At 32.5% G+C, this 60,948-nt stretch overlaps 5 protein-coding genes across 8 annotated transcripts; 2 read left to right on the top strand and 3 right to left on the bottom strand.

The window, feature by feature from the left end:
* The first annotated feature begins 680 nt into the window (after positions 1 to 680).
* Positions 681 to 1,209, top strand: LOC108322179 (histone H4). The gene has a single exon (XM_017554187.2). It carries the CDS (start codon positions 735 to 737, stop codon positions 1,044 to 1,046), a length of 312 nt encoding a protein of 103 aa, XP_017409676.1. The 5' UTR covers positions 681 to 734; the 3' UTR covers positions 1,047 to 1,209.
* Positions 1,210 to 7,051: 5,842 nt separating this feature from the next.
* Positions 7,052 to 7,810, top strand: LOC108322153 (uncharacterized). The gene has a single exon (XM_017554147.2). It carries the CDS (start codon positions 7,052 to 7,054, stop codon positions 7,808 to 7,810), a length of 759 nt encoding a protein of 252 aa, XP_017409636.1.
* A 19,860-nt stretch (positions 7,811 to 27,670) lies between these two features.
* On the bottom strand, positions 27,671 to 30,034 carry LOC108322170 (uncharacterized). Its single transcript, XM_052868424.1, has 2 exons — positions 29,808 to 30,034; positions 27,671 to 29,701 (listed from the first exon to the last, which is right to left on the bottom strand). Exons 1-2 carry the CDS (start codon positions 30,009 to 30,011, stop codon positions 27,815 to 27,817), a joined length of 2,091 nt encoding a protein of 696 aa, XP_052724384.1. The 5' UTR covers positions 30,012 to 30,034; the 3' UTR covers positions 27,671 to 27,814.
* Positions 30,035 to 30,646: 612 nt separating this feature from the next.
* LOC108322171 (uncharacterized) lies at positions 30,647 to 34,169 on the bottom strand. Of its 2 annotated transcripts, none has more exons than XM_017554176.2 (6): positions 33,760 to 34,169; positions 33,037 to 33,151; positions 32,188 to 32,862; positions 31,987 to 32,104; positions 31,516 to 31,575; positions 30,647 to 30,926 (listed from the first exon to the last, which is right to left on the bottom strand). In XM_017554176.2, the coding sequence occupies exons 1-5, from the start codon at positions 33,786 to 33,788 to the stop codon at positions 31,550 to 31,552; spliced, it is 963 nt and encodes a 320-aa protein (XP_017409665.1). In that variant the 5' UTR covers positions 33,789 to 34,169; the 3' UTR covers positions 30,647 to 30,926; positions 31,516 to 31,549. The 2 variants fall into 2 exon arrangements, with proteins under 2 accessions (XP_017409665.1, XP_017409664.1); XM_017554175.2 differs by having other exon boundaries at positions 33,785 to 34,168.
* Positions 34,170 to 37,507: 3,338 nt separating this feature from the next.
* On the bottom strand, positions 37,508 to 53,662 carry LOC108322195 (uncharacterized). 3 transcript variants are annotated; one of them, XM_017554212.2, is made up of 12 exons: positions 53,487 to 53,662; positions 52,898 to 52,977; positions 52,567 to 52,695; positions 52,002 to 52,305; positions 51,782 to 51,900; positions 46,099 to 46,231; positions 42,348 to 42,424; positions 39,993 to 40,190; positions 39,370 to 39,559; positions 38,912 to 39,237; positions 38,163 to 38,263; positions 37,508 to 38,085 (listed from the first exon to the last, which is right to left on the bottom strand). In XM_017554212.2, exons 2-12 carry the CDS (start codon positions 52,967 to 52,969, stop codon positions 37,935 to 37,937), a joined length of 1,800 nt encoding a protein of 599 aa, XP_017409701.1. In that variant the 5' UTR covers positions 52,970 to 52,977; positions 53,487 to 53,662; the 3' UTR covers positions 37,508 to 37,934. The 3 variants fall into 3 exon arrangements, with proteins under 3 accessions (XP_017409701.1, XP_017409702.1, XP_017409704.1); XM_017554213.2 differs by having other exon boundaries at positions 52,898 to 52,986; XM_017554215.2 differs by having other exon boundaries at positions 39,059 to 39,237; positions 53,487 to 53,661.
* Positions 53,663 to 60,948: the final 7,286 nt, after the last annotated feature.

The raw sequence follows: 60,948 nt of genomic DNA on the forward strand, positions 1-60,948 counted from the left end.
TGAAATATAAATAAGTAGAAATGAAGTTTGAGGCTTATAAATTTTACGTTTGGGTTAAATATTTTTTTAAATATGTTTTTAGTTTTAAACTTGGAATATAAAATTAAAATTTATTTATTTTGAATTTTTATTTCAAAACTTTAAAAATGTTTTTTCATAATCTAATTGTTTTAAATTTGTTTATGTATAGAATGTTTTAGATGAATTGTTTACACTAGTTTCATACATGTAAGAAATGTCAACTTAAAACATAATTTAATAAGTCAAAAAAATAATAATATTATTATATTAAAAATATTATATTTATACGTTTTTTAAATTTAAAAAACAAAAAATATCAAATTTTAGAATATAAACTAATTATAATTTATCATCATTAGTATTAAAAATATATTTAACTTTATTTTTTTCAATTACATATTTTATAAACTAATACTGTATAATTTAAAAGTAACATAGATACAACTCATTTTTGTATGATTGTTTCTTATTTTTAAGTAGTTGTATAGTATAATTTATTTTCTAGTAGTTATTAATTATCTTTAAATAGTTATTCACACGGATCGCTAATGAATCCAACGGCCAAATAGTTATTCACACGGATCGCTAATGAATCCAACAGCCAAAGATCTTTTCCCGTATCTATATAAATATCTGGATTCTCGCACTAACCCGCCAAGTTGTTTGCTTGCATATTCAGTTCTGTATCATAGAAAAAGGAAAAATCGTCAGCCATGTCTGGAAGAGGAAAGGGTGGCAAGGGGCTCGGAAAGGGAGGTGCCAAGCGACACCGTAAGGTTTTGAGGGATAACATTCAGGGAATCACTAAGCCCGCGATTCGTCGTCTCCCTAGACGTGGTGGCGTTAAACGTATCAGCGGTCTTATCTACGAAGAAACTCGTGGTGTTCTCAAGATCTTTCTCGAGAACGTTATCCGCGACGCTGTCACGTACACTGAGCACGCTCGCCGCAAGACCGTCACCGCCATGGACGTTGTCTACGCTCTCAAGAGGCAGGGCAGAACCCTCTATGGTTTCGGTGGTTAGAGAATTGTGGATTTTTACAATGCCTCGGAAATTAGGGTTTCTTACAATTTCAATTTCATTGTCGATATTGCTTAGTTTTTCAAGAATTGATCTTGTTTAGCTTTGAGTTGTAGCTGAAAATTATTAATTTTAGTAATAATGAATTGGACGTTTTGAAGGGAAATTCGTTGTGTATTTGTGTTTTCTTGTTACCTAACCAGCGCTAAATTAAAAGTATTGATATAGCCCTTCCTGGTTTTTAACTTTTCTTGAACCCTACAGCTACAATTGGAAGTGTTTCTGGCTGTGTTATTATTGAATCAAGTCTGTTTGCCAGTGTAGTTAAAGCATGGATGACATAATTAGGTTGTGGAAGAATTCTGTTATGTTTGATTTTTGTTGAGATTAAATTAAAATTGATCGTGGAAGCGTTTTCATGTTTTGCGTTGAAAAAATTCTCTTGCAGGCTGGTAATATAGTATAAAAATTTATTGCTCTTAATCAAAGTACCTCTGGATAATTGATATGATAATCTTCAAGTTCAATTCAATTTCTTTGAGGATATATACACAAGTTTGCAGTTTGAAATTTGAGTAAAATAAGCATATAGGTGAAAAGATTTTGGAAGGCTTTATACTTTTTTGTTTTTAGTTTAAACATAATTTGAAATATAAATAAGTAAAAAACTTGATTTTATTGTCATGAAATTGAGAATCATTAATTTGAAGTTTTGGTTAGACATATTTTTTCCGCTTACATATTTGATAAACTAATAGTCTATAATTTTAAATTTATATTACTCTTTTTTGAGCAGTTGTTTTCAAGTCTTAATTAATTATCTTTCAGTGGTTGTATCATATACTTTATTTTCAATTACTTATCATTCATTTTTAAATGATTGTACTATATTATATCTTATAACTAATTTGTTAGAATTAACATTGATTTTGTAAATAATCTCTTAATATATTGGTCGAATTAGAGATGTTTTAAGTACTAAATAAAGTTAAAGATCTTAAATTTATGGAATAATAAGTGTTTAAGACGTGAAATCAAATTAAAGATGTTCTTAATGTGAATCCAAGCTAGAAATGTTTTAGGCATAGAATAAAATTATAAATGTTTTGGGCTAAAAGGACTTTAGGTATAGAATGGAAATAGAGATATTTAAGATTTAAAATCAAGCTAAACATACTTAACAATCTAATGATAAGAATTAGATATATAATTATATTAAAAGAGGAACCAAGCTAATATTCGAACCAAAAAAGGGGGAGCGGGACGAGAGGTTTGAATTGGTTTTAGGCAAAATTTAAAATTTTCGATGTTTCAAACACATTTTATGAAGTCTTTTGTGAATCATTTGAAAAGTTTGGAGTGAGATGCATTACTAATAACTTAACCAATCACAAAGAGAGAAATTAAAAGTAAGAAAAACACAATACACTTAAATATTTATATTAATTCGACTTTAACAATTAAATATTTAGTTTTTTCAACCACCTGAGCTGGAAATTTCACTAAAAATTTAATAGTTAAATTATAAGATCTGCTACATTACCTAAACTGTAAATTCAACCAAACACTTGAAGAACTCATTCAAGAAATATAAAGAACAGGCGATGCTTCATAAAATCACTATAAAAGTGAATTTCAATACAAACAATGAAATTACAAAACAAAGAAACAAGACAAATATAATTTGAATACTGATTTCATAATAAAAAACCTATAACAAAAGAGAAAACCCTTAATCTTTGCTTTTGTTGCTCAAAATTGATTTTAGTAGTATTAAGACGTTCAAAACTCTCTCACTCTTGTTGTCTAGATCTTAAATTATGAAAATGTTATTTTTAAGAGAGAGAAAATACAATATTTAAAGCAAATAGTGTAACTGCAAAGATTAATAGATTAATATAAAGTTTTAATAGATTAAAATGTTCTTTACAAATTCCACAAACTAAAAAAACATATATTAATTGATTATGTTAAGTATTTAATCGATTAAATGCATAAATTATATTTTTAATCGGTTTGTTAGATTAATTCATTATGTAAAGACTAAATCAATTAGAGCTAATTAGTTATTGTTATATCAATTAAATTAAATGCTTATGTTTTACAATTTTCTCTAATTATTTGATTAAGAGCTAATTATTTGATTAAGGTTGATTTAAGGGGTCATTCTTAGCTTTACATATGCTAAGAAACACCCTAACCTAACCTATCTAGAACACACACCTCTATTAAGACTTGAACATCTAGTGAATGATTCCCAATAATAATTTTTAATATATTATAGTTAATAATTTTAAATATAAAAACATATTTTTGTATTTAGAAATAAAATCTCCTTTATGATAAATTAAAAAATAAATTATTTTAACTTCGTTGAAATTATAATATCAAAATGAATATATGAAAACTAAATTATATTCTTAAAATAAATTATAATTATTTAAATAAAATTGCTATTTTATGTGTGAATGATTTAATTAAAAATAACATTAAAATATTTATTATTTCTTAAATAATAAATATAATATTTAATTAAATTACGCTTCTATATAAAAGTAAACGATTTAAAATTAAAGATATTCTTTATTATCTTAATTAATATTGATTAGATAAGAATTAACTAGTTAATCATAAAGACTTAAAAATTAAACGTAGAAATATATATAAAATGTTATATTTTAAGATGTTTCATCTTTTTAACTTCATAATGAAAATAAATTATTACATTATAGTAAATGAAAGGTTTTACATAATTTGGATTGTAAAATTACATTGATGAGAATGTGTTAAAAAATAATTTTTTTTTTATAAAAAATCACTAAAACAATATTCTATATGATAAACAATAACAAATAAAAATATGAAAAAAAAGTATAAATAATCAAATATGTTATCTTAAAACAATTTGATATCCTATAAACAATAATTGAATAAAGAAATAAAATGTACAATTAATAGGATGTGATAAAATGAAAAGTATCTTTGAGATGTGAGTAAATTTTTTAGATATTAAACTTATTGAATTGTTGAGAGATAATGAAAATTGTTGAGCCTATATCCGTCGCATCACCGCTGCCCATCCCTCCATCTCCTTCCTCCGCCTACCCTAAATCCCAATCTCCGCCTCAACCTCCGTAAGCCTCGCAGAGTCTTCAGCTTCATCAAAGCCACCAGAACAAATGCTACTCCATCAACCTTCCAGAACTTGACGGTGCAAGGTGCCTTGCCTCGTATGAAGGATGGTTGGTTCTCTTTGGGCAGGGTTCATTGTTCTTTTTCTGCCCCTTCTCAAGAGCAAAAATAGAGCTTCCAAATTGTCCTTAAACCGACGCATTTGACCATGTTGCAGCATTCTCAGCACCTTCCATCTGAAGATTGCATTGTTGTGGTGCTTGACCGCAGTGAAACTGAATTACAACTCTCCATGCTTTGTAAGGGGAAGATCAATGGGCTAAGTCCTCCTTTTTGGAGCTCAAATTCAGAAAAATAGAAACAACTTTGTTTTATGAAAAGAAGGAATTTCATTTCTTGGATGGAGAGAATGGTCTGTTACCTTCAACGCTTCTGACAAGACCAGACAATGGAACCAGTATCATTTGGTTGTGACGAAAGATGAATCTCCCTCCTCATCAGTATTCCACTACAACACACGTAAAAATATTTTTCAGTTGAAGAACGAGCATAGACAAAAGGGTTTATTAGAGGCCAATGATTCGATTTCTACATGGAGACTATAGTTCCACATTCTAGTGGTATGTGCGACATGATAATTCCTGAAAGCCGTCATCTTAAAGGAGTATGGATCCAACCCAGATATTTTCATGTTCCTTCCCCAGACATGATAACTTGTTATGTTTCCTTTTCTTTCTTAGGTTTCTCACTTTTCCCACTCTTCCATGGCCTTGTTATTTGTTTTAAACTTAGGTTTGGTTCGTTTCTCATCTGTTGATCCTTACCATTTTAGTGTCAAAGATTTCGATCCAGACCATATTAATTATTGTTCAGTTATTTTTTTAATATAAGAATTTATTAATAAAAAGTAATAAAAAGAAGAACAAAAAAAGATGGAATGAAATGCGGAAGAGAGAGAAAAAAAGTACGGTTAACTTCGTTGATGTCAATTTAAAGGAAAGGATCTAATTGATACAATTTACACTACTTTTGAATAAAATAGAAGATTTTTAAAACCGGATACTAAACAGAAATTCATCTCTTAATTTGGAAATAAAGTAAGCATTTTAAGCCTATGTTTTATTTTATTTTAATTTATTCTTATATTGTTTAAGTGTATGTGTACGTGTTATGATCTTAATAAGATACTCTATTGTAAGTGATAATGGAACTGAGCAAACTTCTAATTGATATATGATATTTATATCATCATATGTAATGTATGTTGTACATTTCATTTTGAAAACTTTTGAATTTAAGAATATATATATATATATATATATATATATATATATATATATATATATATATATTTATATACCGTGGTGATAGTATAGTTTATATCTACCTATTTATATAGATAGTTGTAGTTATATACTAGTATGATAATATTATGTGGAATGTACAAAATGAATTAATTTGATTAAGATTTTGGAGTGACTTTAGATTTTGTTTAATAAAAGTAGCTTAAAGATGAAAAAGTAATTAAAAACTTCAAGTCAGTAACTCTAAATTATAATTGGGATTAAGTTATATTTTTTTGACAAAATTATCTTATAAACTTAAAAAGACATAGTTAAGTATGATTATACAATAATTTTATTATATAAACATTGATTTTTATTGGTAAAGTATATCTATTTTTTATTTAAATATTTAATTAATTTTAAACTCGTTATATATTGTACCTTTGGATAAATTATTTTATTATATTTATTTTCCTTCAGTTATTATATGTTTTTGATCTTGCATATTTGTTATTAATCTTACATCTTACACATATTTGTATTTAAATTTAAAATAAAATAAAAATAACATACTTTTAAATAGACACAATGAAATATTTAAAATGAAGTGGAAATAGAGTTAAAATAGAAAACTTAAAACAAAAAAATATTAAAAGTAATTACGATAAAGCATATTTATCTTGTAAAATATTGGAGTATAAAAGTCAAAGTGGTAATCTGAAAATTTGATGTGCGATAATTGTTTGTTGTTGTGTAGGTTATAAGAGATTGTAATTGGGATGTAGTAGGAGCTTGTGTGTATCTGTATTTAAGTGAGGACAAAACGTGCAGCGAATCATACGCTGCCTAAATAAAAATTCATCACTAATCCCAACTAAAATCACTACTGGAAACAGGAAACAGGAAACAAGATGCACTGTTTTGACGTTAATACTTAATGCTCATTATGTTCTAATTAACAACCTTAACTGCCCGCAAAGAATTGGTTGGTTTGAAATTTGAAATGAGGATTTTATGTTGATGTTGGTAATTAATAAGAGCAATGACAAATCATGAATAGTTGTTATTGTATTTGCAAAGGAGCTTGGTTCATGTGGGCCTAAATCACGAAAGCAGCCAGTAATAAGGCCTAATAGCAACCACTGAGAAAAAAACCTTAAAATTAATTTGGAATATTTTATATGGACAGAGTGGCCTGTTCTTTAGCAGAAATGGACACTGCACTATTCTTCGTATAAAATTTCTAGAAGCCATCGCCAAAATAATCACAAAGCAGAGCACCTAGAAGATAAATTTCGTTATATACACTCCAACCCAAAAATTAAAGTGTGATAGATACTAATAATTCCCCTCACCCTTCTTTGTTTTTTCCCCGCTCCTTTTCTTTTTCCCTTTCCAATAATCACGGTTTTTCATTTTTAGCTTCTCACTCAAACTCGCAACTACTTTATTAACTTCGCTCCCAAATCTCCTTACAAAATAAGTAAAACCCCATTTTACCGCATCCTTCAAAACCGCACACGTCTATATATATACATATATATATATATATATATATATATAACCATTGTTCCCATAATTTTTTCAACAATGGAAGAAAAGCAAACGAACATAATGAAAGACGCCGAATACATGGAATCTCGAGAAGAAGACGAAGAAGAAGAGCAAGAGGAGGCACTCTCGCTCTGCGACCTTCCACTTAACCCCAATTCCAGAACTCCAAGCTTCGACGAAACGTCGCTTAAGAAAATACTCCGACCCTCCTCGTTACACGATAACGCCGCCGAGATTTTCAACGGCTTCAGCAGCAGCAGCAGCTCCGACATGTGCCCCGCCGATGACATCATTTTCTGCGGCAAACTCCTTCCGCTCAAAAGCCTCATCGTCGAAGAGGATAAATCTCCCGCGCGCCGTCGGCGATCGGAGTCTCTCTCCTCCGTGACGCGATCGAACAGTGTCACGTGCATCGGCTCTCGCCGCCTCATGATGAGGAACAGCAAGAGTTTGGATTACAATAGGCTACGAGAGTCCTCCAATCCGGAGGTTGACCGGAATTCCTCCGCCAGGAGCGGCGCGCTGCAGGAGGCTGCGTCGAAGAAGGCGACGAAGCCGCGCTGGTACTCTCTGATGTTCGGGACGATGAAGGTGCCGACTGAGATGGAGCTGAGCGACATGAAGAATCGGCAGGTTCGGCGGAACGCATCGAGCACGATGTTTGTTGCGGCGGAGAAGGTGGGCGGGAATCGTAGCCCGGGGAAGGTGTCGTGGAGAATACTGAAGGCACTGAGTTGCAAAGATCACAGCAGCGTGGCGGTAACGACGTCGTTTCCATTGCCTCAAGCGTCGTAGGGTGGAAGTCACGTGAGGGAGAGTTTTTATTGTTGAATTGACGTGATTGGCCTTGTGAGTTGGGTGAAAGTTAGAGATGGGTTGGGGTATTATGGTGATTGAATTGTTGCTTGAGCGAAAGGAAAATATAATATTGACTTCACGTAGAAGGGGTATATGTACAGTTGGGGACTGATGCATAAAGGGCCATGCTTCCTCCGAGTGGATTATAGGATTTCTTTATTTATTTTGGTGAATTCTAAGTTCATTTTTGTTCTTTAGGTTGGTGGCTACTCATTATGGGACTCTGACAATCACGAGAAACCCGACAACACACACACACAGAGAATGCCTGCTCTGCTTGTAATTGTTTTCTATCCTTTTTTTTTTTTCAAATATAATGCAACTTATTTTTTCCCTTTAAACTGCTGAATCATCATCACATCTTTTAATTAACAATGTCAATTTAATTACAGATCTTCTTATAAGGATGTTTCGATTTCATATTTCTAAATATTGATGCAAATTTATCTATAACTTAAAATTACTTATCTGTAGATATTTTATATATTCATTTTATAATTTTTTAGTTTTAATTTACACCGATATATATTATATGGAAATTTATTTTTATTTTAAAAAACTAATTTGTCTAAACATGTGTTAGATTTTTTTTATATAAAAAATAATATTTTAAAATGATATGGAGATAATAGTGGAAGAAATTTAATGAATTTAATGTCTTACCTCCTTTGGCTGCTCCAGAATATGCTGTCCTGTCACTGATGTGATTACAAGTATATTTTTGTTTAACTAAGTGGATGATTCTTAATTAATAGAATTAAAAGAGGACAATGAGGCAAGTACAAAAACCCCTTGCAATTATTTGTCTTTCCACAATCTAATGGCGTCAGTTTTAAAGATCAAGGTTATTAAGGAGATAAACATCTAAATAAAATATTAAAATACAACAATTTAAATATAGTACCTTCCTTATTTATTTTGTTTTTATTTTCTCTTTGTTTTCCGTCCTCACATCTCATGTGATGATATTAATAAGAAAAACAGATTTTTAACCATCACACAATAAGACAAATATATACATTCGAGGACGCCGACATAGTTTGTCATTTGTGAACGAGAGAAGACGAGGACATCAAAGTAGAAAAAGAAAAGGATGAGATTTTAAAAATTTATTAATTATTAAATATAATTTTTGACCTTTGAGTTATTTTAATTTGTAGCAATTTTCTTTTATGATGGGATGGGCCAGAGAAGTTGATGAAAGAAGCTTTAAACGGAGTATGAATATTGCGTGTGCTAACAAAACATGGTAATGGCCCTACCATTAACTCAAGTGCCACATTCTCGCTCATCAAGAATAACCCACGTTTGCATTACTCTATTTTTCAACTATTAATTCCATTATTAAGTAATTACACTTTAAAAAAAACTTCAAATTTAATTCAATTTTTAAAATTAATTTATAAAGTAATATTTACACCTACTTATATATTTTAAATTTATTTTATTTTAATCTATGTAAGATTTTTTATCCATTTCTTCACGTCTAGATATATATGTCTCAGAGTGTAAGACTGAATATTAATAAATAGTCTTGATAATGAATAAAATAATAAATCCAACAAATAATAAATTTTGTTAGGATAAACTCTAATCCGACTCTAATATTATATTAAAAAGTTGATTTTAAATTTAACTCAATCCTACAAAACCAATTTTGTGAGATCGAGTTAAACTTAAAATTCACTTTTAACGATTTTCAATTACCACAATTTTCCTGTATTTTTAATTATGAAAAGATTATTAATTAAATTTTTGTCATTTTTTTACTTTCAATTTTGTCTCCTAGAAAATGGACTAAGAGTATTTTGTAGATTTTTTTATAGAAAAATAACACTACAATATTTTAATAATAAAAATGTTAAGTTATAAATAGATTTTTAATAATTAGAGTTTACTTTATATAAAACCATAATCTCTTTATAAGTCAATTTGATAATCAAATGTGTTACCTTATAAACAATTTGATACAAAATAATTGAATAAAAGAAGAAAATATACTATTAATAGGATATAATAAAACGAAAAATATATTGGAGATGTGACTAAACATTTTCGATGTCAAACTAATTGAATCGTTGAGAAATATTGAAAATTGTTTGGGGAAAAAAATTTCTACAAATTTTTAAAAAATAGTAATTAAATAGAATAAAAATAAGTTTTTTTTAAATTACCTAATAAATGAAGGATTTATGCGATTAAATACATGAAATTAATAAAGTCAAATATTTCATTATTAAAAAATCTATAAATAAAAGTACTACAAGGAGTAGAAATAATCAAATATGAGACCTAGATGATATTTAATTCAATGAATAAAACAAAATTATTTCACTAGGATAGGTTTTAACTAGACTCTGATATCATGTTAAGAAGTTTATTTTAAGTCTAATTCAATCTTAGAAAGCCAATTTTGTAGAATTGAATTAGACTTAAAGTCTATTTTTTAACAATTTTCAATTACCACAAGTTTCCTATATTTTTAGTTATTCAAAAATTATTAATTAATTTTTTGTCCTCCTTTTACTTTCAATTTTGCCTTCCGAAAAATGAATCAAGAGCATCTTATAGTTTTTTTTTTATATAAAAAGTGAACACTAAAATATTTTAATAATAAAAAGTTTAAGTTATAAATAGATTTTTAATAACTAGAGTTTATTTTAGGGTTAAATATGTTTTTAGTCCCTTAACTATCAAGCGATTTTGTTTTTCGTCCCTATTTCAAACTTTGTACGATTTAATCCCTCACCTTAAGGAAATCATAATTTTTGGTCCTCCAAAATAAACGGCGTTAAAAATCAGGTGAGGTGGATAACGGTACTGTGCCACGTGATATTTTCATGCTTCTCTTCTCTCGACCTCTTTGATATTCAGCCGCTCAACACTCAAAATGCTTAAACACTCATCCAGAGCGTCCCTCTGAACTGCTTCTCTCCCTTCTCACCGACACTGTCTCTTTCCTTACATCTTCGTCACCATCCACCGAAGATCTGAACATCAAGCTTCCTTATAGACCCTTTGAAGACCAGGAAAAATATCTCTCCTCCCTCCAAGAAAAAGAAAAACATATACCACGAATGTATATTACTTGCGGATGGTGATACTAAGGTCAAGGATGCCGCCTTTTCCTTGTTGAATAAATTTCCAATATAATAAATGTGTTTGGCATTCCTGTAATTATATTTGTCATTATGAGGAAAGGGCGAAAAAGGGATTTGGGGTTACCTTGCCTTTGTGGCAGGGAAAGAGGAAGAATCTATAGAAACATAAACAAATTGAAAGAAAAGCTGGAAAGGTAAGGGGGAGAAAATTCATCAAGTAATTATTGTCTTCTATTATCTTGTTAGTGATTCTGATATGTAATTGGGTTCTATCCGGATGTCTCTATAAATGGTTTCCTTGCCGTCTCCACCAACCGATATGGTGTTGAAGAATAGTGCAGTGGTGGCATGGGAAGATAGGGACGAGAGGAGGGTTGAGAGGTTGGATTTGTAGGTGTTGTTTGGAGCGAAGGTTTTGTTGCTTGAACAACTGTGAATTCAGGTAGTAAATTTCAATGGCGTTGTAATATTCGTGAATGAGTTTCTTCTCTAGAGCGCGATTTAGGGTTGAGTTTTGTCATGGTTGGCGATGGCGGCTTGCGCGAGAGGTTGGTGGTGGCGGGCTTGCGTGAGGACGAAGTTGAAGGGGAAGGTGGTGGTGAGGAGGAGAGAAGGAGAAGAGGGTGGTGAATAGTGGCACACCGTGAACGTGGCACAAGATTACTGTGAAAGCTGGTATCATGTGTGGCAGACCGTTAGCCACGTCAGATTAAATTTAACGCCGTTTGTTTTGGAGAACCAAAAATTATGATTTCCTTAAGGTGAGGGATTAAATCGTACAAAGTTTGAAATAGGGACGAAAAACAAAATCGCTTGATAGTTGAGGGACTAAAAACATATTTAACCCTTTATTTTATATAAAATTACAATCTCTCTATAAATTACTTTTTTATAGTTCTCTGTCTCATCCTTTTGCTTTCTCACTCTCTATTAATCTCTTTGAAGATTTGAGTCCATCAAGGTGTTCCTCCTTGTGAATTCTTTAAGTTCATCTAATCAATTTCTTCAAGTAAGTCATTATTTTTTTCTTTTTTGTAGGTACAATATGGTTTCTCTCTTTGCATGCAAATACTTTTTTCACTTATGTGCTCTTTGAGTCATAATATGAGTCTCTATTGATCAATGATCATAATGATATGACCTGGTCATTTTTTGGATGTTTCTATGTGTATATAGACCATAAATGAAGTTAAAGAGCTATGGTGTTTTAGAGTTATAAAATTGTTTAATAAATGAGGGAAACTAGTTATACTTGTTTTAAGTTGAACTGCTTGATTCATTATATGTATATGTGTTGAACTGTGATTTGAGATGATATGAACTTTGCTTAATATGATATATATATATATATATATATATATATATATATATATTTGTTACTTGCATGTTCTGTAATATGTTGAAAGAATGAGTTTTTGTGGTTTTGTTTGAGTTGGAATGTTCCATGGGTTCTTTAATTAAGTAATATAGCTTAACTTGAGTTAAAATAGTGAAATTTTAAGTACTTAGAAGTTTACTAAGTGTGAATTAATTCAAAAGAGGAAGTTTTGTGCATTGATACAATGTCGGGTACCACTTATAATTTCAGGCACCACCTAAACATTAGGTTCTCTGATTTGGCTATCGCTGAGAAGGGTTCTTCTCGTTAGACGACTCCAAAGTCAAAGAGCTCACTGATGTTGGGCAATATTCTTCCAAGAATAAATATTCTAATTGCTTGAGCATTACTGAATTTTGAAGGTGCCCCCTGTTTGTATGGTGGAAAAGCAAAACCTGACTCATGTCTAATGTTATAATTAATAAGAATAAATAATTTTGTTTTCTTCTTCATCTTTCTGTTTTTAAATAATTATGACTTCACAATTTTAGTTCATATCGAATCATGCTTCGAGTTTGTACACTCTAAAAAGTGTCTTCAATTTAATAAATATTTATAAAGCACAAAAAATATTATAGAATTATCATTATTTAATAGTTAAATTAAATAAAAAATCATACTTAATTAAAAATTATTGTTACTATGGGCTTATAGCTGACCGAACGGTAAAGGTGCGAGAGAGCCTCTAAGTTATTTTGAGCTCATGGCCAACCGATGGTACCTCCTAGGCAAATGAACTGAGCGGACAAACAGTTAACCGCTCGGTAAAATGGGCTCGCAACCAACCGAACGGTAAAGGTGTAGAAGAGTCGGTCGGCCGATGATACCTCTCAGGTCAATGAACCGATCGGTAAAAAGAGTTGTTAAGGTAATCAATAGTAATAACTGTCGGAGAGTTAATGAAAATAATTGTCATTTATTGACAATTAATATTGTCATTCATTGATGGTTAATGAGTCAGACCTAACGGTAAGCTCATTATAATTTATAAATATATTTCTAGCAAAGGAGACAGGTAACTTTTAACTTAAACTGAACTTAGAGTTCTGATAACTAATCTTGATTACAAGATTACTACGCGAGGTCATTGACTTGAGCGTCAGAGTGTCTTTTGCAGGCACCCTCCCCCGCGGCTTAGACAAGGAGAGGAGAGAAGACAGCACAATTGAATATCGGAGCAGACAACGTTGAATGTTTTGGATTAGGATTCTAAATCCTGCCGAAACAATTATTATAACAAAGAAGATTATATATATATATATATATATATATATATATATATATATATATATAACTCAATATACCATTTTCACACTTTCTAAAAGAGAAAGAATTGATTTGATTATCTCTCGTACAAGTCTTGAGCTAACTTGATATACTATTGGATACGCTATGTTGCTTCAATATTCATGTTAATCCTTGGATGTAGAAGAGTACATACATTAAATTAGTTTTATTTTTAATTAAAAAATAAAAATGGGTTAGTGGGCTAGAGCAGACTAGGGAGCCTTCAGCTTGTTAATTAGGGGTGTTGCTCCCTCCACCACCACCCCTCCACCTCGCCAACCTTCTATAAAAAAATTTTAATTACAAAAATAACCTTTTTTTACTTTTAATCCTATTTATTTATTTTAAACTCAAACCCTATCTTCTTACGCATTTTTACTTTTTTCTCAGTCCCACCTCCCAACTCTCCTTCTCTCTCTTTTCACATTCTCCCCACTCCACCACATCCGTTTGTTTTAATTACAAAAATATTAATATAATAAAATTATATATTTCATATAATTAAACTAATAAATAATTTTTTATATAATTATAAAATTGTTAAAGAATACAAAAATCATATATAAAAAAAATATATTATACAAAAACATTAAAACAAAAAACTAATTATATATAATTGCAAAATACAAAAAAATATAAATATAAACTAATAACAATAAAGATCTTCAAAAATACATTATTAAAATACATCAAAAATATATTCAAAAATAATACATCAAAACATATAAATTACATTATTAAAATATCTTCAAAATTAATATAAAAAAATAAACTAATAAAAATAAACATGTAACTTTAAACGGATGTCAATTTAAGGCAAAACGGATATCGACATCCGTTTTCCCTTAAACGGATGTTGACATCCGCTAAGGGATGCTCACATCCGTTTAAAGATTATACGTTTATTTTTTTAGGATTTATTACGTACCTTCACGACAAATCCTTCAAGCACCACCACCACACCACCACCACACACCGATCTTGGCACGACTGATCAATTGCTTCCACCACCACTTGCAATCTCTCACTAAGCACACCAGCTAATGAAAGTCCACCATACTCTGAGACCACAATTCTATCATAAAGAATGAGAGGAAGAAGTGGAACGTGAAAAAGAGAAAGAAGAACACAATGAAACAATGAGGGGACGAACGATAAAGAGGAAGAAGAGTTGGCGCTGCATACATGTAGAGGATTGGAGTGGGTAGAGGTTAAAAAATATTAAGCCTAAAATTTTACTAAGGGTATAAAATAGGAATGGAAAAATAAAAAGAGGGATAAAACATGAATGGGGCGCTGCATAAAAAGAGGGAGCAACACCCGTTAATTAGACGAGTAAGACACACTTAACCAAAATAGACTTATGCAATGAAAATTGCTATCCGACCGTCCATTTTGATGGATTAACCTGCATGCTATGATCCATTTTATTATACCTATTTGTAGTATGTCCCATAAATTGAACAATTTTAAAATATCTCAAAAATTTAAACTAAATTGAGAATATTTTTCAAGTATTGATATAGACAATCAATATTTTGCTCTTAGGACCCAGAAAAAATGAATTGAACCAATAATTAAAAGATAATTAAATATCAACATCAATATTATAATCAACTTGTACTAATATAGTTATTTCATCAATGATACACTATGTAAACAAAACAAATGATCTTTCAAAACTATATTCCTAAATTTATAAATATATTTGTAAGGCAAATTAAAACTCGTATGGAATATATGAGTGAATTTTTATAGTTTGTTCATCATATAGAGTAATTCTAAACAACATATTCTAATGTTATATCTTATGTGATTTAAGATTGAACTTTTTTTATTAATTTTCTTTATAATAATAGTATTCAAATATAAATCATATAATTTTTATCGTTCTTTCAATATATATTGTAAAACTTTGCAACACTTCAAACATTTCAAGCCTTCAATTTTAGGAGTATTCATTCTTTTTCAAGGATACTTGTCCTTTCCAAGCCGGATAGAGATTGTGCTTGGAGAAGATATCGTGCTTGGAGAAGATATCCTGACGCTAAACTCAGTGAGTTAATGAATAATAAATGTGATCTTCAATAAACATAATTAACATATCTAGTAAAATATACTCTTTATAGTATTATTTATGAGTCCTTACCTACACTAGTCTAGGCTACATGACCCAATTACTTTTTAATGTTGGATTAATTCTTTTATTTTTAGCTTAATTATAGATTATCTTGACTATCAAGTTAATTAACATGATCTCGTCCTAATTGAATAGATATGAACGAAATATATGTAAGCCAACATATATTTAACTAGGAGCAGATCCAATATTATCATGTTCCACATGTCTTGATTGTATTAAATATGATTATAAACCAGTTTTGACTAAAATTAATCTTATCAAACGTAAGTTATGTTTAACATTAATTCAAATACAATAAAAGTCATTGACGATGAATTCAACTATCACAAAATTATCATTGGCGAAAAGCTTCAGTAATCAACCTACTTATTTGACTCTTTACGTTATTCTAAGCTTGACCCAAAATACCTTGTTTGCTTATTCATAATTTATGGAAGAGGGCATTACTTAATTTTAACTTTATTCCTGTAAACTGACATTTTAATGAAATAAATCAGAGAGCATTAATTAAGTAAAAAGGGGTGCGTGTTTATATGATAATATAATTTCATTTACTTTAAAATAGAGAGTATTTAATAATTTTTTAATTTTGTACAAAATTTTAATTGTTTTAAATCCAATGAAGTTTTAAATTACAAAGACACTGAAACATGTCTACTTTCATGGAATGACTTAATTTTAAGATGGAAAACGAGTATTTTGAATGTATTTTAATTGCAACTATGGCAATAAACTGTTTCAAGAAAATAAATAATTTTACGTCGTGAAAAACATTTTAAGTCAAAAAAGAATGTAATCTTGAAATTATTGAATGCAATTGGAGTATGAATTATTGTAATAGAGCGTAGTATGGCTTTTGGGAAGTTGGAGTGGGAGACAAACATGGTATTCCATGATTGCCTTCGGGTTAACTAAGAAGCATATAATTACTATTATTATTTCAATTGGTATTGCGTGTTCTCAAATTCTTATTTCTATTCACTATGATAATAAGTAACAATACATTTATAGATTTTTTTAATATAGAAAACACTAAAATACGTTGAAAATAATTATAGACCGAAGAGTCTTCCAATTTCATTTTGTTATAGTTATCTTAAATTAAAAGATTTAGGGTTTTCATTCTTGTTTTTATTTTAAGTAAAAAGCAAAAGATTAGGTTTATGTTAAGTGAGAAAAGAGAGGTAAAAATAAGAGAATTATGTTGATGATGAAGAGTGACATATTCATATAGATATTATTGATTTTGAAGTCTGAAATTTCATTCAGCATTAGTAGTTTGGTGAAGAATGAAGATGATAAAAGGTAAATTATGATAAGTTTGGGGACTGTTCAATTCTTGAGAGGTAATGAAGACACTATATATAATTAAGACGACCAATATTATAGCGTCTGTCTACAAATCAAACCAATACACATCGATTGTTTTCTTAATGGTCAAAGCAGCAAAAGAAACACACACACTTTCCTATTTTCTGATGCTATGTCTGTGACTGAGGTGGCAAAATCAACGTTATTCTGAAATCTCTCTCTTTTTTTTTTCTGCAGTGTAGATTATATGATTAGCTCGACAGTAGATTATATACATCACATGGTGGTAATTACAATATGTTATTTTACCATTTATAATTTATGTTTATTTGGTATTGTAATAGAATGGATGAAATCTCATATTTATTTTTAAATAGAAAATTCATTCTTATTTCTACATTCAAATTCAATGGATAACAGATTTTATCTTATGTTCATGCTCAATTTTTTATTATTTTAATAGTAATAAATTAATTTTTATAAAATAGAAATAAATTTACATAAAAAAACATAATATTATCATATATATTCAATATCAAAAAAAGATATTATCGTTTCTTCACTATAAAAAAGTATTTAGAAATAAATTATTTGTATATATTCTAAAACTAGAATACCAAATACAATTTTACAATAATCAAAATATTTATTAAATTTACAAACGTTATTAAAATAAAGTTCATAAAATTTAAAAATATCTTAAGAAAATTATAAAAGGAAAACATATATTCAAATTAAAAATATATTTTAAATATCTCTTCACTTTTATTCTTTAAATTGTAATGAAATATATTTTTTATACACTAATGAATATTATAATACACTACTTGAATTAAATCACACAAAGAACAAAGATTAAATTAATAATAAATAAAATTTAGTATAGATCTTTTATATTTTGAACTTCTTAGATAGTGATAGACAAGATTAATGACAATCATATTATATTATTATATTATAGTAAATAAAATTTATTTATAAATAATAAAATTACACTTTTGATAATTAATTAGAAACTAAAAATAATTATATAAAAATATCAAAAAGAGTACTGTACATAATAAAAATAAACAACAAATATAAATATTAAAACAATAAACATAATCAAATGTGTCTTAAAAACAATTTGATAATCTATTGAATGAAATTGAATAAGAAAAAATAAATGTACTATGATAAAATGAAAAATGTTTTAGAAATCTAAGAAAACTTTTCAGATATTAAATTAGTCAAACTATTGAGAGATGAAAATTGTTTCAAGAGTTCTTCAAATCAAACAACTTTTAAGAATAAAAGAAGAAAGAAGGTAAATCTTTTTATACTACCTACTAAATAAAAGTTTGGCATAATTACTTATTTTGTCCATCATGTGTTAAGTTGGTTTATCCTTTTAAAAAAAAATTTGCTTTCACAACTATTTAAAATTAAACTCAGGATATAATTTAATTCACTCAAACCTTAAAAGATATTTTAAATAAACTATAATTTTTCATCTTAAATTAATTTATATCAATTTTAAAAGCATTAAGCTTAAAAGTTTACGCATAAAGTAATTTAATTTTACAAAATATTTGTACCCGTTTTTACGTAGAATTTTTCAAAATATTTGTAGCCGAATTTTGTGTAAAATTTTACAAATTAAACTTGAAAAATATTTCAAACTATGAATTTTCCAATACATACAATCGACTTTCTATTTCTTGTATTGATAGTAAGACATTTATCAAAATTTGTTGAATGATATGTTATTTATCTCTTGAATTTCTACAATTTTTTATTCTGACAACTTTTATTGTAGTTTTCATGTTTATTAATTTTGTAATTAGTGCAAATGTTGTAATTAGAAAGAATTCGTGTTATATGTTATAGTAGGAAGACAACTCATATGGTGCATCGTTTTGATCAATATTTAATTAATTTAAAAATGGAATAGTTTTGAGAAAATATATATAAAAGGTTCATTTTACTAATTCTTACCTATACACGTCACACATGTTTCCACGATACATAAATCATAATTCTTGGATGATAAAACGACAGCAAAAATTATATTTGCAAATATTGGTGAGTAAAATTCTTTTTAGTACGAAATTTAATTGCTTTTATTAATGGATCAGTACTAATAAGAATATAAAAAAAATTGTAGCCCTGTATATATGTATGCATATAATTTTATAAAGTAATTTTTTTATGAAGATTTTTGAAATTAAAATTATTTATAAAAAAGATAATTTCAGTTAAAAGTTACTGTTGAATTTTTTTTAAAAGTAAATTTATTTGTACTAGTATTATGAAACAATTTTATTATTATAATAATAATAAGAATAATAATTATTATTAAAATAAATTACTTTAGAAATTATTTAAATTTAAATTAGTTAATTATTACTTTTACTTTATTTACAGTTTTAATTATTTACTTAAAAACATAATTATTAATAAACTGTTAACAACTACAATCAATTATGATTTATATTCATACTTTTTCATGTGTGGAAACAAATTAATTACGTTGAAAAATCTTTATATAGCATTACGTTGAAAAAAAAAACGTCGTTTGTGCGTATTTAACGGGAAGAACTTGACTAAAGCAAATTTTATCAACTGAAGATGCAATTAACACTTTTTTAAAATGATGGACCAACTTGACACACTTGAACCAAACTGAGAACAAAATAAGTAATTAAAGCTAAAAGTTTATGCTATTTAATACTTAAATAGAAAGTTAATCATTCTTATGTGAAAAAAAATAAACAATAAATTAAAATATAAAAAAAGAAATACAAATATTGAAATATGAGATATAAAAAATATTAATTAACGTATATTATTTGAACATAGTTGCACAAAGATAATAATAGAAGAAAAAATATTTTGAAGATGTGAATAAATTTTTCAAACAATTATAAGAAAAAAAAAGTGTAGGTGAAAGATAAATAAGGATTATACACATATATTAAATTACTTAATAAATTATGACTATTTTAATAATTTAAAAGAAGACGAAGATGAAAGTAAAATAGGTATTAAAATAGTTACGGAGACATGGATAAGACAAATATATACATACTAATCTTATCTTCAATTAAAAAAGTCAAGAGTATTTTCCATATTCATATATGTATCTAGTTATTAAAGATTCTCTTTCAAAATCAAAAACAAATTCAAATAATACTTACGCAAACAAAATTATCTGTCGTGATAGTACATAGCATATGTATTTGTTTATGTATATTTTTGTTCAATGATTTTTAAATAATTTATGTTAAAACATGTTTTTTATATGAATTGTAAAAAGATATATAAAACTATATATTTTTAAATACCTATACTTATGAAAAAGTCTTTCTTATATATATGGATTTTTGCTTTACTGATTTTTTATATACATTTTTATGTAAATAATATATATATATATATATATATATATATATATATATTTATTGAAGCTGTTTTTGTTTATAAATTTTTCTTTACTAACCTCTTATATACATTTATTTGTATACTTTTTTGGTTAGGATAAATAAGACCATTTTTGTTTTACTAACAATTTTGTCTTTTATACATAGTTTATGATATTGTTTACTAATAATTTGAGATCGAAAATTGAATATTTTGTTTTATGTATATCCATATAAGTAGTTTATATGAATTTTTATTTAGTCAGATCGATGTTTATTTTCTAATTTATCAATCAACGTTTTTGTAATGAAATATTATTTTTTTCATTTTCACACATTGTAATGCATATGATTTGCATAATTTGATTTGATGTATGATATTATTTATGTTAAATATTTTATTAAGTGTTTTTTAATATAGTTGACATTTTTAAGTGTACTAGTTATGTTTTTTTTTTTCTCTCTTAAAAGTAAGACACATTTAGGTGGAAAGATATAAGATTATTCGAAAAACATGATTAAATGATTAAATATGTTAGATATTTTGTTCTATAACAATTATTGTCTAGTTAATGAACTTCTCATTCTTCGCTCGGTTTGACTTATAAGTTTATCATTATTTATATATATCAGAGTTAGATACTTTTTCTCTCACACAACTTTGTACTATAAAGACTTGATCAAGGACTTTTATTTAAAGTTAGAAAATGTATGATTTTCAAGTCTCTTGTGGTGAGGTTAATATAGCAAAAATAGAAATAAAGTCTTGATATGTTGATTGTGGCTAATATCAAGTATGGATGACAAAAACTTTCATTTTTCACACATCTTCAAATATTTGGAATACAACAGTCATGTATTCAGATTTTCTATTGTATTTTTTTTGTGTTTCCTCTACTAAGTATTAAAAATATACTAATTAATGTCTATCAATATATTTTATATTTTAAAGACACAATCAAACAAATAAAAAAAATTAAAAAAAAAATCCAAATTGAACTTTTAGTTCCATAACATTCATTGGATTGTTAAAAATCCATATGAATATTAATGATTAAATGCTCCCTTATGTCTATGTTATTGTTTATGACATTATTATTACACACACCATTATTAATGTTAATAATGTCTCAACAGGTTCAATCAAAATCATTAACAACATCTTGACAATGAAGATTCTTCAAATGGTGATGACACTATTAAAGTTATTAGATTCCAACTTAAATTTCACCATGACGTTAATATGTTTGTGAAATTTTAGGGTAGAACTCAAAAAATGCAGCAAAAATTAAAGTGTTTAAATTTAAATGTTTATCGATTGACAAGATTCCTTAAATAATTGATGATTTTGAAGAAATCTTTTATCAATTAGAGTACCTCTTTGAACAAGCATAACTTCTTTTTATATTGTTTCCAATTTTTTTTAAATAAAAATAATTGTAATTTAAATTTTATTTGATTGTTGTCTTCCATATTTTTCTTTGCAGGATTGTAATATACTATCTATCTTTTTAGACATAGAGTACATTTCTTTCTCTTACATGTCTCCATAGACTATTTTCTACCTATATTAATTTACTTTTATGCTTTTAACTATTACATTTACATTAATTTAAGTTTATTATTTAAAATAATACAATTATAACATAGTGCAGTTTGGTCATTTCATAAATATATCACTTAAATTTTTTTTATTCTATCAGATCAATTAAATTACTTTTTATTTATTTTTCTTCACTTTTTAATTATTTTTTTAATATAAACAATGTTGTTTTTCCGTTTTCTCTTTGTTTATTTCTTTTAACTTTTTCATTTTCACTCCTCAATCAATCGATCCTAAAAAAACCAAAAAAGAGTATAGTGTCCACTAAGTAACTAAAAGAACAAAAGCCAAAAAAATAAAATAAATACTACATACACTTAAGAAAATATTTTAAAAGGATTAAAATAATTAAAAAATTGTGCATATTAAGTAACATAAGTAATCCCCAAAAACAACGCAGTCCAAGTTATGTTGCATCTGAGGCATTGGATGCCGTACTTTGGTACGTCTGGTTTGCCCTTGTTCACAGGAATACTTGACTTGACCCATTTCGTTTACTGATAAAACCCAAAATGAAAAATACAAGGATAATAGATTTCAAGAGAAAGAGAGCAGGAATGAATATGTTGCCACTGTAATTGTAATCACATAATTAAGGTGATTATACTCCTCAAATGGCTTCTCTCCCTTACAACAGAACAAAGTTTTTAATTTCCTCTGTTTTTGCTTGATACCATTTTCCCTGTCCTCTTTGTTTTGTTACTAGTAAGACTGTCTTTTGATTAAAATTTATTAAAAACAATAATTTCAGTATATCCTACTTCTCGTTTAGTGATCTCTCTCTTAATTTAGAAATGAGACCAATATATAATTGTAATTTTCAATAATGTCAAACATAACAAAGAGTATTAATTTCTCCCCACCTTCCTACACTCCACTCTTTCCTTCCTGTTTCAGTATTTTGGTCCCTGACATTTGCTATTGCATTATGAAATGAAATCACACCATTTGCAGCTTAACCATCATGTGTAGTTACAAACAACTGTCTTTCAAAATTTTCGCTAGTTTAAAGTTATCAATTTCTGACGTCATATTTTGATGCATTTCATTGGTGGTGTTAGCGTTTTTGTTTGTAAATTTTCATGTATTTGTGTATGCAAAATTACTCTTCAGAATACATTCACTCCATCATTGTGGAAGCTTATTGAAATGCAATAGGTGATAGATACTTCACAAGACAACTGCTGATATTTTTGTAGGTAAAAACTGCTGCTGTTGAAAGAGGATCGTTATGACACCTATTTCTTCCATATAATGGCCCACGGAGAGTATATTGATTAAACACCATTTTGAAAAATATATCTTTATTAAAGTGAAAAGATCAATTGTCCAAGAACGTGGGGACATGGAACACAAACTTCGTCTGTGGAAGACAGGACAATTTGAAATTAGACACATTATCATTAATGCATTGATTGACTGGACTTGGGAAAAAGGCTTGCTCTGAAATTTTCAAACACCATGTACAAGGTCTAAAATAATAAGAAATTCGAACTAAACATAATACTTCAAAAGTGAAGCAACCTAGGTTCAACACCACAGTCCTTGACAAAAGAATTTCTTCAGTCATAGTAATCAATCCCAGATAATGGCACTTAGAGACTAATAACAAAAATTGTTATGGCACGATGATGGGCATTTTGAAATCTTTTATACAGTTTATATGTTTCAGACTAAATACAGTAAATGCATATAAATATTAAAAAATTTAAAATAAACAGCCTCAAATATTGACATGTTCATAATTAAAAATAAACAGTTATTGATCTAAGCTCCTAAGCAAACATACAAGCAAATAGTAACCAAGAATGCCATGACTAACCAAAGGGAGAGAAAAGAGTGAATGGATTTGGGTCTTTGGGCGATAGATGGTCAAAGAACAGACTGATGGAACAAAGAGAATAATAAACAGAGAACAGGCTGATGGGACAAAGATTGATGTGAATAAGAGAACATGTTTACAAGATATAACTGAAAAAACAAATGAGAATGAGATATGGAAGTTAAAAAAACTAGCGAGCTGCAGCATCGGTTGCCTGAGAGAGTCACCAGAGGGTCACACAGTGATTGTCAGAGTTGAACTGGGTTTGTGCAACAGTCTCAAGGTAGAAGAGGAGAAACGTGAGGTATAGTTACAAACTTTGAAGGGTTTTCTACAAGCTAAAACCATTTTAATACCCAAAATAATATAAAAAATACCTCCATAAAATACCCCCTCTAACAAGTTAACATAGAATAGAAGGCCATTCACGGGATTTTTAACACCATCAGTACAATACAAAATGCTGCAATTTTGGCTAATACAGTGAAATGAACACTACGGCAGTGCATATGGTGGCCAGGGCAACTACACCTCTATAGCGTGCTATTGACAAATCTTTATATTTCCACCATATATATGAATACCATCACATGAGATGGGTAATACAGGATAAAGAAAGACTACAAAGCACAATTGATTTTTATGCAGCAAATTATAAAAGTGAATCGCAGGGAGGAAATGTTTTGCTGTTACCACAATTTCACATTCTTAATTCAATCGAAAAAATAGAAAGGGGTTTAAAAAATTTAATGGGCAAGAGTCTACTAAAATGAGCTTGTCTCTAAAGTGTGCAAGACATTTTGATAAAAGACTGATGTATTGTGTACCACCTTAATGGATTTGTCCATGGTGTATGGAAAACCATTGCCCTTTTAGATTAATCCGTTTACCATAGGTTCTTCATCACTTGATCTTAATACCCTCTTAACAATCACGCTGACCATCTCCACTGTCTCCTCCCTCCTCTCAAACAACCTCCTCTTACGTTCTTCAAACTCAACCCCACACCTTTCCTTCCTCGTCAGACAAAACTACCACATCTAACCCCAATATCTACATCTCGAAGTGAACCATCTTATTCATAGCCTACATGGTTCTTCTCAAATATTAGGGTAGAATAATTTTGTTGCTAAAAGTAGATCAGATATAAATAAAAGATTGGAAATATAATAACACTAAATGTAATATCCTATGATTTAGGGATATTTACATTATGCACGTTAATTATAATATGCTAAATATGGAATAATGAAAAATATGATTGCTAAAACTCCTCCTCAAGCTGGTAAATATACATTTTCCGTTACCATTCCCTTTGTCAGAAGGTCTGCAAGGTTGTTTGGAGAGGAGACATGAAATGCAGATTTGACCACTAATTTATCTCTGATAAAATGCTGATCAATTTCAAAGTGTTTAGTTTTATCATGTTAAATCGGATTATGGGCTATGCCAATAGCAAATTTATTATCACAGTAAAGTTGCATTGGTTCATCCCACTTTATTCTTAAGTATTCCAAGATGATTTTCAACAATGGTAATTCACAGAACCCTTGAGCCATTGCCCAGAACTCCGCTTCAGCACTGAATTTTGCTACCACAATTTACTTTTCACTCTTCCAAGTTACAAGATTCCCACCTAAGAAAGTACAATATCTAGTTGATCTCCTGCCCACAATTGATCCAACACAGTCAGCATCTGTACATCGAGATTTACATTTCCATATCATTTGAACAAATACCCTTGCCAGGAGTCCCTTTTAGATATTACACAATTCTTAGTGCAGCCCCTAAGTGAATCTCCTTTGGCTGGTGCGTGAACTGGCTGACTATACTCCCCTCCCTATTTCTTTCTTAACAAGCATACCTAATTAAATTCTCTCTGTTTCTACTCTCATCTCCAACGAACTACTGTGTTTATTTTCAAATTTATCTCTCCTCCCTATTTCTTTCCTACCAGACATACCTAATTAAATTCACTCTCTTCTGTCCACTATCACCCCTCCAACGAACCAGACCATTACAGTGTCTACTTTCAAATTTAACATACCCTGCTTGGTACTGTCAAGAGTTTTTGGAACCTTTCTTAACCAATCTAAACATTAGAGAAATAATTTGTACCCACTATATACGGCTCAGAACTGCTCATTTAAAAGAACTACTAAATGCAGCACGGGGTAATACTAACAAGAGCAACAGTACTTCACACCAGCTCTTCAGGAATCCATAATTCCTAGTAATGTCCATAACACCATAACATGGTGTTTGTGGACCCCTTCGCCATTTATCCTCTGTTATTTCCCAATGAATGGCACCATCTGCGGTATCTGCCAAGGCACCTGTAATGCCACAGCACTGCAACACCCATGGCAGAACATCCCATGTTTTTTTTTTTTTCAGTTTTAAAATCCCTTTTAAGGGGTACTTTATTCTTTAAAACATATCGGACCCCCATTTCATTTTTGTGTTCACTCTTTCTCCCTGGTGTTTAACTGTGAAACCCTGTCTTTTCTATTGGGAACTACCTAAGCAAGCAACTCTGGAGACCTTCTCTAGTGACCACCAGTCAACGGCAACTTAAGTGTGGCTATACTTGTTCTTCATCTGTTTGCACTCTGTTTTATCAAACTTTAAGGATTTAGTTCTGTTTTAGAAACTCAGAATTTAGTTGTCTTTTAGAATTTAATGTTCTATGCTTTTTTTATTAAACCTACGATGTTCCCAAGTTTTTTTCATTTATAGAGAAATGTCATTGCCTCCAAAGCATTCTTTTGAGACTAATGATATTTTATTGGATTTTAGCATAAGGTTCTGCTGTTTCTTTGATATATTTTTGCCATTTACACTTTAGATTTTGTACACTTTTTATCATTCATCACAGCTTTGTCCATAGGCCGTCACACCATCCACCATGTATATGGTGATCTTTTTGCTCATTGTTACGAGTGTAAACAAGCAAAACTATTCCAGAACTGTTCAGACTAGACTTATTAAATACTTGTTTAATTTTGTCTGTAAGTTATATAGACATACCCAATCTCTCTGGTACGTTTGATTATTTAAATGAGTTGAATCCAAACTTTAAGAGTTTGACTCTAATAACTCATTTGTGTATGTGTGTGTGAGTTTAAAATAGAAAGTTCATTAGTTTATGTTTTATTAGAATATTAGCATTATTATTTCGAAGTTTAGGTTCTATTAGCTAATATTGAGTTGTATTTGTGCAAAACATTAGCTTCCTTTTAATATTAATTACTTTTCTGAGAAATACTTGATACATATTTTTTATTAGTAGATTAGTATCAAAATAATTTGAGATGTTATATTGATAAAGTAGAAAAACAATATAAGAAAATGCTCATAAAAGCAAACGTAGTTAAGTTATAAATGAGCTAAATAACTCAAGCTGAAACTTTTAATTAACCTTGATTCAATAAATTAACCAAACTTGAGCTATCAACTCCTTTGACAAGCCAAGTCCAAACTTTAAGAGTTTGGTTCGGCTTGACTTGTTTAAACCTCTCTAATAACAACCAAAGGCTACCATCTACTGTTGATGATCTTGATTCCTAGTTATTGTTAAATTTTCAGCAGACATTAGCAAGTTTTAAGAATATATTGCCTGCTGTTCATCTAGAATGATACATAGAATTATTATTGCAAATAAGAATCACCAAAATGAGCACGGGGTAATACTAGCAAGTAACATTGCAAAGAGGAAATACAGTTCATTGAAGTAAAATCATAGCCACAGTACAGAGAAACAAATATTTTCAGATAATTCCAGAGTTCAAGGTACATGATCAATATCCAAGAATGCTATAAACAACCAAATCATAAATCTCATGGACACAAAATGAAAAAGTACAGCTCCTGCTAATCATCTATGATTACAAAATCAATCGCACATGTATACCCCACTCTCAAGTCTGTCACTAACCTCGTAGAAGTCTGTCTTACCCTCTGAAGCCGGCCGTATAGAAACTCCAGACAATGACTGGGTTACTTGTTCTGAAAATTTCACATAACCAACAACCTCAATTTCCTCATCATCTTCACTGGAATCTACCGGCATCCGAACTCTCAACCTACCAGGAGAGCCCTTCAACGGAATTTCTGGCACAAGCCATTTAATTTCTCTTTCGGTCCTATTTAACACAGCTTTTGGAGAAACCTTCAACAGAGTAGGATCAACGGGCAGTTTAAGAGTGAAAGTAACATCATGCAAGGGGACTAACAAATCAGGGTTTGAAGCATATTGTATCATGACAGAAAGCAAACTCCCAGTATGCCGTTTCGTAAGTCGAATCCTCAAAGGCAACGGCGTCAACCTAGGAACTAAGCTATACTTAATAATTGGTATTGGCTCCTCAGAGGCCGCAGTCCTCACATGAAACAACCCATTACCAAGACTACTAACACGCGAATTCTGAATAACAAATCTCTTAACAGCACTGGTTCCTTCAATTCGGAATGAGAATTCAGTTTCCTTATCACCAGCAGTTTTGGGTGGTATAGTTCTGAGGTAAACAACACCCATCAACCCCACTCGTGCTAGCAACGATTCCCTAAACTCTGCACTAATCACCTCAGAGATATACATCTCAGGACCCTTCATCTCAGTTTTCTTCACCAACAAGTTTTCAAGTGGAGTTCCTGAACCACTTTCAGCAGCTGCTTTAGGAGCAGCATCAGGCCCAGTTTGCAACAATTCAACCCCACCAAGACCTTCCGGTTTGGGAGGTTTGGTTGTGCCCACAAACTCGGAAGGATCCAGTCCACCACCCCAAGCATCGTTGAAACCTTCAAAAGCTTCTCCAATAGAAGCTTGCTCATTCCCAAACTCAACTCCACCGTAACTCCCTTCAAAACCCTCCACATTTATCTGCGTGGATTGAGTAGCCTCAGGAGGAGGCAATGTGGTGACATCAAGCCCCTCCAAAGCTGAGGTTAAATCGGTAGCAGGGTCCTTTGTTTTCTTGAAACCTTCAACAAGTTCCTGCGGCTTGTTAATAGCATCACTAGCTGCAAAAGGGTCCTCCACCTGAGACTCTTCCGGCTTCTGCTGCGGCTCCTCCTGCGTTTCGGGCTGGGCCGGGGCAAGGCTGGCGGCGACCTCTTCGCCAGCCTCGAGCGTCTCCGGCGGCAACTCGAAGGAGGCGGTGGATAAGGCGTCGATGCAGGCCTGGTGCTCGAGCGAATGCACCTCCGCCGTGAGCCACGTGTCGGCGCCGCGGATCTTGTTCTCGGTGTCAATGGCGGAGTGGACCATCTTGGCGATGCTCTCGCCGTGCATGGTGGAAAGCATGGCGGCGAGACGGATGTAGCTGACGCCGCGGAGGACAATGTCAAGGGCCATGTAGATCTCGGCGTACTTGCGGCTGAGCTTCTCCGGCGTGACATCGACGCCCCGGCACGCCGTCACGACAACACTGACGGCCTGGTTTACGATGTGGATGCATTCGAACACGTTGACGGAGTTGTCATGGTCCGCGACGGTTATGCCGAGCACGTAGATGCCGTTCACGAGGCGGTACACCACACGGTAGCGGCTCTCCACCCCGACGATGACCTGGCCGCTCGACGCCGCGAGGGGATCGTCGCCGATTGATTCCGCTGCGTAGGCGTCGTCCGGCGTGGAGTGCTTATTGGCAGCGAGGGCCCGGCGAGTTTGGCGAAACGCGGAGAGGGCGACGAGGGCGCGTGCGGGAGGGAACCACTCGCGCGTCTGGAGAAGTATGTCGGATCCATTGGAGGGTTGTAAGGAAAGCGCTAGACAAGACATCTGAGATTGGGATCGCGTTCAGTTAGGAAATTTGAAATTCTGATAACTCGAAAATGGAAATTGGGGATTGAACATTCAATTTGCTCTCAACACACAGAGCACATACAGAAAGCGAAACTCGCAGATCTGAGTGTGGTGGAGGACTGATTGGACTCGCTACAGGAATCTGGCACCAATGCTCTCCTTTCTCTTTTCCTTTTCTTCCTTCTTCCTCTCTCTCTGTTTTTTTTTTTTGGGTCCAACCATTTCCTCTCTTTCCATTTTGCCTTACCAATAATGTTGGGCCGATATATCCATAGGCTCGGCCCATCACTGCTTACCTACTTAGTGTCGTAAAGTCTTATCGTTCCGAGATTTTTTTTTCACTGATTTAAATTTCCCCTCAATTATTTAATGCTGTATAAATTAATTAAAATGTTGTATTTTTCAAATGATATGACGTAACATCATTCATGTCTTCAACAGTGCGACCTGGTGTGCTCTTGAATGGCGTTGAGAATTTGGGATGAAGAGGATCATTTTTACTCGACAGTTTTTCATGTGTGGAATGTCAACCCTATATTTGTGTTTCCATTTTTTGAGAGATTTTATGTATTATTAACATTAACCTTAGAAAGATAAAAAGAATGTTATTTTCTGTCTGAAAAAGAAATGGACCGGTTCAAAAATGTTTTTGATATTTTAAGACTAATATAACATTTGGGAAATATGGGAGCCTGTGTTCCATCCTTGAAAAACGCATTTCGCCATCGTAATCTTCCGTCCAAGGCTCTTTATTTACATTTGTTTTACACTTAAAACTTTTTATTTATGTAGTTAAAACAATAATTAATTTGTGATAAAAAGCAGTGGTCGCAACAGAGTATTAAACGTGTTTGTTTGTTTGTTCCAGCTCATCATATTTAAGTTTGGATGGACGGTTGCATTGAATTGAGACAGTAACAGTGTTGCAAGCAATGTAGCTTAACTTGCATTAAATATTGGATAAATGTATATACATTTTAACATGCCTTAAAAACTAAAATAGAAGCTGTCCCTGTAGGACGCAGAGGTTGGTTGCTATCCTATCAGTATCCACACAATGGTAAATTCATCTTAATCTCAACGACGACAAAAGAGAAGGTCACACCGATTCTCTTCACTGTCCCACCAAAATATATCAAAGGCACTGCCTTAGATCTCGATTGACCGCTCACCTTCTCTACCCACCACCACAAGTAAAGCCCTGCAAAACCCAAAAAACATTCATTCATATAACAGTGCCACCCGCCAATTCAAATTAACATGCATATATAATGCCTCCAATTAAAGCCGAGTTCTTGAATAAAAATTCAGTACAAATCTCTATTAACATGACACAAGTATTCACATCTCTATTTTTCATACAGACCATAACTGTTTGAAGTCAAGTTTTCACTTGAGTTGAAAAAATGATGCTATGTTTGGGATGATGAAGCTGTTTGAATCTGCACACGTTGCGTGTGGTTAAATCTACTTTTGAATAAGTAAACTATCTTGCAAGAAAACCATACAGATCACCACAAACTATCTGACGAAAAAGGAAATGCGATCTTTCTTGGTTCCAAACACGTTTTAAGGAGGAAGGAAACCTCTTCATGTTAACTTACACCACACATATACTTGCAAAGGTTTTATTATTTTAACCACTACAGCATATTTTAATGGAATATTTCATTGTTCCGACCGTGTTTTAAGTAGAAAGGAAATCTCTTCTTGCTAACTTTCACCTCAAACATACTTGCAACAATTTCAGATTTCATTATTTTAGTCAAGTTCTAAGGTTGTGGAAATACCTCGTAAAATGGTTGAGCGAAGCTGCCGTTTAACTCAAGATGAATAGAGTACAAAGGGAACTGCAGAGAAAGGGAAGAAAATATCATTTAATTAGCGACGCCAAAATTTCAACAGCAATTACAAGATTGATCATTCATTCCCCATATAATGCCATTATTCTATCTGAAAAGCCTCAGTCCTCATTCTGTTTCTTTCTACCCCAGAAATTAAGAACAGATACAGAAAAAAAATAAAATAGTAATCTCAAGCAATTGTAACATATTTAACCATTTGTGTGTTTTAATAAGCATCATAACAAAGATCATAGGAACTAACAAGTTTCAAAATCTGCTAACCAATATGTTACAAGTCACAACCCAGTTAGAGAAAATGCTCACGCATTATATTAACTTTGTTGATCGGAACATGAAAGTAGAGCTGAAATAAGCAGAAATTAGAGAATCCTTTATGAGCAGGAACCGAAAGCTTACCAAAGAGAAAAATGGTCAGCATTAGAACAAGTGTAACTTGAACAGAACACCCATATCGTGGGTGGAATGGCCTTTGAAACTGTCTCTGGCTCTGGCATATACGAATGCGTCCAAAACGCTGCACAGTACAAAAAATCTGACTGTAAGCAAAGAAAACTAGAAGAAAATTTCCCTATCTCTTTATGCACTTATTCATCTAACCTGATTGAACATACGAACTACTCGCATGGCCTGAGGATATTCTTCAAACTTTTGTTTCCAAGATAGATTTTTGAATCCTTTTTCTTTAGGGGTGGCATCAACAGTCCGTGGAGTATTATCTTTTGGCTCATCTTCGTCAGGAATTACAATTTTTAGAGCACCGTAATTAGGTGGATTCCAAGTCTTTCTTGTACTTGTTCTATCTGTTTGAGAAACTATCTCATCATTACTTCTGGAAACAGCATCTGCTTTTATTTCTATCACATAATTTGCATCCTTGTTAGCAGAAATGACATCCTTAGAAGACTTTTCACTAACAGATAAATCCCGGTTGCAGAAAGTGTTTATATCTACATTTTTATCTTCTTTTTTGACTTGTTTCTGCTGAAGTGAGCTTATCTTCGTGGCGGTAGCTTCCATGGATTCATCATCAGTGCTTTTTATGGTCTGACAAGTTCCGGATAGAAACGCAGCCAGATCATCTCGCTCTTCTTCATCCAGATTTACCCACCGAAGGGGTTGCTTGCCTTGCTCAATAAAAGATTCTCTTAGTGCTTCTTCAACTTGGGTAATTTGGCTTTCAATGGCAGAAATAAACTGCCTATGCCTAGCGCTTGAATTGTCATCACCATGATGTCGGTAGCTTAGCCTGACAGCTTTCTCAAACTCCTCTAACTAACACAACAAAGAATATTCAATCTCAAGGGATATGACAAGAAACAATGGAGAGAGTTGACTTATAAGAGAATCTACAATATGAAAACTAAAGATTTTTGTTGCAAAAGTACATAGTAAAAAAAGGTACAAAGGGAGAGGAATTCAATATGAAAGAAAAGTATATTGACTTACCTGCCATTTTGCAGTACCTAAAGCAGTTTGTAGCTTCCTACATAGTTCATTTAATTCCGCAGGAGTTGACCTTTCTCTCTTTTCTCTCAACCATGCCCTGTAAGCAGATTCCATTCTGGGTAAAGAGAGACATGAAATTTATGTCAGACATAAATGACAGTCCAATTGTTTTCTTCAGCATGCCATGGTCCAATATATTTATAGACTATAGTGATAATGAAGACATGCCCAAACTCCATCCTAAATTAGGACTGACTCGAAAAAGGACATGCCAGTGCATAGATCATCCAAATAGCTTCAAGTATTTTGACCCCAGATAAGATGGGAATCTACTGTAAGTTTCCATTCATATCATTTACACACCGGATAAGATCAAATAAATATCAACTTAGCAATAGTTCCAAAATTTGATTCAAGGGAAAATATAGTCTAGATTCTCTTCCAAGCAACAATACCTCCCCTTCGTTTCTATTATTTACCCCAACTACCAAAAACTCCATATGCAAGCGCCAAAGGAAAAGAAAAATCTACCAATTTTTTTTAAAAGAAAAAGTTTAGCTGAGCAAAGAACAAATAAGAAATAGGAAGAACGAAAGACACAACACGGCGATTGGAAAAACAACCCACCAGAACCCAAAAAACCCACACATACCCAACATGATCTCAACCCACAAGATGCGTTTTTTAACCATAGAATTCATCTAATCTCGTGATTAAATCAACCTAAGAGACGAATCGGGGAACGTACACATCAGCCGATTCCTGCACCTCTTCCGCCGCAGAGAAAAAAGCGTCCTTTCGCCATAGATCAAAGCTATTAGCTACCAGCATCTTCGGCAACACCCAAAACCTCCAAACGACCCAAATGAAAACCGGACAGAAAAGGGAAAAGACAGAAAGTCGAATCCCTCCAAGCAGGAAGGAAGAAACCCACACAAGAAGCTATGTCTGGATGAAGAACAAAAGCTATTGGGTGGGTCAAAATGCCACCGTGTTCTTTCTCTTTCTTCCCCTTTGTGTTACGGCGACAGAACACCGAGCGAGGGGAGAAGAAAGAGAAAGATACCTCCGAACGAACAGAGAGAGAGAGAGAGAGAGAGAGACGTTCAAACGACCCTTCTCTCTTTTTTATCCTCCACGTTTTGTTTTTCCGGTTCCCTTATTTCGGTTGGTCATGATCAGGTGCTGGCAATTCCACCATACCCCATGCTTTCCAGCAAAGATTATCAGCCACGTGTACGAAGGGTACACGTGGAAGGTATAAGTGTTAACATGGAGGGCTATGATTAGGGCTGTCACAACCATTTCTATTATTTTCTTGGGCCCGTATATATTTTGTTATTTTTTCTAAGTGTATGTGATATAGAAAATATTGTTTGAATATATGATTTTTTAGGCTTGTGATTTGGCTGCTCTGATAATGCCATTATTATGTCAAAAGCAGCGAAAGAAAGTAAAAATAGAGTTGCCACCTAAATGCATCCTAGTCACACTTCACTTCCCAACCTTTTTCTTTTCTTTCCTGTTTTTTCTGGTGGCCACAAACCAAATTTTGTTTTCTTTAGGTTTATTTGTTGTTTATTGATTTTATTTTATTTTTTAGTTTTGGAAATATTTTAAAACCATTAAATAAAACCTACCAAAGTGGATAAAAACAAGATCTTTTATTTGATAAAATCCATTTTGGAAATAAACTATATGGACTTTCGAAAAGTGGCCGTCAGCAAGAGTGGGATTGATCAAGGTTGCCGAATTCACCTTAGCATTTCACTCATCAGATATAAATTGGAATACGGATTACGGATTAATATAAATAAAATTTTCAGATTTAATTTATATTAAGTCAAGCTTTAAAAATTAAAATAATTTAGTTTTATTTTAGTGTTGAATAAATGATATGAATATACTGGATATTTAGTAAAAAAAAAATTGTAATAAACTATTAAATTTCAACAAAAAACTATCATATCAAAAATAATATTGAAATTTAAACATATATTTTTACTTAATTTCAATGAAATTATAATAATATTTTAATTTAATCTAGTTGTGCTTGAATGAGTTTTAAAAATTGAAACTAAATTCGACAGTTTTTATTCACACAAAATTTTGTTTGGATGATGTAATTTATTTATTTTCTAAATTATGCTTACAGATTCAGACAATTATGGTTGATTGTGAAAAAATATTCGATTATGTTACAAACAACATTAAATTAAATTAAAATATCAACAAGTAATTAGTTCAATCGGTACTAAACTTGATCCAACAGAAAAACATATTTTTGGAAAGAAGATTCTCTCGTAATAAATCAGATTTCTACGAAAGTTTCTCATTAAGAAAAAAAAAAGTGGAAGATACTTCATCCTAATAACACAATTATTAAAAAAATTGAAATAATTAAAATTTGAAAAAAGAAAAGTTAATTATTAGAACTCACAATTTCTTGTGTAGTATTTTTTAAATAACCTTTTTTTACAGAGTTTAACTCTCAAATCAATTATAATCAAATTGACATAAGGAGGAAATTGTATTAAAATAGAAATAAAAGATTAAAATACAATGCTAATAAATTATTTGATATAGTTTTCAAAATAAATAAAAAAAGATTATAAGAGGAAACATTATTAAAAGGAAAATAAATTATACTTAAATATTTTGTCCAAAAAAGAAGTGCAATTATGTCCATTAATAAATATTACTCGGGCATATGATTGATGTAATGAATAAATATTTAGTTTATATTTAAAAATTAAAAATAATTTGATGTAAAAATTCATTTTCAAAAAATAAGAATTAAACGAAATAAATAATATTAAACATTAATAAGTAAAAGGGTTACATTTTAAAATAATAATATATTAAAATAAGTTACTTTAATAAATATGAATTTTTAAATTAATTGATTTTATTTCATTTATCACCTTTTAATTATATATTTTCCCAATATAAAACCATATAAAATATATTAATAAACATGAAATAATTTAATTTAATTTTAATTATTTATCTATTATAATATAGAAACATATAAAAATAATATTAATATTATGATCAGAAATCAAACTCTTACCTGCCTTTTTAAAGAACCCAGTTATTCACTAACTGGACCACTTTAGTGATTTCCACCAAATATTTGGTTGTCACATGTTCCTTTTAAACTAATGGGACACCCAAATTTAAGAGGAAGTGTTTGTGTCTCTCATTTTAGTAGTTGGACTTATGATCAAAACAAAAATAATATAAATATGCATATTCTTCTATCTTTGTCGGTCACCTCCGATGTTGAAGCCAATCTAGCAATGCGTGAATCATATGATTCAAATCACATGATTCAGATAAAAAGTCAAACACATTTGTTTGAAGTTATGAGTGAGATTAGCACGATAATTTTTTTTTCTCTATTTCATTTTGAAATGGATATTGTATTTTAGTTGAACGCAAACTTTTAACGTACGCTGAGTTTTATTTTATTTTTGAAATTGCTTGATCATAGTAACGTCAACTTCTGTGTAAATTGAGTTTTTTTATTTTTCAACACTAATATAATTGATCTGGTATATATAGTATGTGTGTACTTAGTAAATAAAACAAAGTGACACGGACAACAAAATGAAAAGGGTGATTGCTAGAATGCGTTCTAAATGCTAATTGAAACGAAACGAGTATATATTGACAATAATAGAATAGATGAAAAGGAAAAGGAAAATAAAAGACAAAAGAAATTAATATGTCAAACTCTTAAATAACGAAAATTACTATAATATTTTTAATAGTTAAATATATTTTTAATTTTTAAATTTAGACATAAAATTAATTTTGTTTCTATCCAAAATTGTAATATATTTTGATTTTTCAAATTAAAAAATAAATTAATATAATTTTATTAATTCAAATATGTTAACTTTTTTATTTGTTAACCAGTTTTCAAAAATGATATTTGAACTAAAATATATTATACGGGGTAAATAACTCAAACATCAATCAAAAACATTTGATATATGAAAAAACTTAAATTATATTTATTTATTTTTAATTTTTAAATATAAAAATCAAATTAAATAAAAAATTTGAATTCAAAAAATTCAATTTTACCTTTAAGAACTAAAAGTATCTTTAATCCTATTTTTAATATCTTTTGTCATATATTTATTTGTACTTAAAGTTATCATGTTGTATTCATATTGTATTTTCCAATTCATAATAAGATTCTTGATTCATCATTTATTAAGAATATCCTATTCATAAACCTGTTCTTGATAGTTCTTCTGTACATAAAAATACCGGTTAAAGTTAGCGTCAGTAATCAATAAAACTTACAGATTTACTCTACTATATGATAACCGTAACATCACTTCAGGCTTAAAATTTTAATTAATTAATACACATAATATATGCTAATAGTATGTCTTTTTTATCACTATATGATTTGATAAATACTATAAAATAATAAATATAAACGTGTCAGAACATCAACAAAAAGTCATTCAAAATAAATTTATAGTAAGTATGCTTGCCGATTTAATTAATTTATATAGGACTTTCTGGACCGCATATTTTAAAGATAATGCAAATGCACATACCATTATTTAGGCGAATCTTCCTCTTAAGCATTTTGGATGGTAGGTTTTGCATTAGTTAGCACTAAAGAAACACGTGGAGCCAGCAGTTACGCCAAACAACTTCCTTCTCCCTGAAAAAAAAAATTTAGGAAGTGGAACCATCCATTTCACCTAAAGAAGAAATTCTGTGCTGTCTGTGTCAGAATGGAGCGTCCAAGTTCAACCACATAGCCAATGACAGCAAAGATTGACGGAGTTTTATAGTACAAAATGATTGTTACGCTTCAAGGTCCAAACGACCGTCTTCTTAAAGGCACAATGATCCAACATGTTCAATTAGCCTAGGATGTCCTCAGCCATGCACTTGCATAGTTCGTTCTTTAACATATCCATACCAGCGAGACACGAGGTTGAAACAGAACAGGCAATTCGTCTTTGTGTACTTTTAAAATCCATAGCCAATTTTTCATCCCAACAGCAGTTTTCTCTGACGACAAAAGAATACCATGTCACCAAATGAAACCTCATGATTTATTTCCGCAAATAACTGGTTAATGCCTTCACCTGTCATTAAGATCGATTTCGCCCATATTTTCAATCATGTCATCAAAGATATCTTTGAGATTTTCAAGAACTTCCAGCTCATTTTCCAAGTTTTCTTGCAACTACAAAACAAAATAATCAATATACATTAAAAAGGTAAATTAGTAAAATTTTGACCAACATCACAGTATCTTAAAAAAACAAGGACTTTTTACGTCCACTTCAACCTCACAAAATCCACTTGGTAAAATATCATAAAATAAGAATTACACCTCCTTATATGTCATAATTTGGTCATATCACTTAAACGATGCGAGATCTCTACACTAGAAAGTAGAAAGAATAATGAATGTGGTGCATGTTTTTTTAACAAGAACTTTCTACTTTTCATTCTTTAACCGTACTTTATAAATAAAATATTAAATAGAAAAAATAAATTTAATGTTTTCAAAATGTTATGACCACCACAAATGTGATAGACACTGTTAGGGTCACCTCCATTTAAACTACTGTTCATTTTGAAGCTCAAACTTGGTTCTATCACAATTTTACCCATGGATAAAGGGAGGAAAGTGTACTTTAATCACAGCAAGTCCACAGAACATATAATCATCTCAAGGATTAAAACTATCTACATCCGAGGATTGTCCACTAGGAAATTCAGACTTATTCCTAATCCAGGAACAGAAAATATAAAATGTGCTCGATTTTACCTACATTTAATGAGTACAAGTATTAAAAAGTGTTTAATAGGAAGATTTAAACTTAACCATGAAGGAGGAACGCGTTCTAGCAAGGAGTAGAGGGGAATATGATGTTCTCTTTCTCTGAAGTGATGTAAAACTATGCATTGCGTAAGAAACTTCTAATAAACAAGTTTGAGAACAAGATATGATGGAAAGGAGAATGAAAAATACAAAGGTCTTTGTTCGCAGCATTGGACTTCGAGATCTCCGAAGATGGTCCAATAATGGAGAGGGAAGACCATAGTAGAATATCTTGTGATCCCTGGAGAGCCAGGTACCACGCACCATGTGACTCGTCCAGTTGGACTTGGGTATATCGTCACCAGAATCAACGTCGGCACCGTCAATGTCTGTAAATGACAATTAGTTAGAACATCAATCAGATAGACAGGACTAGGTAAGGCGCAACAAATTCAAGAAGGGACGTCACTTGAGATATCTATGGTCAAGAGGGAATATGAGAGAACGGAGCGAAACGTTACCTAACGGAATAACATCATATGGATTGTCTCCTTGTGGTAAAAAACCATAAAAGGTAATTAGATGAGAGCTGGAGAAGTTGCCGTAGCTTAAGCAGCATTCTTCTCCAGATTTGCATGGTCTTGATAGACAAAATTTCAGTGAATTTTTTGCAGGATCCACTTGGCCATAGTGCATAACATGCGGGCACAGCTGTCGTCGAGGTCCAAAACAGAAGTAAGAGAAATAACATTTGTACGTGTAAAACGCTGCAATGCAAAACCTCGGTATTTCTTAAATAATTGTGTATAATCAACAAACGTCACGAACCAAAGTAAATAATTGTCAAACATTAGATATCACAGAACTGCTAACTCAGGTATAGAAAGTAACAAATTATTTAGTCGAGCTCAGCAATAATTGATATCAACTTGCAGGTAAAATCAATCTAAAAGAAATGTCAACCCAGTTACGCCGTTCTTAATAACGTAATTACAACCCTTGTATTTCAAATTTCGTTACCCTTAGTGTACTCATTAAATTCAATGATCAAAACATAATATCTGAAGATCACAAATTTTTATCTAAATATTCAATAGCAAAGGCAGCACGAAGACAAAACATGAGAAATGGAGAATATACGTACTGAATGATTGAGAAATCCAGCAATAGGGATCAAGCATGTTTTTATCTTTCCATCGGAATACATTATCTTCATGCTATTAGAGTACCAAAGTTCACAAGCCCATAAAAATTTCTCCCATGTGTACAGCTCTGGTGGAAATATATCAGGAAAAGTATTGCACAGAGCAGGGAACAACTCATCATATTGAGCATGCAGGAACTGCCACAGAAAAGAAAAAAACAAAATTGTCATTCTTTACATGCCAGAAACTTTCAACAGTACGTCGTGAAAAAAAGAACAGGAAATTAAGTTTTCGTTGATCGTTTTATTTCTTCCCGTATAAATAATAACATATCAAACAAAGAATATTTATTAGAAATGAAAAATTTGACCAATCTTCCCTTTCCTTCCAAAACTCAACTCCCAAGCATAATCCAAGAGATCCCTCAATTTAACAAGGGGCAGATACAGCCTTAACTTTAACACGATCAACAACTTAAACCCTCAATAAACTAATAAAAATAGTTCAGTGTTTCAGTACACCTCAAAGGAGAGTATAACCTTCTATCTAAACACAAGCATATTGATAAGTTTCCAAACAAGAAACCTGATCACGAACTCCCTCTCAACCTCTCACAACAAAGATACACAGAAGAATCTGGTATTATTCACAAAGAATAGTCTGTACAATCAACATACAGGGGCATAATCCCCTTCAAAGGTCTAAGGCCCGTCAACAATCAAAATCTCCAAAAGTCCCTTCTAACTATACAATCAACCTATTTATACAATTCCTCTGCCTTCTATCTTAATCCCATTTCTCATTATATCCAAATACCCTATATCCTAACATTACACCCCGCTGCAGAACAACCTTGCCCTCAAGGTTGGAATCGGGAAGCTTGATCTCATGGCTCCTCTTCCTCGTTGGGTTACCATATGAAGGTTTCGTGTTCGTTTCAAGTTGGGTTCACCATATGAAGGGAATCCATTGGCTATGCCCTCCAATTCAAGTCAGGAGGCTTGGGTGGTGGCAAATCTTCCTCTTCTTCTTCGGCCAATATCAACATTCGTAATCCCTTCTCCGGGCATTAATAGCCTGGACTAAACGGCCCTCCGCACCTAAAACACCTTCCCTCCTCCCTTCTCTTCACGAACTCCAAGTAAGGTAAGTTTCGAATATTTCTCCCCCTACCATCGAAACTGGATTTCGCTATTCCGCTTCCCTGGGTCGCCTCCTTATCCATTGATCCTACACTCTTCGCTACCCCTCCTCGGCCCTGCACATCGCGACTGTGTTCGACTCGCGCTACCCCTCCTCCGCCCTGCACATCGCGACTGTGTTCGACTCGCGCTACCACCCCAATCTGTCCCACCAAATCTTCAAAATCCCGAATGTAATCGTCCACCGGCCTCACCTGTTTAATGGCCGCCATCCTCTCATAGACCGACCCTCGAGTTCCCCCTTCGAACCTAATCACCATCGCGCTCTTCAAGCCTTCCCAAGAGTTGTTCTTGGTTTTCTCCCTCCAAAAGTGAAACCAGTACCCCGCGTATCCCTCCATGCTGATGAAGGCCAATTGCAATTTTTCTTCTTCGGCCACTCTCTGCACTTCGAAAAAAATTTCGGCCCGATTGATCCAATTCAATGGATCCCCTCCTTCAAACACGGGTAATTCCACCCGTTTACTCCAGTTAGACGGTCCATCCTGGTTCCGTTCCCCTCTTCTTTCTCTCTCTCTGTCGCGTCTACCGTCGTTCTCATTCACCGACGATTGACTTCCATCTTGGTGTCGGTCGTTCGGGTGGTGATTACGATCTTCCAGCATTCTCAAAATCGCCTGAATGTCTTGGCGCATTGCCGCCGACTCCTGTCTCAAAGCTACCATGTCCGCCTTTGTCTCCGCTATCGCAATTTCGACAGCCTCCAACTGACCTTTTACCGCCACCACTCTCCGCTCCATCTCTCGAAAAGGATCACCACCTTCAGCCGTTCGGTCCCCTTCTTCTTCTTCCTCACCGCTCGGCCTCTTCTAAGGGATCCGGCAGGTCGGACCAAATTGATAGGTTTCCGAACAAGAAACTTGATCACGAACTCCCTCTCAACCTCTCACAACAAAGATACAGAGAAGAATGAAAAGAATCTGGTATTATTCACAAAGAATAGTCTGTACAATCAACATACAGGGGCATAATCCCCTTCACAGGTCTAAGGCCTGTCAACAATCAAAGTCTCCAAAAGTCCCTCCTAACTATACAATCAACCTATTTATACAATTCCTCTGCCTTCTATCCTAATCCCATTTCCCATTATATCCAAATACCCTATATCCTAACACATATCAATAAAGATGTCATAAACTAGGAATTTATTACCTGTCTTGCTTGCATTATCTCTTCCAACAGCAAGGTTCCATCTAACACTGTAATTGCTTCAATGCTGAAACTCAAACCTGCAATGTTAAATGCCAAAGCATAATTATCATAATCTTGTTCACATTTCAAATTCTACGATTTAGCTCAGTATTTATTTGTATTATTAGAAAGATCTCAAATGACTTTCTGAGGTGCACTAAATTAATGAATTTGTGCAATGTCCTATCATCAATACAAAACTCAATTTAACGATTTATTAATTGTAATTTTTCTTTTGTCAAACCTCATGAAAGAAATTGAAAATTCATATAAGCTTAAATTGGTAGATGAAAAGGAATTGAAGGTGCACTTCTCACTTTTCTATTTGATCATTCCACTACTTTATTTGTCACCAACTCATTTAATACATGCACTTTATTTGGCTATTTCATTGCTTCATTTCCATTATTCAAGAAGAGGCGCCGCAAACTCATGTATAACTAATAATTTCATTGAGACTTGTGGTTAAGTTGTTTTTATCTAGTTCAAATTTAAAATGATTATATTGAACTGAAAACAGTATATCATATATACACATTTTTAATGCTAAAGCAAAATATCAATCTATAAGGCCGAAATTTGGCCGAATTTAGCCAAGTCAACCCTGACCGAATTCCGGTCAAGTTGGCCCTGAATGAATTTCGAAAGAGGAGGTCCCGACCAAATTTCGCTTGAGTCAGACCCAGCCAAATTAATTTGGCTAAGTCAACACCGGCTAAATTTTAGCATTGTTGGTCTCAACCCAATTTCGGTTGAGTCGGCCCTGATCGAAATTCGACCGAGTTTGGCCCAACCGAAAGTTGGCCAAATTCGGCCAAGTCGGCCCTAACCGAGTCGGTCCTGACTGAATTTCAATGGATTCAACCTCTATTGAACTTCGGCTTAGTCAACCCCGACTGAATTTTGGAGGAGTCGACCCCGGTCAAATTTCTCCCGGTCGAATTTCAACTGAGTCAGCTCTTGTTGAGTTAGCCTTGGACGAAATTTAGTCAAGTCAACCCTAGACAAAATTCGGCTAAGTCGGTCCCAACCAAATTTCGGCCAAGTCAACTAGCCAAAATTTTGTCAAATTTGGCCAAGTCTGCCCCAGCCAAAACTTTGGCGAAATTCAGCCAAGTCAGCCCAACCGAAATTCCGCCGAGTCAACCCTAACCCAAATTTGGCCCCACCCTTAGCCAAAGGTCATAACAGGGTTTGCCTAGGTAGAATGTCAAGATAGGCTGAATCAAATCAATAATTGAGACGGGTCGCTCAGGCCAAGGGTTAAGACTTATCTGCCCGACTCAAGTCGAAGGTCGACTTGGGCCGACCTATGCTGAAATTGGAGTCTAGTAGGCTTGGGCCAATGGTCAAGATGGGACGACTCAGACTGAAGGTTAAGACAGGCCCACTTAAACCTAAGGTTTAATAATATAGTTTAAAAAGTTAATTCTTTTTTCATGTTTAAAATGAAAGCTCATGGGTTGACCCTAGCCCATAGGGCTTTTGTGTGCTTTTTGAGCCCGTAGGATTTTTTAATTAGGGGGCCTTTTGGCCCTGTGGGATTTTTTTATCCCAAACTACATAGGTTAGGGCCAAGCCCTTTGGGTTGAGCCAAATTGACAACTCTATCTATGGTATTAGTTACTTATGAACTTATTAAACTCAAACAATAATTTCAAGAACTCATTTGAAGTGTTTATTATACAAAAAACACTCATTTTTGGCAATCATTCATGCTGCATATAACCTTCAATCAATGTTCATGAGAGAGAGAACCAAAAACATTGACATAAATTGTCATTTCAATAGAAAATATCTAATATAGTCTATAGAGGCAACACCATTCACTTGATTAATTCTAATGACAAGCTAGTCTTTGAGTGGTCCTTATATAAGTACATATGCAACAAGCTTGATGCATATGACATGTATCTCTAGCTTGAGAAGGCATAGAAAACATGCAAATAATGTCGAGATTAGTTGTAATGTTTACAATTAGGATAATTGCATAGATATAATTATTATAAGTTTATATAGCTCAGCTCCATATGTAATCTACTATCACATGTCTCTCATTTTTTCTCTTTTCTTATAGAACTCATACCAAAGCATGAAGATTAAAACTTGACAAAACCAAATACCCCATGAAAACAATGCGTAGGCATAGTGACAACTGCTAAATTTTGTTTTTGGCTACTTGATGAGGCCCGTATGGAGATGAAGCCCAAAAAACCATTGGTCCACTCTTGTATATCACAAGAAGGAAGAAAGGCACTATGTAAGGTGCTGAGCTGGCAGGGGTAGTAGGGTCAATCCCTTGAGACTGTTAGAGGTTGTTAGGGTGAGAGAAAGAGGAATGCTATTATAGGGAATGTTGAGAGAGAGAGAGAAACGGGGGGAAGGTTTTAGGGTATAGAGAATCATCTTGGTTTCTCTGTTTAGGAGCTATGCTCTGGGAATGGGAGTCTCACTCCTTTTGATTTTCCTATCTTTTCAATAATATCGTATACTTTTCTATTACCTGTGTTCTCTGTTCTATTTCTGTATTTTTTTGGTTTCCATCACTACTACTCTACTATTTCCATTCGAAAGGTAGAAAGAAGTCAAATACTTATATGAAGCACAAATACTTCAATTTGCTCCAATTATCTGTGTTTAATACATATCAGATACCATACCAATACTTCATCGATATGTTTCACAATCTTATAATGATATTTTTTAATACTTCATGAATACATGTTGGTGAAGTGTCCAAACTTTTAAAGGATTTATATTCAATAACACTACAAGAAACATATAAGTATGTGTATCTCTTCATAAACCAAAGACGAAAATTGTTCTCTTTATGTATTATTTTAAAAGAGTAATGAGATAGAGAGTGTTATTCCTATACGCAAATGAAAGAGAGGAATTTATGATGACAACAATTTATAACTTTTTAATTTTGGCAATGTGTTTGTAATATGGATTTGCCCAATTTCAGCTATATATTCATTGTGTTTTATGAACTTTTATACATGTTTAAACATGTATCTTGCACGGACTATTACTGTTATTTTAGAATAACAGTAGCATCATCATATTGGATATCCCATATTTCAGCTCATAGCTTATGTCCAAAAAAATTGAGTTCATAACAGAATTGTCCTTTCGTGAATGTAAAGTAATTTATTATCATTTTTGTGAACTTTTTCGTCTACAAATAAAACTACCACATTAGCCATTTGGACATAACCAAGCCAAAAGGGATATGAAAATAAGAAGTGTTTCCTACTGGATACCAAGAAATAGCCAGGGCACTTGTACACGTGGACTCCCACTTGTCTTTGAAGGGAATAAATAGGCAAGTGCTACTAAAAGTAGAGATCAATACAAAAGATACAAAAGTTACAGCCCTAGAGCTAAAAGGGTCTATGCTTCGTGAAAAAATAAAATATAAGGAATGTACAGGTATATCACTCTTGCAAAGTTATCACCATAAAAACAAAAAACTTCCATGTGGTTGATAAGAAACCTGACAATACAGAAATTCAATAAAACTTACATAATTGGAAATCCATAAAGGTAATGTTTGCAGGTAATGTTCAAAGTCCTAGAAAACCACTTGTAAGTGCTTTTAAGCATAAAAGGTTGTGCATCACGATGAATTGCAATTTCGGGGACCCGACCTGTACAAAATTTCTATCCATGTATGTGTATAAAGCACATTATAATAAGGTAAGATTACCTGTATTAAATTTTTCTGGGAGTGTGTCAAAATAAATTTTGAATTTTGAATCACTGTTGTACTTGTCTTTCATACTCCATAATAGCAATATTGTCTCAGATGATATGCCGTCAATTTCTTTTAAGACACCATACTGAATTAGATAAAGGCAATTATCAGATATTAAGAACATATTAGAGTGGTGAACATATGACATTTCCTACTTTCTATTTATTTTAAGAAAAAATTACAACTACAATGTGTCTTATCAAATAAGAGAGGTCGGAGTTCAACTATATTGTCAGTCTTTCCAACAGAGAGAGAAAGAGTGCTTCGATTAAAGGATGGTCACGTTAACTAGCTGATACACAAGTTGGTAAGGGAGCTGATTCTAGGCCCAAGAGGGTGTCTAAGAAACCGTTGGGTTGGGATGATTTCATTCATCATTAGCGGATTACGTCTGTTTGACCTTTTTGTCCAATACTGTTGGTTTTCCATAGTTCTAGAAAGAGTTGGTTAGGATTTGTTATTATGTTATTTGGCCTGCGTGCCACCTGTCCTAGAGAATATTTTGAGTCATCAGCTTATATGTTTGTACTGTGCATTGGAGAGGGAAACGAAAAAGTATTTCATTTCTTACCTTGCCTTTTCTGAGGAGGCAGCCTGACCTCGAATTCAGTGCTTTATATTTTTAAGTATCATTTGGTGCTTTCATTGTTTTTTTCTCTATGGCTGAGGGTACCCGTTCCACGCTCCTTTCTAACAAAATCGATGAATTGCTTTCTCAGATGTCACTTTTTTCTACTCAAATGACCGATATGCATAATCGACTCTCTCTTTTGGAAACTCAGCATACCACTCCTCCTTCTTCCCCTCGCCATCCTCACTCCTCCGATAATACCTCTTCTCAGCGCCACTTCTTGAAACTAGATGTTCCCCGCTTCGATGGTACAGATCCAGTAGGGTGGATATTCAAGATCTCTCAATTCTTCGAGTATCACAATACTCCGGAAGAAGAACGCATTACCGTGGCTTCCTTCTACCTTGATGGTGCTGCCTTAGCTTGGTTCCAGTGGATGTATCGGAATGGTCAGATCCTCTCATGGCCTCACCTCTTACAAGCTTTGGAAGCCAGATTCGCCCCCACTGCGTTTGAAGATCCTAGAGGTAAGCTCTTTAAGCTGTCCCAAACTTCCTCTGTTTCTTCTTACCTCACTGAGTTCGAAGCCACCGCGAATCGCGTCACGGGTTTGTCGCCGCCTTTCCTTCTGAGTTGCTTCCTCTCCGGTCTTAAGCCGGAGATCCAGCGTGAGGTGGTGGCACAACAGCCTCAATCGCTGTCCACGGCGGTGGGCTTGGCCCGGTTACAAGAGGAGAAGTTGTTGGATATCTCCAGGGTGCAGCGACCTAGGCCACTCAACTCTTGGTCCTCTCCCCCGTTGACCCGCACCGTTACCGTTGCTCCACCGCAACAACCACCACGAGCTTTTCCTCCCTTGTTGCCTACTCCTACCCCCAAGACTCGTTACCGCCAATTAACTGAAGCTGAGATGGCAGACCGCCGCGAGAAGGGGTTGTGCTTTAATTGCGATCAGAAGTATTCACGGTTGCATTGGTGCCCAGCTCGTTTCTTCCTTTTTATTTCTGAGGAAGATGACCCAGTCAGTGGCTCCCTTCCGGATCCACCGTTTTCAGATCGGGACCCTGAATTGGATACCTCACCTGTGGACTTGTTGGACCCTCCAGCCCAAATCAGTTTACATGCTTTATTGGGTACTGGAGCTCCAGAGACACTCCGATTAACGGGCCACATTGCACATCACCCGATCCGTGTGTTGGTAGACGGGGGTAGCACACACAATTTCATCCAAAAAGAAGTAGCTACTCGTTTGAGCTTGGCCCAATCCCCTACTGCCCCCCTTAAGGTCTTGGTTGGAAGTGGGGAAGAACTGGCGTGTACACAGGTTTGTCCTTCAGTGGAGTTATTGATCCAAGGGCATTCGTTCCACATTGCTCTTTACGTGCTTGATATGGGCGGATCCGATGTGGTTCTTGGGGCCCAATGGTTAAAGCAATTAGGACCCATCTTAATGGACTATCAAGCACTCACTATGAAGTTTGTATTCAACCAATCCATTATTGAGCTTAAGGGAGATTCTGGACCGCAGCCCACCTCTCTTTCCCTGCATCAACTCAAACGGGTTGCTCGAGCAGATCCAACAGCCCAGTTTTTCTCATTGGTGGTAAGGCCTTCTTCTACTTCAAACACACTTCCAGATCATCCTAATCCTAAAGTACGTGATTTACTTTCTTCCTTCACATCACTTTTCTCTGAACCCTCTTCTCTGCCTCCACCCCGAAATACTGATCATGCAATTCCGTTGCTCCCTAATTCACAACCAGTCAATGTTCGGCCTTACAAATATCAGCATTTTCAGAAACTTGAGATTGAAAGACAGCTTTCCAAAATGATTGCCTCTGGTTGGATTCAGCCAAGTTCAAGTCCATTTTCTTCTCCAGTTCTCCTTCTGAAGAAGAAAGATGGATCTTGGCGTATGTGTGTGGATTACCGCGCTTTGAATGCCATTACGGTCAAGGACCGTTTCCCACTTCCTACGGTAGAGGAGTTGTTGGATGAATTGGGTTCTGCTCGATGCTTTTCGAAACTGGATTTGACTTCAGGTTTCCATCAAATCCGCCTTCAACCCTCTGATATTCCCAAGACAGCCTTCCGGACTCACGATGGACATTACGAATATTGTGTAATGCCATTCGGATTGTGCAACGCCCCGGCAACATTCCAATCTACCATGAATGATATTTTCAGGCCTCTATTGCGTAGGACAGTTATTGTCTTCTTTGATGATATTTTGGTATTCAGTGCTGACTTTGATCAACACTTGACTCATCTGCACCAGGTATTCGAGATTTTGGCAAGTAATAGTTTCTTCTTGCAACCTCACAAGTGTTCCTTCTTTCAAACACAGATTGCATACTTGGGGCATATAGTTTCTAATGGGGGAGTGTCTCCCGATCCTGGAAAAATTGAGGCTATGGTTAAATGGCCAGTTCCTACCTGCACCAAAGGGCTACGTGGGTTTTTGGGTTTGACCGGTTTTTACCGAAAATTCGTTCGTCATTATGCAGCCATAGCCCAACCTCTGACTGATCTACTTAAAAAGGGGCAATTTCAGTGGTCTACCCATGCTCAGAAGGCTTTCGACTCTCTGAAATCTGCCATGACCAGCATCACAGTCTTAGCTTTGCCGGATTTTGATAAGACTTTTTATGTCCAAACAGATGCATCAGGGACAGCCATGGGTGCAGTTTTGACTCAAGACAATCGACAAATTGCTTACTTTAGCAAGGTGTTCTGTCCTCGATTGTCTAAGTCCTCCGCGTACGTCCGAGAGCTCCACGCCATCACTAGTGCAGTGAAACGATGGCGACAGTATTTGTTGGGACACTTTTTCATCATTCAAACTGATCAGAGGAGTTTGAAAGAGCTCTTGACGCAAGTCATTCAGACCCCGGAACAACAACACTATCTTGTAAAGTTGCTGGGTTATGACTACGAGATTCAGTACAAACCGGGGAGATTGAACGTGGTGGCGGATGCACTTTCGCGATCCGATTGTCCACTTCAGGGTGAGTTACATATGCTCTCTACCCCACAGTTTGTGTTCTTAAATGAGTTGAAGGAATCACAATTATTGGACTCTGAATTCATTCTTATGAGGGATAAAGTACTGTCGAATCCCTCCTCTTATCCTCTTTTTCGTTGGAATGGCGATTTGCTTCTGTATCGTGGAAAGATTTGGATCAACAATCAGTCCAAATTTATTCCCTTACTGTTACGAGAATTCCATGAGACTCCTGTTGGGGGTCATGCGGGGGTCAGCAAAACTTTGAAGAGGATCAGTGCTAATTTTTTTTGGGGATCCATGGCTAAGGACACTAAGGCGTTTGTTTCTCAGTGCATCGCTTGCCAGCAGACCAAGTATAGCACAGCAAGACCTGGGGGACTCTTGCATCCTTTGCCTATTCCTTCCGGAGTGTGGGAGGACATCTCACTAGATTTTGTGACCGAACTTCCGCCATCTAACGATTACACGGTGTTATTGGTAGTAGTAGACCGATTTTCGAAGGCAGTCCATTTGGGGGCACTTAATTTGGGCTTTACAGCTTACAAGGTGGCAGAGTTGTTTGTCTCTATGGTGTGTAAACATCATGGGTTGCCAAAGAGCATCGTTTCTGATAGAGACCCGGTTTTCATTAGCCGGTTTTGGTCTGATTTATTCAAGTTCAGTGGAACGCTCCTTCGGATGAGTTCCTCATATCATCCTCAAACGGATGGGCAAACTGAGGTTATGAATCGTACTATTGAGCAATATCTGCGTGCCTTTGTTCATCAAAAGCCAAGTCTTTGGTTCAAGTATCTTCCATGGGCAGAGTACCATTACAACACTTCTTGGCATTTTGGGTCAGGAGTGACTCCGTTTGAAGTGGTCTATGGAAAGCCACCCCCATCCTTGCCATCATACATAGAAGGTACTTCATCAAATGCAGGTTGTGATGTTGTCCTTTCTTCTCGGGAAGAGATTTTGTCCCTTTTACGTCGCAATTTGCTTAAGGCACAAAGTCGCATGAAGAAACAAGCAGATTCGAAACGTAGGGAAGTGGTTTTTGAAGAAAGGACATGGGTTTATTTGAAACTTCAGCCATATAAGCAGGTTTCCATTTCTGGTCACAAGTATCATAAGCTAGCCAAGCGCTTTTATGGTCCTTATAAAGTTATTGAACGCATCGGACCTGTGGCTTACAGACTAGAGCTCCCTTCATCATCCAAAATACACAACGTTTTTCACTGTTCAATGCTGAAACGTCATGAAGGGCCAATTCCTACTCAGTTTGACCTCCTTCCGCCTGACTCAGTGGATAGCAGTCCCTTGATCACCCCTCTAGCAGTTCTGGATTTGAAAACAGTGCCCATAGATGGCACCCCTACGCGTATGGCCTTGGTTCAATGGCACGGGCTATCTCCGGATGATACTTCTTGGGAGAAGTGGGACGAACTCAAACTGATTTATGACCTTGAGGACAAGGTCCTTGTCGAAGGGGAAGGTATTGATACACAAGTTGGTAAGGGAGCTGATTCTAGGCCCAAGAGGGTGTCTAAGAAACCGTTGGGTTGGGATGATTTCATTCATCATTAGTGGATTACGTCTGTTTGACCTTTTTGTCCAATACTGTTGGTTTTCCATAGTTCTAGAAAGAGTTGGTTAGGATTTGTTATTATGTTATTTGGCCTGCGTGCCACCTGTCCTAGAGAATATTTTGAGTCATCAGCTTATATGTTATTACTGTGCATTGGAGAGGGAAACGAAAAAGTATTTCATTTCTTACCTTGCCTTTTCTGAGGAGGCAGCCTGACCTCTAATTCAGTGCTTTATATTTTTAAGTATCACTAGCATCCTACATTACCTTATTTTACAAAAGCAGGGATTGATGAAATGCAGATATAAAATGGGTTTTTATATTCAACTCTTCAATAATGTGGCACCGTGTTGAATGCAAAGGAGGTAAAGGATAATTTATTATCATTCAATAGTTGTTTGCAACGAAGGAAATTAATCTACCATAGGTTTCTTAAAGAAGTTTTAAATAAACTATTTTCACCTTTTTTTTCAACAAGGAAACATACCATTTCAGTTTCATGAATAAGCTCCTCAGAAATGATAATTGACACAGGAATTTCCAAAGCAATGTCTCCAACTTTTAGATCTTTCCTTGCTATTGCACCTCGACCAGCTCCTTCAATATCTGTGTAGATTTTAGGGGGAAAGAAATTTGTATTATAGATGTTAAAATAAAAGGAAAGGTAATATTTGTACAAAAGGAAAGAAAGTCACACTGAAACTTACAAGCTATTTTTAACTGTGTCTTTACGCCATTGCTTTCTCCCCATTCTATCAGGCGTTCTTCTTGGTCACAACTATGGTCTTTTTGAACTACTCCCCCCTTCACACTGTTTTTGTCCCCCACATCAGTAATTAAATCAAGAATTGTTTGGCGTAACCCTTGCAGGATATTTGTATGGAGATGTGAACAACTAGAAAGTGATATGTCAGTGAGCAAAACAATTGAATTGAGAGCCTCCAACTCATTCCTGGGACTGTAAAATTCCATCGACGTGCATACGTCCTCTTCAGCAAAATAAAGTTCCAGCTGCAATTCAATAAATCAGTTAATTCATGACTTGTTAAAGTCCTAAAAGTGAAAAGGAGCGTAGAAAAAGACCAAAAAAACACGGTGTAATTTATTTCAGTTTGCCTCGTTAAATAGACCGAGAAGATAAGCTTATTACATAAAGATGTGTGAAAAATCCGAAGACTACTTCAATCCCTTAACTCTAGTCTATCCAAATATTGATATATTGATAATGAGTAAATGTACTCAGTATATATTAAAGCGTTAAAAGGAAGTAACCTCATTTAATTGTATGATCCGAGCAATCTGAAGTAACACCTCCACAGTAGCACTCATCCAGTCAGGTTTTGAAGAGCTCCTGAGGTATATCCGTTCTTTGGGACCAAAACCTTTACTTTGTAGTAATTTCTGATAAAAACGATGGCATGCAAGTACAAATGGCTTAGGACTCATAGGTAAGTAAAAGGAAGAAATTAACATGATAGCTTAATCATTGTGCAGTTGGGCTGCCTTTAAATTTTACACATGAAAATGGAGCAGTTTCTTACCAAATCCTTCACATATTTGAAACTCCTCAACAAAAAACACAAGCAAAAACTCTTATTTTTACCTTCTTTTTGTCAGAGAAAGGATCCCTTTCAGGTAATTCAAGAACAATTGAGCACTCCTCGTCAGTATCCATGACTGCAGCTGCAGTGACTAGTTTGAAGTAAGACACCAATCACAAGTCAAAAATATAATTGTAATTTAAGCAGAAGTTCCTCATCAGCATTTGTAAACCACAATCATTCACTATCTTGTCAAAAAATGCTAAAACACGAAACCTAAAACTTAAACAATTAAATTTCTACTTATTTTTCATTTCAACATATTCTTGCATAGTTAATTTTCCCCTCGTTTATATGCTTTATATCTATTAACATTTCGATATAAACCTGATTAGCTGAAATAAAAGTAGGGGGGAAACACAAAAATAGGAAAGAGAAAATAACGATGTATTTCTGGCAATAGAACTAGAAATAATTGAATATCACATTCTGATTCATATCTGCATAACCGAAGTTGAAAATGAATTTCAGCAATCTTTGGCAGTAGTTCGAATCGTTCTATACAATGAATGCGTATTTTCTACGATGACTAGCAATTATTCAGCAACCAAACATGCATAAATTAAGGTTAGAATCCAAGCAAGATATTACCACGACACGAAAGGCTCCAAAAGAAATCGCGCTAGCGTCAGAGAATAGTACGATGCTCACTTCGTCGTTCTCTTCCAACTGAAGCCGCCAACAAAGCGAGTAACAGAATTTGAGCGGCAAAAAATGAGCAAGAGCTGTTGACAGTAGCGAAGCACAAAATGTAGCCAATTTGAACCTTTGCCCTGGCATCTTCAAAAAAATAAATTGATCCAACGGTTAAAAGATACTATTCATACTCAACGTTCGATCCATGAGGTTACAGTAGCTTACGATGGAGCCGCTGCACTAGAAGACAATCTACCCACGATAATAAAAGTAAAATTTAAATATATTTTTAGTCTCTAAATTATGAAACGAATTTATTTTTAGTTTCTCTTTCAAAATCAGATACATTTTAGTCTTTATATTTAAAAAAGACGTTAATTTTTTATCTTTCCGAGAGAACAAAAAATTAAGATTTTTTTTAAGAAGAAGAGTAAAATGTACTTTATTTTGAAACAGAGACTAAAAACAATTTCACTTTATAGGATTAAAAACATATTTAACCTTACAAAGTAATAAAACCAACCAACATTTTTTTGAGAAAATGGAAAACAATAAACATTGATCCATATCACCTTCTTCCTACACCTTTACATCCTTCATCCTGCACTTCCAAATAAAAAAATGATTTTCCCTTTTGTGCAATATAGAAATTAAAAGTAAAATCTGAATTGAAATAAAAAAATACTTTTAAACTAACAATTTAAAAATTTAAAATAATTTTTTGATCAAGTAATTTAAAATTTCATTTCTTTAACTCTACAATTTCTGAAAAATATTTTTGACTTCTAAATTTCACGACCTAAAAATTATTTTTAGTTTCTAAATCATATAATTAACTTCCAGTAAATAATCTAAAAATAAAAAAAAACAAATTATTTTTTTTATATAAAAGTGCAGGAAAAAATATAAACCTGCCTTGATCAATTATGCTCACGGGCTTGTGGGCCTTTCTGGTAGCCCATCTTTTCTGGGTCATTTAGACAGACCCCTTTTTTGCACTTTTATTTATTTGGTTTCACCACAATTATTTTTCTTTTAAGTTTAATCCTAACACTATTTAATATGTTCTATAATTTTAATTTATGAAAAATATGACAAAAAAAAACAATATTTTCAATTATAGAATGTAAAATACTTGTCGGGAAGTAACTTATGGAAGCGGTTTAATTTGTAAAGCATTTCTATGGTAATTTTTTTAAAAAAAATATCTAACATTTTCCAAAATTAAGTTTATCAAGTTAATAAAAATAATAATACGACTAATAAAGAAAATACAAGAAGTAATTCATAGCATCTGGAATTTCGCTCATTCTCCGAAACAAATCTATTCCAACAGATAGGAATAGCTATTTTAACAAACGAGAATGAATATGTTAATAGCTACAAAATACAATTAACAGGAACAATATGGACAAATATTAAAGGAATATAAATGAATAAGTCTGAATAAATTAACCACGATTTTGGTGGCAAACTATTAATCTTCTTCTAAGTAATTCCTAAAGTAATAAAGTTGTTTAACTAATATTTGAAGTGCCAAGAATTCACCACTTATTCCTATGATTGGTCATTCGGATAAAATTTAAAGATCAATTTCAGATAGTTTTTGTTCTTCTAATATTTAGATTATTATTTACGGTATTTTTATTGTTTTTAAGACCAGTTGAGCAATTTTTTATACGAGGGTCAATTTAAGAAAAGCTATAATTGCATTTGTCTTGACGCTCTACTCAATAAGTGTTACAATTTATATTATAAAAATGACAAAATTACAATGATTAACTGAATGTACACTATTCAATCATTAACCTGTGTACTTAAACAAATAGGATAAAAATTGCATAAAAAGCAATTAAAAATCTTAAAATTCAAAGGGACAAATTAAGATGTGCGTTTTTATGAATGTCTTTTGAAGAAGCTGTAGGGACACATGTCATTTTTACCAACGGATCCAACCCCACCAACTGCTTTTAGAATGTCCCCCATCCTTTCAGAGTTTCTCTTTTTTCTCTTGGACAAATGATAATGGTTAAGGTGTTGATTGTGAATTTGAATGGACCTCAATAAGTTATTTTATCATGATATTGTTGTAAATTTTTCAATAAGATTTCATGTTCAAACACGAAAAATACTGGATAAAAAGAAATATATAATTAAAAAATATTTTTTATCTCAATTGAGTCCTAGCACTTACAGTCAAATCACTGGTAAAAGATAGCGTTCAACAACAGTCCTAATGTTTAGTACCATTTTTCTCACAAAACGTTGTGTTCAACAACATCTTTCTACTGCTCATCGACCTAGAATTTAATTGTCCTAAACTTGTAGTGAAAAGTGACTCTTAATGGTGTCCTGTCACCACTCAATGCCAAAACATTTGTAATTTATGACGCTCAACAGTCAAAGTTTGACGTTCAGTGAGATGAAACTAAAAGGCTCTCAAACTTGCTGAATTGGCACTTAACGCCAACTTGTTATCGCTCAACGCGATATCATATATCAACAGATGAAAATTCAGTGATTTGTGAAAATTCAACCTTCAACTAATCAAATTGGTACTTCCTTCTTAGCACTTTGTTCAAATATAATTTTTAATGTCAAAGAACATACCAATTGACTCAATTGATTAGATGTTCATTTTTTCAATTCAACTCAACTCAGCCAAATAAAAAAAATAACATTTTAAACAACCAACATCAGCAAATCAATCAATCTCAAGCAAACTAAACTTGCAATGCAACATTCTCAAAACATATATACTTTTTAAAGCAAGGTAATTAATTTCCCTTACTTAAAACAACCAAACAGCTAACACCCCTCCCACAAAAAAAAACACCTTTAAACGCTTCGAAATCTCTATCTGCCCCTATGAACAATATATAAACATGATCATAACGCATTATTAGGACCACTAGTAAGCAAAGACTCTTAAAGAAAACTCAAATCACACGTGTAAATACCATCTACATATAATAGAAAAACGTGCAAATTAAGAAAGATGGCAAAAAACCAACTTACTTTATTGGAGAAACTGATCGAATTTAAATAGAAAGTTCACCTCCAAGATCATCCTACAATTTTCGATTTTCAAACAAATATACATAAGGTTAGAAATTATAGAAAGAAATGAAAGAACTTTAGAGGAAGGGAGTTTAAAAATGATATAATTTAACTTATTTATAAAAAATTTATTTATACTTTAAACTTTTAATATTAAAATAATCGAATCTGATTATTTAAAACACACTATAGTCTCTAACACGTGATTTTTTTGTTTATCTTAACGTAGATTAGTATATTCAAATTTAAGATAACATTTTTAATATGGTTTATTAATTTTATTAAGTGATTTGCTTAAATACATTTTGTATATGTTTCATTAATAAAAATAGAATATTTCATAACTTTCAATTTAATCAATTACCATTATAAGTATCTTCATTGTGAAGGGAACAGGTGTTAACACATATTGATGCACCAACATCTGTTTTATACAATAATGTGAGATAATAAGAAAAAGATTTGAAACAAACACAAACATATGATAAACTGCATTACACGCCAAAAGATCCCAGTCCTTTCTGGTGAAGAATCCTTTCTTTTGGCAGGTTGCCATTATTTTTGAAAATGCCAACCATGCATAACTCATTTTCAGTATCTGTTTTTCTATTCAAAATTCCATTTATACTTTTATCATTCTACAAAACGTTCACCATTCAATCGGTGCATGGTCCCCGAGAGTATCTGATTCTTTGTACTCCCAACCAAAGAGGTCGATCAATGCATCCAACGGTTGCAATAGTGAAAAAACAAATTGACTTGTTCTGATTCTGTGGAGTTTGAAGGAATCAGGTATTTTGATTCTACCGTCACTTCCTTTTCTGCAGAGAAGAGAATCAGTGTCCACCATTTCTTTTAAGCTAAATGGATAGAAAAAAAACGTAGCATATACTGAAAGAACATTGTAATGTAAATTATTGAAAATTGAGGGATTGCATTATTTGGTCTAAGATTCAGCTAAAATCTTAAATGCATCTGAAAGTAACATTGTTGTATGTGAATAAGTCGGGTCCGTTGAAATTATTCGGACTTTTTGTATGGAAAGAGAGAAAGTACGGATAACTTTGTTGGGTTAGCAAGAAAGCCAAAATGAAATCACATCCATTCTATTTGGTTTTGGTGGGGCATCTTATATGTCTCAAAGGGGAACCATTAGAATAAAAATCTTTGCATCGATCTCAAACCAAGAAAATGACACCAAAACGCTGAGAAAGAAAGAGAGTGAGTAAAAGCAAAAAGGACTTGTTAGCATAGCAGCGTCCTTCTTCCTAATGGACACCACCAAAAAGTAGAATTCTGAAATCTACATGTGTTTTGCTTGCATATATGAGTGTGTGGACGTCTTTCATTTAAACTCATTCAGCAATACCTTACTCTCTCTTTAGACCAATGCCTCACTTCATCACTTTTTAGTCATATTCAATTCCTGCAAGATCTTCAGGTTGCAGAAACAGCTATAAGGGAAACAATACAACTGCTTTACTTACAGACCTTGGGTGATAAGTTTTTAGTTTCAGTGTGGTTATTGTAAAACAAAAATATATATTAAATTGTTTTCTTGAATACATTTTCTGCACCGAATAAAAAAATTAAAAAATAAACTTTACTTGCATACAAACTACTTTATGTTTACTAATTGTTGAAGTGTGATATAATGTTTTAATGTAATATATAATTATAGATTAAGTAACTATGAAATAGAAAAATGATCTTTAGGCAACATAAATTATATAATAATTTTGGATAGATATTTTTTTTATCAGGAGTTTAAAGTTGGATTTTAAGATAGTTTAAATTTAGTCAAATTTTACATTTTAATACAGTATTTTTAGATTATTTTTTTTAAATGCCGACTGGTTTCTAAACCACATATTAATTGGAAGGGAGATAAACTTTATAAAAATGGGTCTCTTCAAAATATACTGCGCATGTGTATTTATTTATTTTTATATGAATGTGTTGACTTTTTTTATAATAATAAAAAATAATTAAACTTTATAATTTTATGCTAAATATTTTTTATTTATTTTACACATAATTTTTTATTATAAATAATTATTTTAATTTTACAAATGTTAAATTTAGAAAAAATCAAATAAAAAAAGTTGTATTTAAGAGAATGGTTGAAAAGTAAAATTAATAAAACTGTTTTAAAACTATTACTTAAATAATAAAATAAGAAATAAAACATACACATACACATATATACATATAGATGTATATATATATATATATACATGTATACATATATACATACATATATACACATACATGTATACATATATATATATATATATATACATATATATATACATACATATATATTTTGTATAGTACAGTGTATGATCTGATCGATAACCTACGTAATAAGTCATCATCGACAACAAATACGATGTAGTAATCGTCTTTTACAGGTAATCGGGACCTATCGATCTATATGTCAAATTATAAGTTAAACAAGTAAAAATGGCCTTTGTAGTATTGGACTGCAATTGATCCAACACGGATATTAATAGTATTGGGCTGACATTAACTGAAAGTCCATTATAAACTCTATAATAGAGAGGTAAGCTACAAAGATAAAGTTAATTAAATTGAGTTTAGATACTTAATTATGAATTAAATTTTTTGAATAAAATTTAATTTGAACATCAAAGTTTCTTTAACAGATACCCACCATTCAGCTTCTCGACCCTACTCATTTATATACAAACACACACACACACATATATATATATATATATATATATATATATATATATATATATATATATAACTCGAGTTTTATCTTACGTACTCCTTCTTCGTATCAATAAGATTTTTTCATATAAATGCTTATACATTTTACGATATCAGTTTACATTTATCTGTTAAGTTAATTTTTTTTTAAATATCTCTAATCAGTTTACATATTTTGATGAACGAATATAATAAATTAAAATAATGATATAAATTTTTTTCTGTCATAATATGTTTTAAAATATGAGCAATCACAGATATTTATCTGGTAATAATGTAATAATAATAAAAATATTAGCAAACTTATTAATATAATTTAATTTAACTAATTTTCATAAAGGTTCTGAAATAGATTCCTTAAATAGTTACAAAGAGAGAAACTTTTCTCTGTTTTCAAATATAGAAAATAGACCCAACCCAGGGAAGAATCGCGAACGTTTTTATGATGAATTTAGCTTTTCGGATACTTTTAATATAAAAATTTATCAATATTTGACAATGAATCAGAACAGGTGAGCCTTTTGATCTTTTGAACGTTGAACACGAAAGTACTAATAACAGTAAAGTATTTTGAATTGTTTTCATTAAATTTATTCAGTGAATTTATTCTTAGTCACTAAGTAAGGAATATGGGGGTAATATTTTGTTGGTTGAGGAAAATTTCGCCGCCATAAACACACCTTAGAATTTTGACAATGGTGAGAAAGGTTCTTTCTAGCCAAAATATTTTATTTTGTACTTTTAAAATAAATTTGAACAGGTACGATGAATTAAATTTTGTGTAATAATATAAAAATAATTGGTAGTAACTTATCTCGCAAATAAGGGGTACAACAAGTTTTAGAATTAAGTTTAATCTAATTAAAAAATTAAATTAATTAGTTTAAATAAATTTATAGTAAATATAATTATCATTACATGAATATTTTATTAAAAAAATATAAAAAACTATACTCGTAATAAAATTACATTGTATATATAATAAATAATATCAATTATAAAAAAAAATCATGATCTTTTTTATGAAATCATTTTATAATTTAAACCTTATATACAATGAAAAAAAACAAATTCTTCATCAAACTAAAATATTTATCATTAATCAATCTTCTAATACCCTCACATCAAACATATTAATTCAAAACATTTTCGATCATAGATACAATTTTCAATTCCTCTAAACTATAGTTTTAAATCTCAAATGATTATGAATTATTTTTAAAAATTAAGTTAATTAGCCACAACAAACTTAATTGAGTTATTAATTATTTTTAAATCATTTAATTCAAATCAACCTCTTTAACTGGTTGAATTAAGTTATCAATTTAATTAATGAGAAAAAATATTTTCAAGATTAAAAATAAGGAAAATAAAAAATCTAATCCACAAATTTAGAAGTTTGAAACATTAAACTAATATTTTTAAATAATCACTATATAAATATAATATAACACATACATATATTAATCATATCACTTTTATTTCATAATGAGAAATTTTGACTAATAATATCATAATGAGCAAAACAATATAGCAAGACGGATTCATCCATTCAAAAGTATATAAAAATTCATCATTAATTAACTTTTTATATCAAGACGGATTGTTGTACTTTATA

The sequence above is a fragment of the Vigna angularis genome, chromosome 1 (genome assembly GCF_016808095.1).
Source record: "Vigna angularis cultivar LongXiaoDou No.4 chromosome 1, ASM1680809v1, whole genome shotgun sequence".
Lineage (NCBI taxonomy): Eukaryota > Viridiplantae > Streptophyta > Magnoliopsida > Fabales > Fabaceae > Vigna > Vigna angularis.

Excerpts from the sequence above, each read along its gene's own strand:
- LOC108322179 (XM_017554187.2), top strand. The coding sequence starts at position 735 with ATGTCTGGAAGAGGAAAGGGTGGCAAGGGGCTCGGAAAGGGAGGTGCC.
- LOC108322153 (XM_017554147.2), top strand. The coding sequence starts at position 7,052 with ATGGAAGAAAAGCAAACGAACATAATGAAAGACGCCGAATACATGGAA.
- LOC108322170 (XM_052868424.1), bottom strand. The coding sequence starts at position 30,011 with ATGGGCCGAGCCTATGGATATATCGGCCCAACATTATTGGTAAGGCAA. Across the intron at positions 29,702-29,807 it reads ATCTGCGAGTTTCGCTTTCT|ATGTCTTGTCTAGCGCTTTC; the intron begins GTATGTGCTCTG and ends TCCCAATCTCAG.
- LOC108322171 (XM_017554175.2), bottom strand. The coding sequence starts at position 33,867 with ATGCTGGTAGCTAATAGCTTTGATCTATGGCGAAAGGACGCTTTTTTC. Across the intron at positions 32,863-33,036 it reads TAGGTACTGCAAAATGGCAG|TTAGAGGAGTTTGAGAAAGC; the intron begins GTAAGTCAATAT and ends TTGTTGTGTTAG. Across the intron at positions 31,576-31,986 it reads GCTGACCATTTTTCTCTTTG|TTCCCTTTGTACTCTATTCA; the intron begins GTAAGCTTTCGG and ends CTTTCTCTGCAG.
- LOC108322195 (XM_017554212.2), bottom strand. The coding sequence starts at position 52,969 with ATGGATACTGACGAGGAGTGCTCAATTGTTCTTGAATTACCTGAAAGG. Across the intron at positions 40,191-42,347 it reads AGATAATGCAAGCAAGACAG|TTCCTGCATGCTCAATATGA; the intron begins GTAATAAATTCC and ends TTTCTGTGGCAG. Across the intron at positions 38,264-38,911 it reads GAACGCGTTCCTCCTTCATG|TTGCAAGAAAACTTGGAAAA; the intron begins GTTAAGTTTAAA and ends TTTGTTTTGTAG.